The sequence below is a fragment of the Solanum lycopersicum genome, chromosome 1 (assembly GCF_036512215.1).
Source record: "Solanum lycopersicum chromosome 1, SLM_r2.1".
Taxonomy (NCBI): domain Eukaryota; kingdom Viridiplantae; phylum Streptophyta; class Magnoliopsida; order Solanales; family Solanaceae; genus Solanum; species Solanum lycopersicum.
The window spans coordinates 5,481,081-5,553,169 of record NC_090800.1 but is presented as its reverse complement, the minus strand read 5'-3'; the positions used below and the strand labels follow the sequence as shown (position 1 = coordinate 5,553,169).

The 72,089-nt window shown below is 32.8% G+C and overlaps 6 protein-coding genes and 1 long non-coding RNA gene across 10 annotated transcripts; 4 read left to right on the top strand and 3 right to left on the bottom strand.

The window, feature by feature from the left end:
• The first annotated feature begins 22,682 nt into the window (after positions 1-22,682).
• LOC138348087 (uncharacterized) lies at positions 22,683-24,717 on the top strand. The gene is made up of 3 exons (XR_011220489.1): positions 22,683-22,802; positions 23,398-23,468; positions 24,470-24,717. It is a non-coding gene; the product is annotated as an uncharacterized lncRNA (long non-coding RNA).
• Positions 24,718-28,468: 3,751 nt separating this feature from the next.
• LOC101257994 (ureide permease 1-like) lies at positions 28,469-32,925 on the top strand. 3 transcript variants are annotated; one of them, XM_026029776.2, is made up of 8 exons: positions 28,469-28,638; positions 29,330-29,638; positions 30,882-31,020; positions 31,120-31,294; positions 31,550-31,593; positions 31,688-31,788; positions 32,031-32,405; positions 32,553-32,925. In XM_026029776.2, exons 2-8 carry the CDS (start codon positions 29,402-29,404, stop codon positions 32,703-32,705), a joined length of 1,224 nt encoding a protein of 407 aa, XP_025885561.1. In that variant the 5' UTR covers positions 28,469-28,638; positions 29,330-29,401; the 3' UTR covers positions 32,706-32,925. The 3 variants fall into 3 exon arrangements, with proteins under 3 accessions (XP_025885561.1, XP_010324091.1, XP_010324067.1); XM_010325789.4 differs by having other exon boundaries at positions 28,636-28,784; XM_010325765.4 differs by lacking the exon at positions 28,469-28,638 and adding an exon at positions 28,639-28,749.
• A 4,448-nt stretch (positions 32,926-37,373) lies between these two features.
• Positions 37,374-41,959, top strand: LOC101258295 (suppressor protein SRP40). The gene is made up of 4 exons (XM_010325822.4): positions 37,374-37,566; positions 38,087-38,206; positions 39,809-40,731; positions 41,019-41,959. Exons 3-4 carry the CDS (start codon positions 39,833-39,835, stop codon positions 41,386-41,388), a joined length of 1,269 nt encoding a protein of 422 aa, XP_010324124.2. The 5' UTR covers positions 37,374-37,566; positions 38,087-38,206; positions 39,809-39,832; the 3' UTR covers positions 41,389-41,959.
• Positions 41,960-49,430: 7,471 nt separating this feature from the next.
• On the bottom strand, positions 49,431-50,153 carry LOC138340827 (secreted RxLR effector protein 161-like). Its single transcript, XM_069293028.1, has one exon. It carries the CDS (start codon positions 50,151-50,153, stop codon positions 49,431-49,433), a length of 723 nt encoding a protein of 240 aa, XP_069149129.1.
• Positions 50,154-51,573: 1,420 nt separating this feature from the next.
• LOC112940755 (uncharacterized) lies at positions 51,574-52,399 on the bottom strand. The gene is made up of 2 exons (XM_026029023.1): positions 52,340-52,399; positions 51,574-51,963 (listed from the first exon to the last, which is right to left on the bottom strand). The coding sequence occupies exons 1-2, from the start codon at positions 52,397-52,399 to the stop codon at positions 51,574-51,576; spliced, it is 450 nt and encodes a 149-aa protein (XP_025884808.1).
• A 1,908-nt stretch (positions 52,400-54,307) lies between these two features.
• On the top strand, positions 54,308-57,302 carry LOC101258583 (protein SPIRAL1-like 1). 2 transcript variants are annotated; one of them, XM_004228364.5, is made up of 3 exons: positions 54,308-54,486; positions 55,383-55,651; positions 57,005-57,302. In XM_004228364.5, the coding sequence occupies exons 2-3, from the start codon at positions 55,418-55,420 to the stop codon at positions 57,083-57,085; spliced, it is 315 nt and encodes a 104-aa protein (XP_004228412.1). In that variant the 5' UTR covers positions 54,308-54,486; positions 55,383-55,417; the 3' UTR covers positions 57,086-57,302. The 2 variants fall into 2 exon arrangements, with proteins under 2 accessions (XP_004228412.1, XP_004228413.1); XM_004228365.5 differs by lacking the exon at positions 54,308-54,486 and adding an exon at positions 54,489-54,742.
• Positions 57,303-57,457: 155 nt separating this feature from the next.
• Positions 57,458-59,583, bottom strand: LOC101264853 (cytochrome P450 93A2-like). The gene is made up of 2 exons (XM_004228800.4): positions 58,623-59,583; positions 57,458-58,216 (listed from the first exon to the last, which is right to left on the bottom strand). Exons 1-2 carry the CDS (start codon positions 59,523-59,525, stop codon positions 57,560-57,562), a joined length of 1,560 nt encoding a protein of 519 aa, XP_004228848.2. The 5' UTR covers positions 59,526-59,583; the 3' UTR covers positions 57,458-57,559.
• Between the last annotated feature and the right edge of the window lie 12,506 nt (positions 59,584-72,089).

Sequence of the window (72,089 nt, the reverse complement as noted above, 5' to 3'; positions counted from 1 at the left end):
GCATAGACTAGTTGATCCACTTAGTAGTCAGGTTCTATACTGACGACAAGGTATAGGATGGTCCTCTTGCAACGCGAGGTAAGATGTACCACTGCTTAGCCTCATAGTAATGGTTGTCGATTAGAGAATATCCCAAAGAAACGATATTACTTTCATATATAAGTAAAGTTGAGTTTTTATTGCATTTTCTTTAATGAACTAAGTTGTTTTACTATTTTACTGTTTTACTAAGCTTTAGATATATCACATGTGTTTTTATTGTTTTATATTAAGTTCAGTAATTCATGAGTTGAGTAGAGCCAAAGTAAGTTCTTTCTTACTTTTTTCAAGCTTAGAGTTGTTGTTTAGCATTCCAACTCACATACTCATACATTCAATGAATTGATGTCAGTTGGCCTGCATCGTTTCATGATGCAGACGCATGTAACCAGGATCAACATCCAGCGCCCCATTGATCCAATTTGAGTACTCAGAGTCAGTGGTGATCCTCCTTGCATTCCGGAGAACTCTTTTAACATGTTTTTACTTATAGAATGTAGTGGGTTTGTCCCAACATTCATCTTAGTATTATAGAGGCTTCATAGACAGATAGTTGGTAGGATATTTTAGTTTGGGTCTCTATTTATTTACAAATATTTTTTATTTTGAGACTAATTGTCATTTTAGCCAAGCATTTACCTTAAAGTTATTTATGAGATGTTCCTCATTTTACATTGAGTTAAGTCTTCCGCTGAGTTAATTAAGTCAAGCCAAAGGTTCTCTCAAGAACAACAATGGTTATCCGGTGTCGGTCACGTCCAGATTGTAGGCTCGCGACGTGAGAGTATGACCGACTTACTGTTAAATTAATTGTTGAAACTTCAAAGAAAAATGATAGTGCATCTTGCTTGTTTCTTATTTGATGTGGATTTTTTATTTATGTAAGCTAAGAAATAAGATTCATTACTAAATGGTGGATGTTGTGATTTTGGTTTTATTGTTATCGAAAAGTATTTAAACTTGCATTAAATCTCGGACATATTTCATAGGTAGATCACACAAAGGACTCATCATGATTTCATCATGACTTTAGGCGGAATTAGTCTTGGATACAAGAACGAAAGATACTGGCAAACACAGAGTAGTCGTCAAAAGGAATTCCTTAGAGTGATCTGACATTAGAATAATCCTTGGAGCTTTCTCCATGTCCGACAAAGAGAACATGGTTTGAACCTAGATAGCTAGCTACCTAATTTTATATTAAAGTTTAAATTTTTGAGCCCGCGCTTAGCACGGACACTAACCATCTAGTAATAAAAAGAAATTTGACAAATATATGCATAGAGTTATTTAATCGTTAACACAAATTATTGCATATTGACATAGAGGACACATAAAATTTTAAAACACTAAATTAATTAAGCTAGTATAAATAATGTAAAAAAAATTTGAATTACTTATTTTATAAATCCAAAAAAAAATTTAAAAATTAACTGAAAATAGCCATTTTTGAACTGGAGTAACTTTGGAAAAATTAGAAGATGTCACTTGAATGGAAAATTTGTGATCCGGGATACCTTCAAAATTAGAATCAAAATTTATATTAACGATTGCAAATCTCTTATAACATTATAATAAAAAATGCCTACCTTTAAAATCTGAGTTAAAATGTATTTTTAGGAATGTAATTTTGTTGAAACACTTGAATAGAAAAAAAAATATAACTGATATATAGTTAAATATGAAGTCAAAATATTTTTTAAGGATTGTAAATCTCTTAAAACACTTTAATGGAAAAAATGCAACTTGTGTACCAATAAAAGTGGAGTCAAAATGTATTTTAAGGATTTTTAATATCTTGAAACACTTGAATGGAAATAATGTAACCCATGTATCGTCAAAATTGGAGTCTATGTATTGTAAATCTTTTAAAACACTTTAATGGAAAAAATGTAACTTGTGTACCGATAAAAGTGAAGTCAAAATGTATCTTAAGGATTGTAAATCTCTTGAAACACTTGAATGGAAAAAATATAACCGATGTTCCGTCAAAATATACGTTAAGGATTGCAAACACTTGAATGGAAAAAAAATTAACTTAGTTAAGATGAGAGTCAAAATGTGTTTTAAGGATTGTAAATCTCTTGAAACACTTCAAAGGAAAAAATATAACTTACGTACTGCAAAATTAGAGTTATGTATTTTAAAGATTGTAAATCTGAAAGAAAAGTACATAATAAGCAATTCATTTATATACTTGACTTAATCATGAAATGAAAAAAGAATCATCGCCTATAAATTGCACAATTGCATTCCCAAGTCTCTCAAGCCTATTGTATCAAACCATCTTCTTTCCCCAAAAACTGTTGTAATGGCACAAACTAAAATTCTACGCCGGCAAAAGATTAAACGGAAAATGATAACATCTAAAGTGAAACGTATGGTACTTTTCAAAAAGCTATGGGCAAATTTTGTCAAGGAAGCACATGATCTTTATATGACAACGGGAGCACATGTTACTATTGTCGCTTTTTCCCCGACTGGCAAGGCATATGCTTATGATTCCTCCAACAATTTTGATACTATAGAGAGGTTCCTTAATGATTCAAAAGCTTCTGCAATTGAAGGCGGTCATTGATTTGATTGTCTTGGGAGGAGGATTTATCTGTTTTCTTTTATTTAGTTTTTATCTTCAGTGAATTCAGTTTATTTCAGTACCAGGGTCTTTATTTGGGTCGTTGTTGTCCTTTGATTTTTATTTGCTTAATAATTTACCATTGCGTCTATAGTCCTCCGTGATCTTATACTACATAGTATAAGATCATATAGTATGTTTTATTTTCTCTCTTATATTTTAATAAAATAAATTCTTCTCCAATAAAGAATGTGATGTCAACTCATGAAATATATGTGTTTGCATTAGTCGATTATATCACTCTTCTAAGTATTAAACTACAATATTGTGTGAACACTCTATTAAGCAGCCGATTTACTATTGATTAAAAGAAATAAAAAAACTTATTTCCGAAGAATTTGCAATGTAAAAGTTCTCTTTTAAATAGTATAGCGATAAAATAGTCAGTCCGTGTTAGATTTTTTTAACCCACTTCTAAGAGTGTTCATGAGAATGATAAAATCACCCGATCTAAATTCACATAAAAATAAAAATAACATTGTGTTAGTTTGATTTAGTTCTAACTTCTGAAAATCGATAATCTTTTATTTAAGTAAAAAAGTAATATAAGACTTGAACCAAACAAGTTGTATTCTTGTGCGATTAATGTTTGCTTCCTCTCTTGCCACAATCACAAGCTGCCGTCACTGACCATCTTTGTCATCATAATAATCACCATTATTGTAAACTATCATTATCATCATCAATCACTTTTTCTATCATTGGTGACTACCATCTTTATCAACTATTATTGTTCGTCACTGCTGCACATATCACTTTCTGTCACGACCCAAATCCGGGCCGCGACTGGCACCCACACTTACCCTCTTATGTGAGCGAACCAACCAATCTAAACCTTAACATTTCAATATAAAGTAATGCGGAAGACTTAAACTCATTAATAAAATCAATAACTATTATTATCCCCAAAATCTGGAAGTCATCACCACAAGAACATTTACGATCAAATGACTAAACTAAGAGTATTCTAAAAGCTAAAAATACATAAGAAGCTAGTCCATGCCGGAAGTTCAAGGCATCAAGACTTGAAGAAGAAGATCCAGTCCAAGCTAGAAGCATTAGCTCACCCTGAATTTCTGGTGTAGTAAGACTGGCTTGAATTACTGTTGAGTCGAAGGCGACGGCACGTTTGCTGCACTCCACAAATAAACAAGAAGAAAACATAAAAGTAGGGGTCAGTACAAAACACGGGTACTGAGTAGATATCATCGACCAACTCAAAATAGAAAACAGTATATATTAGATAATATCATAAAATCAACTAATATCCTTAGCATGCAGCATTTACAGTTACCATAACCTGTGGTTACAACACCAAGCACATCAATGAGGACTCACGCCTCCTCATCATACTCATTTGGGAATTAGGTTCATTAGATTTGAATATATTATCGTCTTTCAAGACTCATTATCTTTATTCCCCTCGTGTCGGTACGTGACACTCCGCTCCTCATATTCTATCCTGGTACCGGAACGTGGCACCCGATCCATATACTATCCTGGTGTCGAAACGTGACACCCAATCCATATATTCTATCCTGGTACCAGAACGTGGCACCCGATCCATATACTATCCTGGTGTCGGAACGTGACACCCGATCCATATATTCTATCCTGGTACCGGAACGTGGCACCTGATCCCTTAATCTCACCACTTTCGTTCATCAAGCCTTCTTTTATACCAAGGCATCATCATTAACAAAGTAGATTAGGGTTTCTTTTCAAGATTTGGGATTCAATAGCTTCATCATGCTTATTTATTCACAATTACATAATCACATCATTCATGCAAGCATACAATTAAGCATATAGAAGGATTACAATACTACTAACACATATCATTCGCTATTAAGAGTTTACTACGAATAGCATGAAAACCATAACCTACCTCCACCGAAGAATTGCGATCAACAAGCTATCTTCTTAAAATCCTTGCTATCCCCTTCGTTTCTCTCTCTCTCTACTGGTTCTCTTTCTTTTTTTGTCTCTCTTTGTCCTTTCTTATTTTTCTTATTCCAACCCTCTTTCTTTTATCCTAATTAGTATATAATTAAGAATAAAAGATGGCAATAATGCCCCACTAATTAACTTAAGGTTACCTCTTTTAACCCCCAAGTAATTAGACTTATTAACATTAACCCACTAACTTTATAATTAAGGCAAGAATAGTCAAAAACGTCCCTTAAAACGTATCAAGAAATCCGACCCAGACTGGGATTGCACAACCTGCGACGGCCCGTTGTGCCTGCGACGATCCGTCCTGCAGGTCGTCGCAAGGGGCAGAGACTCAATTTCCACTGAATAATCTGTGACGGTCCGTCACGCCTGTGACGGTCCGTCCTGCCATTCCGTTACGAAGTTCAGAGAGTCGATTTTCAGTACCCAATTTCAGATTTTCTAAGTGTTTTGAAACGAGACCCTGCGACGGTCCGTCGTGCCCATGACGGTTCGTCGTGGGGTCCGTCGCCTTAGCCTGTTTTTTCAGAAATAAAATCTGCTGCTCAAAACGACTAAACAGGTCGTTACAATAGATACCAATTTACCCATCGTTCGTCCCCGAACGATCACAAGAAGGAAAACAAGGACGAAAAGGAGTACCTGAATCTGTAAACAGATATGGGTATTTTTCTCGCATATCCGCCTCCTTCTCCCAAGTGGCTTCTTCAACCGGTCGAATTTTCCATTGCACCTTGATGGATGCAATCTCTCTTGACCTCAACTTGCGAACTTCTCTATCTAAAATAGTAACAGGCTCCTCCTCATAAGACAAGTTCTCATCAAGCAAAACTGAATCCCAACGGATAATGTAATTTCCATCCCCATGATATCTTTTCAACATAGACACATGGAATACCGGATGCACTCCGGACAGCCCTGGAGGCAAGGCTAACTCATAAGCCACCTCCCCTACATCGCTTAAGTACTTCAAATGGACCAATATACCTTGGGCTAAGTTTACCTCGCTTACCAAATCGCATCACCCCTTTCATTGGCGAAACCTTCAACAAGACTTGTTCACCTTCCATGAACTCTAAGTCTCTAACCTTTCGATCTGCATATTCTTTTTGTCTACTTTGCGCCTCTAGAAGCTTTTCTTGAATAGACTTCACTTTCTCTATCGAATCCCTCAAAAGGTCAGTACCCCAAGGTCTAACCTCGACTGCATCAAACCAACCAATGGGAGACCTACATCTCCTCCCATACAATGCTTCAAATGGGGCCATATCAATACTTGAGTGATAGCTATTATTGTATGAAAACTCCGCTAAGGGTAGGAAGCTATCCCAATGGCCACCAAACTCTATCACACATGCACGAAGCATATCCTCCAACACTTGAATCTTCCTTTCAGACTGACCATCGGTCTGAGGATGGAACGCAGTACTAAGGTCCAACCTAGTACCCAATTCCGCATGCAATGTTTTCCAAAACTTAGAAGTAAACTGCGTACCTCTATCTGATATGATGGATAGTGGAACCCCATGCAATCGAACGATTTCTGAGATATAGATCTTGGCTAACTTCTCTGTATTGTAAGTCACCTTTACCGGAATGAAATGAGCAGATTTAGTTAACCTATCAACAATCACCCAAATGGAGTCATACTTACCCATTGTCCTTGGAAGACCAACCACAAAGTCCATTGCAATTCTTTCCCACTTCCATTCCGGAATGGGCATTCTCTGAAGTGTTCCTCCGGGCCTTTGGTGTTCATACTTTACTTTTTGACAGTTTGGACACTTGGCAATAAAGTCAACAATATCACGCTTCATTCTACTCCACCAAAAGTGTTGTTTTAGGTCACGATACATCTTGGTTGCACTCGGATGTATAGAATACCTTGAACTATGAGCCTCTGTTAGAATAGTGTTGATCAAATCATCGACGCGGGGTACACATACCCTTCCCTTGATTCTCAAAACACCTTCCTCATCGATTTGTGCTTCCTTAGCCTCCCCTCGCAATACTTTATCTTGGATTCGCCTTAGTTTCTCATCATCAAACTGTTTTCCCTTAATTTTGTCAAGAAAAGAAGATCTTGACTCCACACTAGCCAACAATCCTACCTTCCCATTTACTTCTAATCTCATCAAGTCATTAGCTAGAGTCTGAACCTCTCTAGCCAATGGGCGTCTAGAAGCTTGCAAGTGAGCTAGACTTCCCATGCTTCCCACCTTTCTACTTAAAGCATCCGCTACAACATTCGCCTTCCCCGGATGATACAAAATAGTGATGTCGTAGTCCTTCAGTAGTTCCATCCATCTCCTCTGTCTCAAGTTCAAATCTTTCTGAGTAAAGACATACTGTAGGCTACGATGATCCGTATAGACCTCACACTTAACCCCATATAGATAGTGTCTCCATTGCTTTAATGCAAACACTACCGCGGCCAATTCCAAATCATAAGTTGGATAGTTACGTCCATGCACTTTTAATTGTCTTGAAGCATAAGCAATCACATTCTTCTCTTGCATTAGCACTGCACCCAAACCCGAATAAGATGCATCACAATAGACAATGAAATTCTTACCTTCCACTGGCAAGGTGAGAATGGGTGCGGTAGTCAACAAAGTCTTGAGCTTCTGAAAGCTTTCTCACACTCATCCGACCATACAAATGGAACATTTTGCTTAGTCAAGTTCGTCAGTTGGGAAGCAATAGAAGAGAATTCCTTGACAAATCGGCGGTAGTAGCTAGCTAACCTAACAAAACTCCTTATTTCTGACACATTAGTAGGTCTTACCCAATTCTTCACTGTCTCGATTTTAGAAGGATCGACCATCACTCCATCCTTAGAAACCACGTGCCCCAAGAAGGACACTGCATCTAGCCAAAACTCACACTTAGAGAACTTGGCATAAAGCTTTTTCTCCCTCAACATTTCCAATACCATTCTCAAATGCTCCTCATGTTCCTCCTTACTTTTGGAGTATATCAGTATATCATCAATAAATACGATCACGAAGAGGTCCAAGTATGGCTTAAAAATCCCGTTCATCAAACTCATAAACGCAGCAGGGGCATTCGTAAGACCAAAAGACATCACTACAAATTCGTAATGCCCATACCTTGTTCGAAAAGCAGTCTTTGGCACATCCGTTGCCCGTATTTTCAATTGATGATAACCGGATCTCAAGTCAATCTTAGAGAAGACACAAGCACCTTGTAACTGATCGAACAAGTCATCAATGCGGGGAAGAAGATACTTGTTCTTTATGGTTACCTTGTTTAGTTGTCTGTAGTCTATACACATTCGAAAACTCCCATCCTTCTTCTTCACAAACAAAACCGGAGCACCCCAAGGAGATGCAATTGGTCTAATAAAGCCTTTGTTTAACAACTCTTGAAGTTGGGCTTTTAACTCTCTTAACTCCGCGGGAGCCATTCTGTAAGGGGGTATAGAAATGGGACGAGTACCCGGTTCAAGGTCAATACAGAAATCAATATCCCTATCTGGTGGCATACCAGGAAGATCTGCAGGGAACACATCCAGAAACTCACGGACCACCGAAACCGACTTAATCGAAGGTACTTGGGTAGTGTCATCCTTGAGATGTGCCAAGAAAGCTAAACACCCTTTACTAACCATTTTCTTAGCACGAAAAAGGGAGATGATACGCACCGGATTGGAAGTGTAGTCACCCTCCCAAACTAACGGATCTGTCCCAGGCTTGGCTAACGTCACCGTTTTAGCATTACAATCCAAGATCGCAAATTGCGGAGAAAGCCAAGTCATACCCAGAATTACATCAAAATCATCCATTTCCAAGATAACCAAATCTACATAAGTGTTGCTCCCCACAAATTTCACCAAACAAGACCTATATACCTTTTCAACTACCACAGACTCACCCACCGGAGTAGAAACACGAATAGGCATATCAAGTAATTCACAATGTAAATTTAGACCATTAGCAAATGAGGAAGATACATAAGAAAATGTGGATCCAGGATCAAACAATACAGAAGCCATGCAATCACAAACCAGAAGATTACCTGTGATGACAGCATCAGATGCCTCCGCTTCAGACCGCCCAGGGAAAGCGTAGCAATGGGCCCTCTCACCCGTCTGTCCGTTGCCCCTACCATGTTGTGATGTAGTGGCTCCAGGTTGCCCATCACCTCGGCCGTTCTGGTGACCACCATTACCTCGACCACTACGTCCTCCAAAATAACGGCCTCTGCCATGACCACCTCTACCTCTAACATTTGGAGGTCTGTAACTCTGTTTTGGACAATATCTCTTAATATGTCCAATCTCCCCACATCCATAGCACTCTCTGGGTTCATGCATAGGTCTCTCAGAGAAGTGTTGACCGGTCGGAGGTGGACCCCCAACTACAGTCTGTAGTGAAGACTGAATGGGTCGAACTGCGTAACCTCCGGAACCTTGTCCTCTAGAGTAAGAACCATTAAACTCACCTCCCTTTCGAAACCTTTTTGATGTCGATGTCGAGGTGAAGTCATCGGGCTTCACTCCTTCCACCTCTATCACGAAGTCTACCACTTCTTGGAAGGATTTTGCTATAGCCGCTACCTGTAAGGCCGAAATTCGCAACTCTGATCTCAACCCCTTCACAAACCGGCGAATCCTCTCTTGTGGACTGAAACAAAGTTGCGTGGCATATATGGATAGTGCGCGAAACCTAGCCTCGTAAGCATTAACCGACATCCTACCTTGCTCTAGGCTCAAGAACTCATCCCTTTTCCTATCCCTCAAAGTCCGAGGGATATACTTCTCCATAAACAAGCTAGAGAATGAGGCCCAAGTCATAGGTGGTGCCTCTGTCGGTTGACACTCAACATGTGATCGCCACCACATTTTGGCATTCCCTTGAAACTGATAACTCACGAACTCAACACCAAACCGTTCTACTATACCCATCTTGTGTAGTAGCTCGTGACAGTCAACCAGAAAATCATAAGCATCCTCCGATTCAGCACCCTTGAAGACTGGAGGTTTCAATTTCAAGAACTTACTGAAAAGTTCATGCTGATCATTTGTCATTATAGGCCCTGTAGTCAGACGAGGAAATGTGCTTATTTCCAATGGAACATCCATGCGGGGAGCCATAGTAGCCGCATGTTGTACCTCCGGAGCCTGAGGTGCTAGTGCAGAAAACATTAGGGGTGTCTGGCCCTGATCAGATAACCCGCTAAGATAAGCCAGAACCTGATTGATCATCTCTGGGGTAGGTTGGGGTGGCATTTCCTCATTCTGCACTTGTTCATTCTCCCCATCCTCCCCTTCTCTTACTACTTCTTCAGTCGGTGGAGAAGTCATCGTCCTAGTATCAGATGGGTTAGGTGCTCGTCCTCTTCCTCTAGAGGACGTCCTCCCACGACCTCTACCACGGCCTCTTGCCGTTGATCTTCCTCGAGCCACAGCCCCAGTGGCTGGCTCAGACACACCCTGTCCTGCTGGTGCTGGTGTTGGTGTTGGCGTAGTCGTTGCTCTAGTTCTAACCATCTGCGAAAGAGAGTGAAGATGGTCAGATACCAATTTGTATCACCTAGATACCAATTGGATTCAAGTAGTAGCACGAAAGAAAGAAAGAAAAAATGGAATTTTCCTAAAGTCATATAGCCTCTCAAAGAAAAGTAAAGGCGTCCCCCTACCGTTCCTCAAGACACTACTAGGCTCGTTCTTGTGTGATGAGACCAACGAACCTAATGCTCTGATACCAAGTTTGTCACGACCCAAATCCGGGCCGTGACTGGCACCCACACTTACCCTCTTATGTGAGCGAACCAACCAATCTAAACATTAACATTTCAATATAAAGTAATGCGGAAGACTTAAACTCATTAATAAAATCAATAACTATTATTATCCCCAAAATCTGGAAGTCATCACCACAAGAACATCTACGATCAAATGACTAAACTAAGAGTATTCTAAAAGCTAAAAATACATAAGAAGCTAGTCCATGCCGGAAGTTCAAGGCATCAAGACTTGAAGAAGAAGATCCAGTCCAAGCTAGAAGCATTAGCTCACCCTGAATTTCTGGTGTAGTAAGACTGGCTTGAAATACTATTGAGTCGAAGGCGACGGCACGTTTGCTGCACTCCACAAATAAACAAGAAGAAAACATAAAAGTAGGGGTCAGTACAAAACACGGGTACTGAGTAGATATCATCGACCAACTCAAAATAGAAAACAGTATATATCAGATAATATCATAAAATCAACTAATATCCTTAGCATGCAGCATTTACAGTTACCATAACCCTTGGTTACAACACCAAGCACATCAATGAGGACTCACGCCTCCTCATCATACTCATTTGGGAATTAGGTTCATTAGATTTGAATATATTATCGTCTTTCAAGACTCATTATCTTTATTCCCCTCGTGTCGGTACGTGACACTCTGCTCCTCATATGCTATCCTGGTACCAGAACGTGGCACCCAATCCATACACTATCCTGGTGTCGGAACGTGACACCCGATCCATATATTCTATCCTGGTACCAGAACGTGGCACCCGATCCATATACTATCCTGGTGTCGGAACGTGACACCCGATCCATATATTCTATCCTGGTACCGGAACGTGGCACCCGATCCCCTAATCTCACCACTTTCGTTCATCAAGCCTTCTTTTATACCAAGGCATCATCATTAACAAAGTAGATTAGGGTTTCTTTTCAAGATTTGGGATTCAATAGCTTCATCATGCTTATTTATTCACAATTACATAATCACATCATTCATGCAAGCATACAATTAAGCATATAGAAGGTTTACAATACTACTAACACATATCATTCGCTATTAAGAGTTTACTACGAATAGCATGAAAACCATAACCTACCTCCACCGAAGAATTGCGATCAACAAGCTATCTTCTCAAAATCCTTGCTATCCCCTTCGTTTCTCTCTCTCTCTACTCGTTCTCTTTCTTTTTCTGTCTCTCTTTGTCCTTTCTTATTTTTCTTATTCCAACCCTCTTTCTTTTATCCTAATTAGTATATAATTAAGAATAAAAGATGGCAATAATGCCCCACTAATTCACTTAAGGTTACCTCTTTTAACCCCCAAGTAATTAGACTTATTAACATTAACCCACTAACTTTATAATTAAGGCAAGAATAGTCAAAAACGTCCCTTAAAACGTATCAAGAAATCCGACCCAGACTGGGATTGCGCAACCTGCGACGGCCCGTCGTGCCTGCGACAGTCCGTCCTGCAGGTCGTCGCAAGGGTCAGAGACTCAATTTCCACTGAATAATCTGTGACGGTCCGTCACGCCTGTGACGGTCCATCCTGCCATTCCGTTACGAAGTTCAGAGAGTCGATTTTCAGTACCCAATTTCAGATTTTCTAAGTGTTTTGAAACGAGACCCTGCGACGGTCCGTCGTGCCCATGACGGTCCGTCGTGGGGTCCGTCGCCTCAGCCTGTTTTTCCAGAAATAAAATCTGCTGCTCAAAACGACTAAACAGGTCGTTACACTTTCATCATTATAATTATATACATTGTCACCATAAATGTCGCTTCTACCACCACTATTAACCATTATCACTTGATAACTAATCCCAACCAACTCTATATTGCCACATATTGTTTAGTTGTCACTATCACTTTCGTTGCGGCCACGATCACCAGGATCATCCATTATCACCACGATCAATCTATATTATCAACCAACTCCACCATTAAAATTAGCATCTATCCTACGAGAATCAACGTCAACCACTACAATCAACACCGCCAATAACTAACATCATTCAACTTCAACATCATATTCACCACCACTATTATCAATTGTCTCTATCATGATAGTAACTACAAGAATAATCACCTCTACTGTCACAGCCAAGGACGGATCTAGTAGTTACCAAAGGCTATCACGTGACACGACTTTGTCAAATATATATATATATTAAATTTATAAACAGAATAAATTTATATATATATATATATAACAGTGTGCCAAACTTGACACTAATGTAACATGACACATTGGTTGAGTGCTTAAATATTTCGTGTGAGTTTGTGGGATTGAATCCTAACAACCTTACAATTAATAAAATTTTACTAGATTTTATTGTTTGGTTATTTTTTTCTTTCTTTTCTTCTTTTGCCTTTTTAATTTCTCTTTATTGGGTTCTCTATATAAAAATATGGGAAAATTGTATATAATAGCAAACTAATAACCTAAATTAAATGGAATAGCTAGGGTTTGATTTAATTGTGCTCCACAGCAAACATTAGCTAAAATTTGTTAGCGCCTCTCTCCCAAAAATCTCGGTCACCACTCTCCATTCTCGCTCTCTTCTCTCGCTTTATACACAGAAGTGTATAATTCTGTTTCTGTTTTGTATAAAGCGAGAGAAAATTGTATATACACATGCAAAAATGTATATCTTCGTGTTATACACTTAATTATACAATTTACAAACATTTTACTTCAAATATTGCAGAGAAAAAGGCCAACGAATTATACAATTGCGAATTATACAATTGCAGTGAAATACAATTTTCTCTAGTTTTATACAACAGAAGTGTATATATTGTGTGTCTGTTTTTGTATAAAGCGAAAAAAACATATATCTTCTTGCTATACACTTATAATTATGCAATATACATACATTTTAATTCGATTCAACTGTATGCAAAACAAATTATACAATTATAGCGAAATAGGCCAGCGAATTATACAATTTAGGCCAGCGAATTATACAATTGTATATGTATAGCAAATTATACAGTTTTATGTTTGCTATGGAGCATAATTATGCAAAGTTTGCTGTAGCATACAAATATGAATTTTTTATTTGCTATGTGTGAAAGTTGCCCAAAAAATATATTTAGCACTATCAACATTATTTTTAAAAAAATTAGCACTAATAATTGTTAGCTACAAATTATTATTATTTATTTTTAAAAAGTTATAATATTTTCTTTATAACTTTTATAAGTCTGTGATGTTTATCTAGAAAAAATTATAATATTTTCTTTATAACTATATATGTATGTGATGTTTTAGTGTTTATCATTTTTGATAAATGACATTTCTTTGGAAAATTTTTGTGTATGCCACTAGTTACAAGTATCACCACTATCATTACTAGCTATCAACACCAATAATTACATTCATTACAAATCATTTTCACCACAAATAGCGAATATAAAAATTCTCAATAATTAATTTATTTTAATAAATTTATATATTTTAGTAGGTAATTTATTTATTTGAATGTATATGTGTTATATTTAAATAAATTATGCACATTTATATATTGAAAAATAAATAGTTTTAGTTATTTAGCATTTAGATATCTGAGACTAACATATTATGATACTAAGCCATCGAATTTATATGTCTTAGTTTTAATGAAAACAAATGATAATTAACCACATTGGAGACTGAGTACTAGTACTAATATTGCTCCTTTCCGTTCTTAATAAGTGATATTTTTAATTTGAGCATGCCTTTTAATAAGAATTATTCCATCCTTAAAATTTAAAAAAATATTTTTACTAATATACTAATCAATGCCTTAAACAAGAAATACTCTTTGGATTTTAAAATAAATAAGTTTTAGAATGCGACACACCTTTTGAAATTTATAGCTAATCACATTAATTAAAGCATACTCGGTAACATACTTTACTATTATATATATTATTATTTGCTATAGTTTTAAAATATTTTGTTTATTTTATTATTATTAATGAGTTTTTTATGTATCTTATATTTAGATACATGTAATTTTGCTGTTAGAGACAAAAAAAAAAAAAAACAAGGAGAGAGACCAACAAGATTGGGGAGGGGGGCAAGCAAAATTCATATTTGTTTCAGATACATGCAAATCACACTGGATACATGTATTTATATGTATTTAAATTAATACACTTTAGATATGTGTATTTATATGTATCTAGAGTGATTCAAATGTATCTAGGATATCATATATATACACGAGAGAGAGGCGAGAGAGATGGGAGAGAGGCGAGCGAGATAGGAGAGAGGCGAGCGAGAATAGCTACGTATTCCATATACATGCGAATTTTACTTGTTAATAATGTATCTCTAACAAACTACATCTAAATTTGATCTCATATATCCTAGATACATATATCTGGACGTATCTAGATGCACCAATATCATGCATAATATTACAAGGGCAACTTTCACACATAGCAAATACAAAATTCAAATTTGAATGTTATAGCAAATTTTGCATAATTGCGCTCCATAGTAAACATATATATGTATAATTCGCTATACATATACAACTGAAAGTGATGCCTATTTCGCTATACATATATACAAAGAAGCAATTGTATAATTCGTTGGTTCCTCTTCAAACTTGTATAATTTCGCTGGCAGGCCATTTGTATAAATTGTTGTTAGCCTCTCATTGTGTAAATGGTTGTTAGTCTCTCCATTCAATTGTATGTGTTTGTATATTTGTATAAAATTTGAATTTATATACAATTAAATCGAATTGTATAAAACGAGAAAGAGAGAAATTATATACAATTTGAATTTGTATAAAACGAGAAAGAGAGAAAGACAAAAGAGACTAGGGTAGGAAAATATTTGTATTGTATAATTATAAGTGTAATAGGATAGAGATATGTGTATTTGCATGTGTATATACAATTTTCTCTCGCTTTATACAAATAGAAACACAATTTATACAATTCTATTGTATAAAGCGAGAGAAGCGAGCGAGAGGGAGAGCGGCGAGCAAGAATATGAGGGAAAGAGGGTCAGACAAACAATTTATTATGGAACACAAATAAATCAAACTGTAGCTACTGTATTTATTTTACATTATTAGTTTGTCATTCTATATAATTATCTCTATTGTAGACACATAATTTTTATCGAACTTAAATTTTACTCCATTTTTAAGGCTTATATATTTTTATAAATCTTAATAAAATATATTTACTTTTATCTTATTTTTAAGTTTATTTTATAAGACTGAAAACAACAAAAATATAATTACTTTTTAAGGTAAGTTTTATTTGTTTTATTGTTTAAAAAAGAAATAAATTTATATATATTTATATATATATATATATATATATATATATATATATATATATATATATATATATATATATATATATATATCGTTTAGATTTAATAAATAAATTAATACTTTTTAATTATTATTTTTTAATTAGCTATTTAACCTTATTTATTTATTTATATTAATTAGTTAATTTTTAATTATTGTATTTTGTTTATTTATGTGTAACCTACCCACTACCCCATTTCCTACCCACTACCCACCTGCACACTCCCCACATCTCCATTTCATAATAATGTGGTTACATATCTTTCTTGATACATTAAAAAGAATAATTCAAATACGCAGTGATGTATCTTGTCCATAAAATATTGATTTTTCTATAATTTAATATAAGACTTATAGACAATTATTAGGTGAAATGCGAAGAAGACAGTTATGTCTCTAAACGTCAAGATCGAGAATGCAGTTATGTATCTGGTTTAAGACTAATAAAAATTCAACAATAAAAATATGAGCAAAATTGTAGCATATAAATATATCCAAAAAATAGCTAAAAAAATAAAAATATGAGCAAAATTGTAGGATATAAAATATATCGAGAAAATAATTAAAAGAAGTATAAGTCAATAAAAGCGATCGAGCTAGAATCTTGAGACTCGAGGAATGCCTAATATCTTTCCCTCATTTACTTTTTATGAGGGATTAAAAAAAAGTAACTTGAAACACCACAATTCAATTTGAAGTGACGACTCTGAAAAATAAGAATAATCCCTAAATCAATAATGTTACTTCAATTGAAAAAATCTCACCATTGTACGCGAAAAAAAGGAGTGTGACACCTATTACAAACTAAAATATATATAAGTAATTAACACATAAATTACTGCAATTTATATAAGTTCCCCTTTTTACTTCTTTCCTAATTATTCTAAAAATTAGAAATAGTTTTTTGAGATAGCACGCTCAGCTGCTGCATTGCTGTGGATTTGTAAAGCTTCTACCGTGTGATTAATAAAATCTCTTAGTTAACCCAAAAAAAAAAAGAGAGCGAGAGACAGACCAAAAAAAAAATTGATAATTTTTAATCTTAATAAATTCATTCCAATATTAAAAAAAAGAGAGGCAAAGTTCATTTATTTTCAAATGAAGGAAGTAGCTGTTAAATAGTTTATTAATTATGTAATACTATATTTATTTGAATAAAAATAAAATGGTAAAAAGTAAATCAATGTTTTATTTTATTTCACGAAATACCGCTTATTTTGGGGAAAAAAATACCATGTATTATGAAATGAAGGGAGTAATTGTTTTTGGGGAAAAAAAGAAAAAGAAACTCCCTCTGTATCCAGACATTTATTTCATTCAGAATGGCGTGAAGTATTAGCTAGCAAGTTGTATAAAAATTAAAATGATACGTTACAGAGTGTATAAATAATTGACAAACTTAAATCAATGTCATTGTTCCATGTGATATTATCTAAAATAGGTTGGTGAAATATATACGTCAATGGAGAGACGGACCCACGTTATATATATGGAAAAAATTTGCAAGTAAATTTATATTATTTAATTACTCATCATAGTTATAATTTGTTATAGTTATCACTTGCGACTAAAATTATATATTAATTACGTGCGCTGACTTCGAGTTTGTATAATTAGTCACGTTTGTATATATATAATTTGCTAAGATATAAAATTTATATGTATAACATACAATTATTTAACCTATATACATATACAATTCACCTCTCTCCCACTCTCTTCCCTCTCTTGCTTGTCTCTCTCCTCCCTCTCTCAATCTTGCTTGTCTCTCTCCTCCCTCTCCCAATCTCGCTTGCCATATATACAAATGCATATATATGATTATATACATATACAATTCACCTCTCTTTCACTCTTTGCCCTCTCTATCTCTCCTCTCTCCTCCCTCTCTCGATCTGGCTCTCCTCTCTTCTCCCTCTCCAATCTCTCTTATCATATATACAAATACATATGTATAATATATAATTATCTAACCAATATACATATACAATTCACCTTTCTCCCACTCTTCCCCACCTCCAACTCTCTCTCTCTCTCTCCTCTCTCCTCTCTCTCCCAGTCTCACTCGCCTCTCTCCTCTCTCTCCCGGTATCACTCGTCTCTCTCCTCCATATAACATGTAGTTACAAATGGTAATTATCAAACTATAGCTATTGAGAGTAATTAATTATTTTTAAATGATTATATGTGAAAGTTTTTCTTTTTAATCTCAATTAAGTGAAGTTCTCTTCTTTTTTTTTAAAGAAAAAATATATATATTTAACTAATTTTTTTTGTTTTTGTGCGATTAAGCTGGTACCTATCAGTGGCAAGAATCTCTTCTTTTTTCTTCTCTTTTTTTAGTCTAAATGATCTCAATATTTTATACTATTAGAATTTTTCTATTGTCTCTCTTTTGATATATTTCTCTTTTGTTATTTGATTTATTCTCTCTCAATCTTTATTTAAATTAACACCTAATTATTTTAAACAATACAAATCTTACTAATTTAGTATCTAATTACCCCTTTCCCTCTAGTTTGTGTAATTACATTTCATACCATATTTTCTACCTTCGATACATGTATATGTTGCTTCTAGATACATATATTTTCTAGAAATATAATAATTAGATACAAACTCATTAAGTCTAACCGATTAAGAAATGTAACTAAAAGCCATAAATTAAGGAGAAAATCATGCTTGTTATAACTTTACAATATTTTGATGCATCAAAACTTGTAAGAAAATTAAAAAAAAAAAATCCTTCCATTTTTTTTAGAAATTCACCCAGCTTTACTTACTTTCTTCTTTTTAATTCTTTTTTAAAAACTTCGGAGTTTTTTTTTCCAGCAATATAATGGCCAATATCATTTATATTAAGAAGATACATAAAATATTCAGATACCTCAAAACTCGTGGGAAACTCAGATACATAATTGGAGCCTATTCATAAAATCTTTCACTCATATATAAAAAAAAATTTATCTGTACCGAGTGTTTGCATTAAATTAATACAATTTTCATTACTATGTGATTCAATGAATTAAAACACATGTTAATTAATTAAAGTTAAGTAAAATGAGCAATAAATTTAAACACATGATATACATATATTAAATTGGTATAAACACCCTGTGCAAATAAATTTTACCCCTAAATACATGTGTATAATTGACAAATACATGAAGATTTACTCTAAAACAGTGATAAAGATTCAAAAATTGTCAAAAATAGTGATGAAGATGTACTCAGATACATGTATATAATTGACAAATACTAATTTATAAAACTTAATAAAATCAAAATTTTTGATCAATACAAACTCTATCTCAGATACATGAATACAAGATACATTATAATAATAATAATATTTTTTTCCCCTCGTTGTACACTTTCGATTACAAGATTTAGTTTTAAATCAAATATGTATTGAGAGGATTAAGGAAGAAGGAAAAATGATGATATAGTCGGATTGGGGGAGGGATGTAACTCGACCTGCCCTATGAAAGAATACACATAGCTTGGGCTAGATATGAGAGAGAATTTGATAATATTTTAAAGTCATTCGATAGACAGAAATGTGTAGGTTATTTGGGTACAATATTCTCGATAGGTATGATGTGTCCTGGTGGTGGATTTAACAGATTTCATAAGGTGATACTAATGGTACATGAAAATGGATATGATGATGTCAAGTGCGATTACAAACCACTTAAAGAGTTATCAATTGAATCACATGTTCATATAATGAGATTCAATGTTGTATTCATATTTGAGAAACTAACTAGTTTGTTACTACGGTTGCTTGAGTTAAAACATTGTTATAAGGGATGTTTTAGTGGTGGATTGTTGGAATGATATTAATACGTCAATTTATGGAGTGTATCTCGATGTTTCTAATTGAGAAGTGGTCGAAGGGAATGGATATACCAGAATGAAAAAGAACTTATGGGTAAGAAAAGTCTCAAAGAGTATACTTGTGTAAAGATAATTGAAGTTTATAGTAAGAAAATACATATAAAATCGGGTTAGTCCTTTGATTTTGTTGGTATAACTGGATTTGAGGTGTCATGTCATTGAGAATGTTGACTTCGTGGTGATGACAAATGCTAAGTGATCATATTGGTAATAAGAGTTTGTGATGGATTGTGACTGAGACATAACTATATGATAAAGATTGTGGGTTAAATGATTTTTTTTATGATAGTAACGACCTGCGAGTATTTATCGCTATGATCTGCTACTTTTTGATGAGTAACGTCGTTGCATGAAAAGTTATAAGAGGTGTTGTGACTCTGCTTAAATAAAATTGAAAAGAGCTAGAGTCACAAATGAAAAGAATTAGTGGGATCTAGTTTAGTCATTTGAAGGAGGTGATCGAGAACAAAGATATTTACTTTGAGTGCAAGTACAAAAGATATATCTTCATATGGTAGAAGATGGATTTTATCGACATGTGATCTCATCTATTTTGCTCTAATTATGATAATAGTGTCACATGTTCATAATATTGGTTCAATACTATTTGATAAGATTTAAGAAAGAAGTCTAAAGACATTTGACTTGAGTGTGATAATAAATTCTTTTATGATTTTGAGTTTGATATTGAATATGATAAGATTGTGAAAAATATGATAAGGTCGATGGATAGGCGACCAATGAGAAGCTAAGATACGTGGATTCATAAAGATCTCCAATGTATGAGCAAATGTTGATTGATAATAGAATTGTGTTACATGGTTGGGATCAAAACTTCAAGTTTACATGGAAAGTTTAGATTTGTGATAGTGTATCTTGTCAAGGTATGAATTGGTAAGGTAGGAAATGATCGATCACATTGAGTATGAAGCATTTAGAAGGACTTAAAATTGAGTAGTACATTTAGTAACTTTTGATTGTTATACCGAAGGTTTCCCATATTGTTGGCCAAAAAAAAAAAGACTGGTAAGTGAATTAGCAAAAAGGAGAAAAATTATGGTGTATTGAAGAGTTCAAGTTATTTGAAATTTCCGTCGTGGAAAGATTTTAAGAAAGGCAAAGGAACAATAAGACCTCTCGTCAAACATTGGATTCGGAGGTGATGGTTGTAGTGATTTCGCCTTTGAGTTTAGATATGACTATGAGATGTGAACTAATTCGGCACCTACTTACTATGGATTTATTATTAACTTTTCTAAATATGAAGTTTTGATAGGGTTACAATAAATGACGTAAGAAAGATTATACATGGTTATGTCGAGCTAGATTGTTCAGAATGTGATTAAGTAACAAATGGATGTTAAATAGTGTGGACCTACAGTTTTACATGATTAATTAGGATTGGAAGGGATTAAAATTATTTTGTTGACGAGACAAAATAGATTGTTATAATGTGTTACATAGGCATATTATGGTGAGTAGAGATTATGAGATTATAGTATACATAAATATTGGAGTGATCAAGGGTTTCTTTGAGTTATCGCATAAGGTAAATGATGGTACAGATGGTGGTTGAAAATGGTATGTGAAAGTTTAGGTGAAGTTGACATTAAGTGTGACTTAATTATTTTACCCTAAAAGAGAAATATAGATTTGAAATTAGTGTTATCGGTCTTGGGTATGACTTATATCTGTCATGCGATGCTTAAAAGGGAAAGAGAGGAAGACCTAGTTCAAAAAAAAAAAAATTTAAGGTGATAATGTGTTCGCTAAGAATACTTTAATACTAGAGACGGTTTAATAGTAAGGTAAATGGATGGTGTGCCTATAATGTTTATTGGTATTAAGAGTTTTAGATACATTGGATTATTGTGAAAAGTATGTGGGGTTTGGTACTAACAAAACGGGGATCAAACTGGTTGGTTGTGTGTGGATAAAAATCGAGAGATGTACTCAAATGAATGGAATATTTGATGTGGGAATTATGGAAGAAGTTTTTAGTGTTATTCAACCTTGGTTTTGTAAATTCTTATGTGACAACCTTCTTCGTATTGGACACTATTTATAGTATGATTCATTACTTATATTACGCGTGGTTCCACACCTATGAGTGAATTATTAGTGGTGGATCGGATGTGCCGATCCTCTTATGTCCTCTTGATATGATAGGATCCTTGGACAGAATTAACCATTTCAGTTATGGGAGATTTAATGTTGTTTGGGATAGTTGAAATATACCAGTGATTCTACATGCACAACTTTGCTTATGAGGATTTATAAAAAAAAAAAAAGCTTCCGTGAATAGTTATGGTTATCTAACAATGGTGTTAAAGGTTTTCATCATAGAGTGTATCGCTTGTTAGGTGTTTCTTAATCATTTCATTCTTTGGACTATATGAGTTCAATTCTCCTTGATGAGTACCAATGTCTAAATATTAGATGTTTATAACTTAAGCTCGGGAAAAGATGACGCTTTGAGCAAAGAATTTTGACAAGATCTGTAATGATTCGGGCATTATGAGTGTTTCATGGTTTGTTAAGGTCCACTTGTGATTGTAGCCAGTATTGATTCAGAGGTTATTCTTGGTTATGTAAGAAAAGATTTGTCATGATGGTTGTGTTATGGTCCAATGAGTCTCACTTTAGATTGGGTTCGTGAGTTAGTTTGTGACTTGATAATCACTCTTAATTTACAGATCTTACAAAGTTTGTTTAAAAGTTCAATTGTTAGTAGTTGATTTGGATTGAATGATTTTAAGGATGAGCTCACTTAGAGAGATGAACACTGACTGTTAGGTCATAACTCCGCTTTTGGTAATATCAATTACTCTTAGTTCTTCTTCTTTATGTTCGAGGACGAACATGATTTTTAGTGGTGGATAATGTAATGACCCCGAAAGTTATTTTTGATAATTTTGAACTATTCATTGACTTTAGTTAATTATTTGATGGGTAATTGTGGATAATTGACTTAATTGATAGTTAATGGACTAAAATATCATTTATTTAAGATCTTATACCATTTGTTCCATATAATTAAACTAAGTTAGTAAAATTTATCACTTTTAGTATATATTTATTTAAAAAAAAAAGAAGAGAAAAGACGAAACAAGGAAAATGGGAGAAAGAAAAATTTACCTGTGCAAAGAAGCGGCCGCCACAAGAACTTCTGCACACCAAGGTGAATTTCTAATGCATTAATTCTTGGTTACATATTACATTAGAGTGAATTAGGATGGTGAATGTTAATTGGAGGATTTAGATTATTATTTTATAAAATAAGAAGTAATTAAATTCTTTATGGATGATGTTGTACTGTATCACTTTGAAGGTTGTGAAAAATGGTGGGACAAAGTCATTAATCATCAATTATTATAATAACCATTTCATGTTACAAACTAGTTAACCTACACGAGTTGATATCTTTGTCTCAAAGTTATTGTCACCTTTGATTTCATAACTAGTGATTCCCGTATTTAGTAATTCTTTTTTTTTTACTATCACATCATATATTAAGTTTGGTATATTGAGATATGTAATTAAATAACGGGTGTATTATAGTATATGAAAGCTATTAGACTTGTAATATTTTAATAAATTATGACTTAACCCTAGGCTTGAAATTTGGAGAAAATTGAAAGAGTAGATATGGTAATTGGTGTCAAGATTTAGGAACTTGATTACATGTTTGGATCAGCTTTTGGATCTAAGCTAGACATATAGTGGTATGAGTGTTGCTAATTTTGAAATCTTATTGTGAATATGTACTTGAATAGATAACATTGGTTCAGATGCTATATGAAATGGGGAGGCTCAAGTCCCAGAGTAATTGTTCGACTATCTTGAGGCAAGTGGATTTCTAAACTCTTGTTAAGTGTATGAAATGTGTGTATGTCCTTGTGGTATATGTTGGGAGTAACGGGATTGGTAATGGGTTGAATTGTCCACATTGATTAATTCTAATGATGAAAAGAATGGGGATAACAAAAGGCAATGTGATTAATTGTTTATGTCTGTTGTGTTGAGAAAGGGTTGAAGGCTTGTTGAATCATTGTTGATGTAACTTCATGTTTGTGTGGTTGTAAACTGTGTGATGTTATGAAAATGGTCATCTCCTCATTATATGTGTGAACTTGTCATCTGCATTATTCTGAGGCATTGGTTGTGACAAGTGTTATGTGCATTGAGAAAGAATGGGTACTTAAGAGGATGTACCATTTCGAGGGACGTATCGCGCGCCGCGATGGATACTATATTTCGAGGGACGTATCGCGCGCCGTGATGGATACTATATTTCGAGGGACGTATCGCGCGCCGCGATGGTTACTGTTATCGAGGGTCATGTCGTGCGCCGCGACAGATGCATGGACAGATATGTCCCCCATGGGTCCCGGACTGAGAGACAGCGGGTGTGTATCACTAGGTCAGACATGCATCATTATACTTGACATTGCATTCCATTACATTGCACATACTTATCATTAGTGAACTTGATATTGTGTTTTGCTGATCTAGTGATTGCCTTTTTGCGGAACTTGTGATTGTTGAATACTGAGCTTGTTATTGCGAATATGTAATTTGTTAAAGTGTTGTTGTGGAGGATATGCAATTTGTTAAAGTGTTGTTGTGGAGGATGTGTAATTTGTCTAGATGTTTTTGTTGAGTTACGTTCTATATAAACTGTGAGTTGTTAGGTTGGGCTGATGTTTATGCAGGTTGTAGTTGTGGAGGTTCGGTTGGGGGTGGTAGGAGTACCCGTATTTCATTCCCTTAGCTTGTGTTTAGATGTTTACTTGCTGAGTACCGTGTGGTTTGGTACTCACCCCTTGCTTCTACAAATTTTTGTAGGTTATGAGCCTGGATTTTTGTTGTACTTGTCATTCTCTTCTTTTCCGAGGCTTCTTGGAGATTTGTCAGGTAGCTGTTTCCATCGCAGCAGACTTTCTTCTCCTTAATTATGATTTTGTCCTATTCTAGAAACAAGTTCATTTGAGACTTGAGTTTTCTTTTGAATCAATTGTAATACTTTAGAGGCTTGTACACGTGACTACCAGGTTTTGGGGTTTTTATTAAGTTACTTATATTTTACTTCCGCACTTTATTGTAATGGTTGAGTTTTAGGCTGACTTGTCTTGGTGGGATAAGACGAGTGCCATCACGCCCATTTTTGGGTCGTGACAAGGGAAAGATGCAAGTGAGATAAAATAATTTAAATTGTTAATTTATCATAATAAGGAAAAATGACAAAAATTTCACATTTATGTTTTCTTATTACTATTATCCCATATTAGTTTCATAAATCCCCGAAAATCTCTTATTTTCACGCATTAAATTAATGTATCTCGTGCATCATATTAGTATATCATGTATAAAATGTACATCATATTAGTGTATCATGTATAAAATGTAGTATATCTTACTTAACGATTAATGTATTCCTTGCATCAGATTAATGCATTGACTCTTATATTATTGTATCAGTTTGAGGAATTTTTGTAATTATAAATTTACAAGGAATAAATGGTAATTTTATTTTAAAAGTGTGATTTTTATCTCTTGCCTTTAAAATATATAATATAATATTATGTATAATTTTTAAAATAAAAATAAATTAAGTATATATCATAATTCACAGTAAAGTATGTGTTCCTTATTTCAATCTTAATAAACATAATCATCAAAATAATTTTATAATATTTCTTTCATTGATTTCTTTGACTTTAACACCATCATATGCACCCATCAATCAATGGCTAATAGAGGCCACTACTTTAATGATTTGGTAGAGAAAAATAAGAAATTACAAACAAGTTGATGAAAAAAAATTCTACATCCCTTTTCCTTTTTTATTTTTTTTCCTAGAAAAAAAAGTTAGATATTATCATATCATAATAATAAAATTGTCAACTTATGTTAGGTGTCATAGACTACAAATGTCTCATTTTAAAATACATAAAACACCATAATAATATCGTCGACTAACTTCCAAGATTCTAATTTCATGGTGGGGCCACGTTGAAGATTCTTATCAATTTCAAGAAAATTATTTTATTTTTAAATTCAAAGATTCTTAAATTTTACTTCAATTCTAGTTCTATTTATATTATATATTGTTGTATGTTGAAAATAATAAGTAGCATCTCTACTTATAAAAAGTAAAAAATTAAATTAAACTAGAGTTTGAAAATCTAAATTAGATATAATTAAATAATATAAAAACTAACAAATTCTAAATAATTTAGAAATTCTACTTCAAATTTGAATTATTATTCTGATATTTTTCTCTTTTAAAAATAATTAATGATGTGAACAAATCATAATTGACAACATGAAAAAAATTATTTTTGGCAAAATGAGAATCATTTTCTATCAACAAATAATGATATGGATGAACACTTTCTCAAAAAATAAAATGACATAAATACGTCATACTTTTAATAATATAAATAAATTTTTTTTCTTTCAAAATTCAATAAAATATTCAAAGTTTTTTTCCTTTTTATATAACAAAATTTGAATTACTGAAAACGTTTAACACGTAAGCTTTTATGTACAACATTCACTAACCTACTAATTAGAAACTTGTGGTTAAATATACCATGCTATTATTATACATATTGACACTAAAGAGAGATTTTTAAAAAATTGTCAATAATTTTGTTTTTATATGAGAAGGTTATTTTTATTTTATATTTTGTAATAAGAGAATAGATATAATAAAATAAAATTGGGTAGAAAGTTACATGGATTTTGTCTCCATGCAAATATTACTTTTTTTTTTCTTTTATTGATGTCACCGGTGGACCACAGTAAAAATATTTTTTTCCTTTTATTAATGTTATTGATGGATCATGATATTTCGATATAAAAGAAAATATTATTTATGCACACAATTAACTTCAAAATAAAATTTTAATTCAATAAATAAAATAAATTTTATAATATTATCGATGGTTCATGATATTTCGATATAAAAGCAAATATTATTTATGTACACAAATGACTTCAAAATAAAATTTTAATTCAGTCAATAAAATATATTAATAATATTGGGATAGGATACTTATAATAAAAAGCAGTACTTATATCTGTAATGTCATGATTTAATATATAGATACTACATATGATAGTAATATATAAATTAAAAATACAACTAATCACGTAAGGAGTAAAATAATATTAAAGCTAGTAAATACATTATTATATCTAATAATTCCTACTAATGACTCATTACTAGTAACAAGCACGTTAAATTATATGATATTACTTTGTCTTCAATTTATATGGTTCAAAAAATTACACTCATCATGTGGAACATATAGGGAAAACTTAGGTAGCAATAATATTTTTTCACTCGATCATTTTTAATATATTTATAATATAATTTTACTATATATTATAAAAATAATTTATTATTCACATATAATATAAGTTTTTTTGACAATTAATATATTTATCACACATTTTAATACACTTATAATACAATGTGTCAATTACTTACAAAACAAGCATAATATATTTTTAAGAACAATTATAATACATATTTATTACGTACATAATTCAATTTTAATACACATTACAGATAACATAATGTTATTATAAATGATAATAAATAAAAAATATAATTAAAATCAAATTATTTATTAAAAGATATCATTCCAAGTAGTTTTTCTAATATATATTTACATAACCATAAACCTTATCATAAAAGAAAAATAAGTTTTCTAATAATAAATAATTTTAAATAAAAAATATGTCAAATTTTTAAAAATAAACTAAAAAAAATATGATGCAAATTTAGGAGAGTGAGTAGGTAAAATTACAAATAATTTTAATAATAATTTTGGCACTGTTTAATTGATATGATGCTTAAGAACGAAAAAACATTGAAAAAATATGCTATCTAAATTTAGACATTCATATGGCTAAAACTTATCTAATTAAGGATAAATATCTATCTTTAAAGTAAAATTATTTCTATATTTAAATAGAAGACATATTTTTTTAAGAAAAGATTGAAACAAAAAAATAGTTTTACAATGTTACTATATTATATTACTACCATATCATGCTGTATTATTTTAGTCAATATAATGTTTAAATAAATTACATTTTTTGATTATATAATGTTATATATTTGATCATTTCAAGAGCAAAGTATTCAAATGTCTTGACCTAGTAGTTACAAGTGATTAAGAACTCATTTGTCTTCGATAACATTAAGAGTTCTGAATATGAATATTTATATAAATTTAAGATATTGTCTTTAAATGTGAACACTAAATAATTATATTATTTGTTTTAATATTTGATAGTAAAAATGTAATTGAACATCATATTAATAAAATATTATAAAATTTTCATTTCATATTAGATAATTCTTCTTATGTTAAACAATAGTTATTCACTATACACGATTTTAAGATATTTAATAATATTTGTCAAATTTATAAAATTAATAAATAAATTATAAAATAAATAAATATTCTTAAACAGAAAAATATTTTAAATTTGACAAATAGAATTACCCGACAGTATAAGTGAGATGACATATACTAACAATAAAACACTAGGTAAACAACCATCCAAATAAAAACTGTTATTTGAAGTTTTTAAGAAAGTACTATTCGCTTCGTTTAAAAAAAATGATTCAGTTTAATTTGATACGATGTTTAAAAATATAATTTTTTAAAAAAAATTTTTGATCTTAAATTATAATTATTTATTATTTTTGGAACTTGTGAGCTTAACGTGTTAAGTAAAAAGTTGAAATTAAAATATTATTAAAAAAAATAATCTATTTTAAAACAGATATAAAAGAAAATGGGATTTTTTTTATTTTTTTTTATAGAGGGACTATGTTGACTATGAGATTCGAAGTCTATTCAGAGGCTTATGAATCATAAATCCCACTCTCAGTTGCATATTTTATTCTTCCATTTCATCATCAGATATCCCTTTCACAGTGGTGGCTCTCTGCTTCATTGCCTTTTTTTGTGGGGTCTCAAAAAAAAAAGGTACTTTTTTTGGTTATTTTCCCCTAATTTTTGGAAGAAATCAACAAATTTTTATCTATTTGTTCTTTCATTTCTACTGATTTTTTGATACCCTGTTTGTCTTTTGACATGGTGAGTACTGTTCATGTTTGAGAACTCAAGAAATGGTTGGTCAAAAAAATCAAATCTTTATCTTTTTTTTCTGTATTTATTAGTTGTGTTTGTTCTTCTGAAAGGGAAAAAAAAAGGGGATCTTTACACAATTACTGTCAGATTGTGTAGTATACATAAATTATACTCTCTCCATTCGTATAGTCTTTTAAATCTTGTGATGTTAAATTTGTTATTGGAATCGAAAAACTTACTAAATACAGAAAAAGATTCTCTTTTTGGGACAAACCCTAAAAAAGTAGACAGTTATATAGGTTTAAGTGGTTTGGGATCATTCTCTGAGATTGTTGACTTTCTTTGAAGAAAAAAAGGGATTATACACATGTTGTCCGATTTACTGTTTACTTCTCTTAGCTAGTATATATAGATTATATATTGTTATACACATACTATTTTTAGTTTAAGCGGTTAAAGGACGGCTATTTATGTTAAATTCTTTGAGTTTCTTGCATTATTAGCTGGTTGGATTTAGAATAATGAATTGAGTATGGACTATGGTTAGATTGAATCTTTAATATTGTCTTTTTTAAAATTTGTGTAGGATTTTTGGAGCATTCTTAATTTGATTACAATTTCACCTGAAATCGAAAAGGTTTTATCGAGTGGTTTGAAGATGTATTTGGTTGAGAGCAAAGGAGGGGCTATAGTTTGCATGTTGTTGTCTTTGTTCTTTTTAGGGACATGGCCAGCCTTACTAACTTTACTTGAAAGAAGAGGAAGATTTCCTCAACACACTTATCTTGATTATACTTTGACTAATCTTTTGGCTGCTGTTATAATTGCTTTTACTTTTGGTGAAATTGGGACAAGCTCATTGGAAAAACCGAATTTCCTTTCTCAACTCGCTCAGGTTGGTGCCTAGTTTACACCTAATAACTCTATATGATTCGATTGATGGGTTCGAGTGTGAAGCATAGATGCAGGATGCTAGTGTATGATACTTGTATAGATAGATATAAACACATTGGAATTTAGTACTGTTAATGATAAATTATAAATAGGTGAGTTCTTTGAGGTAATAGGTATCTTGTAGAATTAGTCGGAGTGCGTGCAAGCTGACCAACACACCACGGTTATTTTAAAAAGTATGAATAGGTTAGTTACAGAACGAGAGGAGTAGAGGGGGAGGGGGATTGGTTAGCATTGTACCATCAAGGTCGAAAGAGTTTGTTGCACTAGTTTTTAGTTCTTAGTTCTTGTTTCGTTTGTTTTTGCGTTGCGTGTAATACTCTGAGTAATACGTAGTCTATTTGACTGAACATGATTTTATATGTGACACTTCTGCTGCAAATCTTGGATGCAACTTATATGGATTGAGACCGTTTATATGTTGCATAACTTCCATTCAATTATGTAGAATATATATGTTGCAAGTAGCAACTCCGGAACATGATAACGAATAAAAGAAGCCTACATGACTGTCCTTCCATTCACCGGTCACATTATGTTCAGTCTTCATTTCACCAGCATTTTTAGTAGTTTAAAATGATGACCAAGAGAAAGATGATATTACCACCTATAAGCTACTTGATAGGTGGATCTAAAGACTAGAATTCATCGCCTCATGTTATTCGTATGATGTTCCATTGAGATGAATTATTGTTACCAGCTTAAGGTGGAGTCTTTTTTATTAAATTCGTCATTGGTTTGTCCAGTGATCTTATCTAAAACTTTGATTAGCATCTGTTTTAGTTTCTTCTGGTTCAACTTTGTCACTGCCAAGAGATCCGTGCTACTGTCAAGACTTTAGCAGTCCTCATTGGTTTGTCCTGTGATCTTATCTGGAACTTTGATTAGCATCTGTTTTAGTTTCTTCTGGTTTAACTTTGTCACTGCCAAGAGATCCGTGCTACTGTCAAGACTTTAGCAGTTGTCATTACTAGCAACCTTTTACGGTTTTAATGCATACTTCTATCAAGATCACTTATAGGCAGTATATGCTCTTGTTCAAATTGTCTATGGTAAGTAGAAACTTTCCAACAATTCCACCAGATTGATCGCATGTATTGTTGTTAATTGTTGAAATTGCACAATATTATTCAATTCGGATTTTTTCGGGATTTTAGAATCACAGTCGTGGACCAATGGTGCAGGATAATTGGCCCAGTGTCTTGTTTGCAATGGCTGGAGGGGTGGTCCTCAGCATTGGGAACCTTACAACGCAATATGCTTGGGCATTTGTTGGTTTATCAGTTACTGAGGTCGTCTCCTCAAGCATTACTGTTGTTATAGGTATGATTTTAACTTTTCCGAAATGACCTAGTGATTGATGTCCCTTTCTGAAGTATCATAATTTGTTTAAATTTTGGATTATTGCTTCGGTTATGACAGGAACAACCTTGAATTACTACCTTGATGACAAAATTAACAAAGCGGAGATTCTTTTTCCGGGGGTTGCATGTTTCTTGATCGCTGTTTGCTTAGGCTCTGCTGTTCATGCGTCCAATGCAGCGGATAACAAAGCAAAGCTTGATAGTTATAAAAATGAGTCTAAAGATGGCATTAGGTATGCACCAATACACGTATGTACTAATTAAGGATATCATTTTCACATCTTTGCAAAATGGGTAATGACATTTTTGGTTTGATTCTTTTCGTTTAAATAATAAAAACAGTATATGTAAGACGTTATTTTTCTTCTGAGTTTCATGTCATGAGTTCATGATAGCATTGATGTTGTATATATGGCTAGAGGAAGAGTACAAATTTTCCCCCATTAATCTCGGGAAATTGATGTTGATTCTAATTGAAACATTTGCAGGGCTAATAGTATTACTGACTCTAAACAAGCATATACAAAGACAGGTATTACAAGTTTGAATCTGAAAATATGAAGTTTCATATCTTTACCCTTTTTATAAGATGCATAGCCTTTATACTGTTTCCTAAACATCCATAGTTGACGTAAATGATGCGGAGAAAGGAGCTGCTTCCACAGAGAAGGCAAAATTTGGGACTGCTCTTTTCCTTATTGATCTCGAGAAGAGAAGAGCTATCAAGGTCTGTTCTTAAATTACTAATCTTATTAAATATTATTATCCGTTCAGTGTTAACTTCTGGCGTAAAAAGTTATCATGGACACTAGAACTACAACATGTTCCGATTGAGTACCTGAACACATGATAAAGTATCCCGTTAGACGTAGACACTTCCAACTCAAATTTTGTCAATCCAGTGTAGTGGAAAATGTTCAAGGGAAAAGCGCTTTCCTTGTTTGTTCATAATCGTGTGTTTGGTTGCAGATATTTGGCAAGAGCGCTATCATTGGTTTGGCTTTAACATTCTTTGCTGGAGTTTGTTTTTCTCTCTTCTCTCCAGCTTTCAACCTTGCCACAAATGATCAGTGGCATACGCTAAAAGATGGAGTCCCACACTTGAGCGTCTACACAGCATTCTTCTACTTCTCAGTTTCTTGCTTTGTCGTTGCCTTGATTCTTAACCTCATATTCTTATACCGTCCTGTTTTAAATGCACCCAAGTCATCCCTAAAGGCTTATATTAACGACTGGAACGGTAGAGGTTGGGCACTTTTGGCAGGACTTTTGTGTGGTTTTGGAAACGGTCTACAATTCATGGGAGGTCAAGCAGCTGGATACGCAGCTGCAGATGCTGTTCAGGTTAGTCATTTATATTATCATATTAATCAATCCTCTGTATCTATTCCGCGATAAAATTGAAAATGAAAATCAGACATAAACTATAGACCTCGAACATGCTACTCTTGTCTGTCTACGAGAAGTTTGAAATGTGTACTGCAATTCCAGGCGCTGCCTCTGGTGAGCACATTTTGGGGGGTAATTTTGTTCGGAGAGTATCGAAGATCGTCTAGAAAAACATATACGCTACTAGTTGGTATGCTGTTCATGTTTGTTGCAGCTGTTGGAATACTTATGGCATCATCAGGGCATCGAAAATAGTGTTTTCGAGACAGTTAGAACTCCATAAATTATAATGTTATTTGTATATATTGTGAAAATTAGAAAAATGGTGCTATTGTATATGATACATTGCTGTTTCTTGTTGAATAGGAACACAATTTAATTAAAAATTCTGCTGGAGAATTCTCACTGTATATAGGCAACCATTGTAAGCATTTAGGGACTTTTTGTATGGATAATGAATCATATCTTTCAACTTCCTTGTATTTTATTTATATTTATGCGATTCTTGAATTTTACTGCAGTAGAAGGGGAAATTTTAGTGATTTCAATAAATTTTTAATTAAGGATTAAATTGCATATTTATATTAAATTGAAGGATAATTATGCTCAATCTAATTACACAAGAAACAAAGCTGAAATTAGAGAAACATAAACAAGTTGACCTGACGCCTATCTGATATACCCCTCAACTTTGTCATTTGGAGCTGATATATCCCTTGTTATAAAAGTGGCTCATATATGCCCTTACTGTTATACAAACGGCTCATATATATCCCTGAAAATAGCTCACATATACCCTTCATTTAACGGAAGTTAAAAAATTAGTTTTAAATTTACATTTATTACATCTAAATTTTTTTTTAAAAAAAATTATTTAGGAATATATATGATTCTTCTATCAAAGTTAAAAGTATATTTTAATTTTTTTCATACATAAATTATTTTTTGACTTCTTTTATTATAATTATTTGTGTTTCTTATTTTATTTTTTTCTTTCATTTCTTAGTTTAAATAGAGAGAAAAATTAAACTATTTTTTTTGTGTGTATTGTAATTTAATTTCGAATTCAAAGAAAAAATTTGGTCATTTACAATAAGTTTTACAAAAATATTAGTGAAATATAAATTAATTTGATTATCAAAATAATAATTATAAATTAGTCATTGAAACAAAAAAAGTTAAAAAAAATATGTTTGATGAGAATTAAATTTACTTATATGGGATTATATTTTTTAAAAAAAAATAATTAAATTTTAGATTAAATTTTTTTTTTCATTTCCGTTAGAGGAAAGGGGTATATGTGAGTCATTTGTTTAGAAGTAGGGGTATATATGAGTCACTTTCATAACAAGAGGTATATCAACTATAAATGGCAAATTTGAGGGGTATATCAGACCATTGAAGTTATTTTGAATTTTCAAAACGACACTTTAACTTTGCGAGTGTCCTATTACTCACAAAACTATCTAAATCTACAATAAATATACCATTTTGACTAATTTTAACACCATTCGTATTGTCACAGCATATGGGCACGTGAAGACTGTTGATACAGCTTCATACCAATGTAAATTTACCATTTGGCACTTTCAATTTGCCTTATTAAAAAAAACTATAAAAACTCATGTATTAATTTGTTTTTTTAAAACTTTATTAAGAATAGTTTTAATTATTCAAATTATTTTTCTCATCTTCCCTACCATCATTAGTTTACTCGTATTTCTTGAGCATCCATGGCTTCCTTCAAACCTCTCAATCTTTTTTTTTTTGAAGGGAAAGATTATTTTTTCTTTTTCTCTTTTTCCTTTTTGACGTTTTATTTTTAAACTAAAGTTATTCAGTTTTATTTTTTTAAAAAATAAATTAATTTAGTGATTTTTTTCTCTTACAAATCAAGATTGGAATCTGAGAGTAGTTAAACATTGAAAAATTCAATTTGGAAGTAAGAGTTGGAGAAGGTGAGATTTGATGTCAGATTTTGACTTGATAATATTTGAGTATTTGGATTTTTATTACTTGACGATATTTATTTTCATAAATAAATTAATTGATAGTAATTTGACTAAAAATTAACAGTGCTGCTACGAAATCTGCTCAGCCACAATGAATTTGATGTTACTGCAGCACAAAGAGAATGGAAAAGAACAACTCAGTTGAGATGAAGAAGAAAGAGAAAAAGAAAGAACAGAGTTGAGGTGAAGAAGAAAGAGAAAAAAAAAGATAGAAAAATAAAAGAAATACAAAAAATTAGATAACAATAATTAAAAATTATTTTAACACGTGACAAGTGATTATCAGTGCGTGACATACAAATATTTTTGTATAAGTGGTATTGAGTAAAAAATGGGGTATACATTCTATTTTGAAATTGTTTAATTGGGTGATATGACTCTCGCAAAGTTAAGATGTCTTTTTAAAAATTCAAAACAACTTTGATGGTGATTTTATGTCTCTTATTTTTTCACTCAATTTTTGGACCATTTTTTCTTATTTAAATTAATTATTATATTATAAAAGTAATTTACTGAATTTATTACAAATAAATATTTCATTAATGGAGGTACATTATAATAAAAAACTCTTCACCCGCCTAAAAACCTACTCCCTCTGTTCTTATTTAGTTGTTCATATTTTCTCTTTTAGTTGTTCCTACTTATTTGTCAATTTCGACAAATTAAGAAATGACAATTTTTTTTCCTATTATATCCTCATTTAAACTTTTTGAAAAATTTTCAAGTTTTAATTCATCATTTTTGAAATCATAATTAATAAGGGTAAAATTATAATTTCACTATGTTAATTATTGCTATCTTAATATGTGTGTCATTTCTAAAGTGGACAACTAAATAAGAACATAGGTAGTATTTATTTTCTAATTAATTGTTAGTTATTAAAATAATATTATGATACGCTCTTTAAAGACACCAAACATTATTTTAACTTCTTCCATAGTATAATGAAAACCAATAGGATGGTTGCAAATCAGCTTATCCGTAAAAAGGAATACTATTAAAATTAATATTTCTATTAATTATTAAATAAATATAAAAGATTTAACAATTCTATAAATTAATTGATAAGTTTATGAGTTCTTCAAATCTCCTACCTCACATGAAGGAGAGAGAAGATGGAGGGTAGATAAGTGCTGAGAAAATAGGCAAACTATTTTTATTGGAATGGTGTTGTAAAAATATTTAATATGTAATTTTTATTTTATAACTATATTAGCTATACTTTTAATTTTTGATATATTATATTGAAATTTTTGCAAGGATAGTATTAATTCTTTGATTATTTTACCTTCATCAAACATCAAATACTTTAAATATTCTTACAAATTTAAATATTGCAATTTTCAACTTAAATTAATGTTATGAATAGCCTTAAATTTGACAAATAATTTATAATTATGATATTGCTCAGGATAAAATTTAATGTTTCCTAAATATAATTAAATGTTATTTATCCTAAATTTAAAATTTAAAATTTTATTTCTTATAAAATTATTAATTGTCCATTAATAATTTGCTTAGAAATGAAAGATAGTGAGATGTTTTGATCTCTCTCAAAAGATGATACTAATTATTATAATATTATTTTATATCTCTTATTTTTTAATTCAAAATCAAAAGAATAAAAAATATTTCAAAAAACAGTAAAAAGTTAAAGGAAAGTTTAAATTTTTGATTTTTTTTAAAAAAGCTGATAGCATTTGCAATTATAATTTTTTATTTTTAGATTTTAAGTTAGTTTAATAATTTATTTTTTTGTTGACACATAGCCATTTTTTCTTCTCCTTTTATATATAGCTAGAATTGGAAAAGAGGTAAATATATATTTCAGTTTTATGATTTAGAATTGATATATCCTTATTGAGATTTAAAATCGATTATATTCTTATTAAAAAGGTCCTATATATATTCTTGCCTTCTAAAAAATTTTGCATATATATTTTCATCGTTTGACAAATAGTATAACTTTCTTTTTTCCGTTAATAGATTAAATTAATTTTATTTTTGTAAAACTAGCTAATTTTTAAATTCCAAAAATATCACACGACTTAAAAATGTTACCTCATCCATTTTTACTCAACTTAATCCGTCCCAATTGAAAAGAAACAACAATTTTTTCAAACTTACAGGACCAAGTAAAAATTTATTTTTCTTTTGTATAACTTAAATAAATCTTAAATCTCATAGTGTAAAGATCTAAATACATGCACCTTCGAATGATTGTTTTAAGCCAATGCACCCTAATTCACTGTTTTTATTATAATTTTTGGATTCAAAGAGCTTATTAGATCCAAATTGTAAGATAGGAAATTTGAAGAACTCATGACTATTCCATATAACAAATGCTAAGAAAATGAAAGAAAGACTTAGAAAGAACAAGAGAGCTTTCAAGAAAGTTTTTGTATTAAGTTTGGAAGATTTGCTCTTTGTTGAATTGTTTGTTTCAAGCTTGGATGATTTGTGTCCATCTATTTATACTACAATCTAGGATCTAAAGTGTAAATAATATTTATTTTATAAGTTCTCCTAGTAATTACACTTTAGTCCCTCTCTAAACTTTCTACATGTTATACGATATTCCAAAGCTCTCTAAGATATTTTCTAAGTTATGCTATGGCCTTTCAAGGAAAGACCTACAGAATTCTAGAGTCTTCTTGGAATATCTAGGGACTTTTAGAGTTTTCTATAAACTTATTCCGTCTCTATAACTCTAGACTCTTTCGCCCCTATCCTAATAATACTGATACACTGACACTTGTCAAATTCAAAATTCGCATTTAATAGTTTAGATAGTATATAGAACTCGAATAAAAGGATATTTATAAAATCAATTGAATATCCATGTCTTAAAGCACGTGTAATCACGTGAGTATGATGTTAGTTAAGTTGGTTATTCAAGAATAATTAGTGTGATGACACCAAAGCCCACTCTTTGCCCTCCCAATTTTTTCTTATCATTTCCTCCAAAAAAAACAACAACTAATTCTTCTTAATCTTTTCGATTCTTCCATAAATGATAAAATTTATGAACCCTAAAAAAAAATTTAGAAGTTGAAGAAGGATCAAGAAAGAACAATAGAATCCAAGATTTCACTAATTACTAGGTAAAATGTTTTAATTCAGATAAAAATACTTAGTTTCTTACTTATTGGTAAATATTTTGTTGTTGTTTGGGGGGTTAATATTAGATTCTTGATTCACTAATTAGGTTAAATGTTTTGATTCAGATAAATCCCACCAAAAATTTTCATTTTCTTGCTTTTTTTTTTAATCATTAGGGTTCCATTTTTCTTGGTTTAATCTTGAATAGTTTCATTTATTAGGTAAGATATTTTAATTTAAGATAAATATCAAGATCAACATGTATTTTTTTAATTGATAATTAGTGTCTGCTTTTGAGATAATGGTCTATCAGGAATAACTTTTCTAACCCCATAAAAGGATAAGCCCTGAGTACATTCTATATCCCAGAGTTCATTTCTGGATTTCACGGGGTATGTTGTTTTTTTTGTTGTTGGTCAGTAGCGTTTACCTAAATCTTTGATTTTTGAACTTAATTTAGTTTACATTAATCTTGTTGATAACATGTGATTTCTAATTTACTTAATTTTTTCCCCATTTTAGAGAAGCTTTTTGTTGGGAGGTTTATAGATTCAGCTTGGGGGAAATGGTTGGAAGGAATAGTCGAGACCGCCCCGGCAATATATAAGGAGGGTATTCACAACAAACTCTTGCTAGTATTAGGTAATGACTCTGTATTACTGGATTCGCGTATTATCTTATTCTTCAATTTTTGCGATTGCATATTGCTTCTTTGCTTTGTTCATGTTGCTATTTACTATCGTTATTATTATCTTACGTTCCTGCTTTGGTTGAACTCCTTTGAGTCGAGGGTCTATGGAAAACAACCTCTTTAGGTCTAGGTCTTAACGTACATCGATCTTACCCTCCTTGGACCTTTGCTGTTGTTAATGACTCTGTATTACTAATAAATTTCATTTCTTAAATAGCTTCTTCTTTTGTTAGACATTTGATAACATTGCAAGAAAATATGATACATGGTGGAATTAATATGGACTTATCTAAGATTAGGACATGATGGAAGCAAAAGATCCATCTAGGAGATATTAATTAGTTGGATTGAGTGCTAATTGTTGTTGTTTCACTTACATTTAGTCCAGTTTTGTTTGTTTGATTAAAGACTTTTATGTAAGTGTAGGATTTAGTTAACCTCTAGTTCAATAGCATCAAAACATACATAAAAGTTTCGGATATAAGTAATAGAAAACGATAACATATTAGTAATATATAGTGGAAAAAAAACCCAGCTCCGGGGCATGAAGCATCTCTCTTTCATACAAGGTCCAGGGAAGGGTCGCACTCAGGGGTTTATGCAATGTAGGAAACCTACTCTGCCCGAAGCATTAGTTATTGATTCCACGGCTCAAACCTGTAATCTATATATAGGTCATACAGAGACAACTTTAGTGTTGCTCCAGTGCTCCCCTTCGTAACACATTAACATTTCTAACCTGTTTTTTTTGTTAGACAGCAATCCAGTCTAAGAGGCCGAATATACGTCTATACTTTATCCCATGGGTCTTTCTTAACAAAGTTCACTTTCAAGTGCATTCTGTTATGTTTGATTGAAAAGTCCTGGATCAAAATTTTCGTTTTTATTGTTTTATGGCCATCAACATTTGACCTAAATCTTAGATCTTCGGGTAAATTCACATTCATGATTCTTGTTGCTCATTTGTAGGAAATAATGACATTTAAGCGGTATTAGCATTAGGTAATGATTCTATTTTATAGATTGTTGTATGGAGATGATATCCATTTCGTAAGTGACTTCTGTTCGTTAGACTTTTTGTAGTAAAATTAAAAACTTGATTGAATAAGTAGACAGTTGTACAATAAGTCTACAAGCCTTGGAGGTTAAATTTGTTGAGTTTGAATCCTAGATCTGCCTCTGTTTCCATGTGCATTCTACTTTCAACTGACGTAGGAGAAGGCAACCATCGAGAGTCAGGAGGTACTTCTTTGCAGGATATGTTGCTCGTTCTGACTTGTGAGTGTTGCATTGCTTCCTCAAACAATAACGTAATCTCATCCAGTGGTGTAGCCACATGTAGTGAAGGGTGGCCAGTCAAACACTCTCGTCGAAAAATTTTACTGTATAGAAAATTTCATGAAGTATATAGGCCAATTTTTTTTAATATTAAATCTATGACACCCTTAACGAAATTTCTGGCTTTGCCACTAATCTCATCTCTAATATTTTTCTTATATTTACATTGACTGGACATTGATTTATGCATCTCAACAAGTTGATGGTTTCTACAGGTGATTTTTAGCTTTAATCCAGTCATGAGCCCTAAATATGGAAGTGGAAACCGTAATCATTCTCGAACAGATGCAGTGGTAACCAAAAGTGAAACTGAGTCCAATTCACCAGTAGCCTCTCTCCGGGATTCTAACCAGGAGAGTAAAAGTAGAAAAAGTTCGGATTCTATCTTAAATGATAGTGTTTCAGGGTCAAGTAAAAGTTCAGAACTTTCCTATTCCACGTTTTCATCCTCGTCCGGTTATTCCTCTGATGATTTCATACTAATGAATCCAAAAATAGCATCCAACTCTATTTCATCAAATGTAACATCCAAACCTTTATCTCGAGTGGACTACAATCATTTGAAACTGAATACATCAACAAGCTCCACCTCACAGGTTTCAGACGTCACTGATGAATCGTTATTGCCAACCGTGTCAATTACAAGATCTCCTTTTATCCAAGTGATGGACAGACAAGGAGGTTATGATCCCAACAGAGTTCCCTCTTCCATTTTCGAAAGTAAATCCTCAACACCTAACGAATGGAGTGCTGTCTCTGAAGAGTCATTATTTAGTATCAACGTCAGTCTTTCGAGGAAGTCAGCAGAACTACGCATGTGTGTGGAATCGGAAACATGTGAAGAAATTAGTAAGTCTGGGAAGCTAATCAGTAGACACTCATCGCCTGTAAAAGGAGGAGAACGTACGGAAAAGAGTTCTGTATTTGATACAGAAAGGGGCGTGATTGATCGAAGCAACCTTATTGAAGCAGGAAATCAACATAAATCAATTAAGAAACAATCACATTTTGAAGAGGAAATAAAGTTAAGAGGGAACAGAGATTATTCATCTGCCATTAGCCATTCCGAAGGGAACGGAGGGTTTAAAGACTCCTATAACCATTGCAATGGTAATGATACGTCTTTACCTTTTCCAACGTAAGTAACCAGTTCCTATCTTATTTGCTAATATCATCTGCATTTAGCATATGTACACGTTCTTCTCTTTTCTTTTCCATGTCACTGGTAACATGTTGCTTCATTAATAATTACGGGGAAGTGCATTAGAGTTCATCTAACGTGTCATTCGTATAAATGTGTTTGAGTCTCATGTCCTCAACTTAAATGCTTTACATTAAAGATTATTGGTGATATGATTTCTTCCCAGAATGGAGCTTGCAATCATGCATTTTCGTGTTCACGGAATATATTTTTGTTTATTGCAGAGATAGGAAGTCCACCGAACCTCTTTTCCATCCTGCTTATTACAAAAAAAAGAAGTCCAGATGGTCGTCATGCTTCTCTTCCTGTTTTAGCTGCGGACCGTGTTGCTCTGGATGTCCAAGCTGTTCCTGTAAGTGCTCAAGTTGCTTCTCTTGTAAATGGCCAAGCTTGAAATGTTGTTCTTGTAAGTGGCCAACCTGGAAGTGTTGTTCTTGTAAGTGGCCAAGCTGGAAATGTTGTTCTTGTAAGTGGCCAAGCTGGAAATGTTGTTCTTGTAAGTGGTCAAGTTGGACATGTTGTTCTTGTAAGTGGTTAAGTTGCTCTTGTTATTGCCGTAAGTGGTCGAGAAAACAGAGTTGCTGCTGTAAATGATCAAGCTACTACTTTTATTGTCCAACCTAGCCTAGTGACGGAGTCAGAATTTTTGTTAAGGGGGTTCATCGTCTATATATACATAAAAAAAGATTTTGACCTTGTATATACGGTGTGATTTTTTCGGCCAAAGGGGTTCATTCTGTGGCCAGAATGCACTTAAAGTGTTCAATGTCACCAACAAGCTGCTGCGAGACATGTCAAACCTGACCTAGTTGCTGCTGTAGCTCCTCATTTTAGCAAAGCTGAGAGTGCCAGTGTTTCTGAGCATTTGGCTGCTGCTGGTGTCAATGTAAATGGAAAGAACATACTTATTGTTATTCAAAATCTTATTCTGACTGTATTCATCTCCTAGAATCATGAGAGGGATAGAAGCGAACGATGATTGTTGGTTCATGCACTGACAGAGTCAGGATTTTCACTAAGGGGATTCAACATATAAAAAGGTAGACACACGAAGAAGTGAAGGGAATTCAAATGAGTATGTATAGTAAAAAATAGTTTTGACCTTGTATATACAATGTAATGTTTGTGGTATAAATGATTCGAATAAACTCCTTGCGCCCCTCTATCCTTCACTTGCTAATTTTGTATATTATTGAATAAGTTTCTCTTCTCAAACATATATAAACCATTCATGTTGAAAACTTTCTCTATCATTCAACATACTAAGAAGACATAATACATACATGTGTCCTTTAGTTTGATCTCATCTGACATATATATCCTCTAACTTCAAGTGTACACATATATGTATTTTTGAACAGAATTGAACACGTTAACACATACATCATACTTGACATTCTATGTGGCAATTAACGTCCTACGTGTATTATGCTACACAAAACAAGTGTGTGTACTTGTTCAACTTCATACAATCTTAAGCACACCAAAAGTTGAAGAGCATAGAAGCAATAAAAGATCATCATCACAGTCTAATTCCTCCTCCGTGTTTTTCTAACTCAACAAGTTAACACGGGTATGACACCCAAAGTGAAAAATTCTAGCTACTTAGCTTGACAACTTCTGCATAAACTCCTCATCAGCTGCACTGACCTGAAATTATATACAATGATTATTCATAAAAAAAAAGATCTATATTATAGAATAAGAAAACAAAAAGGAAATATAAATAATAATATAATATTAAGAAGAAAGAAAAAAAAATTCTTTTTTTAGATAGTAAAATAGAGAATTGGGTTGAAATTGGTTGTCTGGAAAAATAGAAAATTCTATATTTGGAGAGTAAAATAGAGTGTAGGATTGGGTTGCCCTAAGTAATAACAAACTTCTCTTTGAACTCTAATAGAAATCGAGGCAAATCTAGGATTTGAATTTATATTATGAAAATAAATTTTAAGCCCCTACAATTACATGTACTTTGGGTGAACATCCTCCAGGCAGGTGAGCAAAATATTTCACCTATGAATATCCAAAATATTAAGTAAGCCCATCAAGAAATGAGATCAACATCTATTTATAGAGAGAATAATTTTAATCATTATATATTATGTTCCTTGTTTTTTAATTGTCATATTATTTTTTTTAGAATCAATTTAATTAATTTTTAATATAAATTTGATTACATTAATTTGATATTTTAACAACTTATTATTAGTTTTTCTTTTTGATTTTGAAATCTCAAAATATTCTTAAATTATTTATATTTTGTTAAGTTCATACTTAAATTATGGAATATTGTTATATGTTACAAATTATTATGAGGTATTTTATTTATTGGTTACAAATAATCATGGGCTATTGCTGTTACCTTTACACAGCCAAAGACCTAGTTGTGGAGTTAAGAATTTGATAAAAGATATGAAAATTATGTTATGAATGTGCTAATTAAATATATATTCACAAGAGCTAACAATGATCTTGAACATCACATAATTCTTTGGTAAATGGTGTAAGATGATGACTCTGTTTATGTTGTGCTTCAATGTGGGTATCGGACATCATGAAAAAAAAAAAAACTAAACACACATGTAGCACTTGACAGTTCGCTCATTTTCTTGTACTATTTGCTCACGATCTTGCTATACCAAATTAATGTAAGATACTATAAATCGCTAAGAAAATGCTAGAGAGAAAACGAGAGAGTTGGAGGGATTAATTGTATGGTAGAAAACTTAGATTAATTTTCTATGGGGAACTTTCGCAAATAGCAACTATCATAAATTTCATTATGCTCTATAACTATAATTTGTATATTTACGAGCTATAACTATTATTTGTTTATGCAAATGGTAAGAATCATCCTCCAACTGCCACTTATTTCGACAAATCATTGTTGAAAGATGTCATGTTCAATCAAGTATATGTATTGTAGAACAGAGTTCTCTGTTCCAAATAGTTTACTTGCACTAAAAGAAAGCCAATTTTTGACACTTTTTTCAATTTCAGGACTTTGAATTGACATCAGTATTAATAAGGCCAATCCCTTTTGTGCACCATTGACAGATAAACTTTCCCTATCTGGAACAAGTTATGGTTCTATTCCGAGGAGAGGAACAGACAGAATTTTTAATAAAGGGTTCAAAATTTGTAGAAATAAATAGTCGAATAGGGTTCGATATCAACTATATATACATATAAACTTATTTTAATCATATATAAATAATATAATTTTCCTGATGAACCCCTTCATACAAGATAGCTCCACCCCTGATCCCGAGATTCTACGTAAAAACCATAGAAGATTCCAATGTCCCTTCAGGAGGCGATGATAGATTCAAATCAACCTGAACAAGTTTTCCAGGTAAAAGGGTTTGATCATTCACCATTTCTGTCGAAACCTCAAGCACTACAAAATATTTTGCTGGAAATTTCAAAAGTTCATGTAAAATGAACTCTAAGAAATTATTTAAAATTAACCTCCAACACAAATAACATTTTTTCAAGAGTCTTTCATTCATATATACATATTAGGTGTACGACAGGGTTGTTTTAGATTTTTCAAATATCAAATCAAACTATTTATATAAAAATTTTAAATTTATACACCAAACTAAACTAATAAATTTTGATCTTTTCGAGTTTTTTAACCTCGAGTTGGTTTGAATTTTTCAAAACCAACCCATTATGTTAAATTTTTAAATCAAACCAAATTACAAACCTTGAATTTTTTCAGTTTTTTGAATTTTTTCGATAAAGTTTGCATAAAAACATATAATCGACTTGTGCTTCAAATATTTCTTTAGTCCAATCAAAATATAATTATCTAAGGTATTTCTTTAAAAAATAACACAAAATATGAGATGAGTATTGATGATACAAAAGTATTCAATTAAAGATAATAATAAAATCATCATTTAAAATAAATATTGTAAAGTCATAATGAAAATGGCCATAATTTAATAGAATTAAATCATGCTAAAATAAGTCTAATAAGTATTAGTTAGATTACTAAATATTTAAGAAAAATTAAAATTAGATTATGCATTTTAAGTTATCTAAAACAATGTAAAACTAAAGACAAATATTCAATATGATTGTCAGTCTTAGTGTTGAATTGATTTTCTTTTGCATTATTATTAATTTGATTTTGATTTAAGTTTTATTATAATTATCAACGTCTATGAACTATAATTTTTATTGGACCATTCCAAATTCTAAGTTTTAAACTTGAAATAATAAATTAAAAGATAAAACTATGAAATAGTATAAAAAATATTTTAAAATTATATCAAAGTAAATATTTTTATGTATAAATAAATTTTAAAATAACATGTATAATGTCGTGTTGGTTTGGCCTAGGTTGATTTTTTCTGTTAAAACCAAATCAACCTGAATATAGTTGGCTTTTTTTTTTCAATACCAAACCGCTAGTCAGGGTTTTTTTGGGTTGACTCGATTTGCAATTTGGCTGGATTTTTTATTCGGTTTTATTGTCACGACCCAAAAATGGGCGTGATGGCACTCGTCTTATCCCACTAAGACAAGTCAACCTAAACTCAATCATTACAATAAAGTGCGGAAATAAAATATAAGTAACTTAATAAAACCCCCAAAACCTGGTAGTCACGTGTACAAGCCTCTAAAGTATTACAATTGATTCAAAAGAAAAAACTCAAGTCTCTAATGAACTTGTTTCTAGAATAGAACAAGATCATAATTAAGGAGAAGAAAGTCTGCTGCGATGGAAATAACTACCTGACAAATTTCCAAGAAGCCTCAGAAAAGAAGAGAATGACAAGTACAACAAAATTCTAGGCTCATAACCTACAAAAAAAATTTGTAGAAGCAAAGGGTGAGTATCAAACCACACGGTACTCAGTAAGTAAACCTCTAAACACAAGCTAAGGATATGAAATATGGGTACTCCTACCACCCCCAACCGAACCTCCACAACTACAACCTGCATTAAAATCAACCCAATCTAACAGCTCACGGTTTACATAACATGTAGCTCAACAACAACACTTAGACAAATTACATATCCTCAACAACAACACTTTAACAAATTACGTATCCACAATAACAAGCCCAATATTGATCGATCACAAGTTCAACAGAAAGGCAATCAGAAGATCAGCAAAACACGATATCCAGTTCACTAATGATAAGTATGTGCAATGTCATGGAATGCAATGTCAAGTATAGTGATGCATGTCTGGCCTAGTGATACACACCCGCTGTCTCTCAGTCCGGGACCCATGGGGGACATATCTGTCCATGCATCTGTCGCGGCGCACGGCACGATCCTCGATAATAGTAACCATCGCAGCGCACGGTACGTCCCTCGAAATATAGTATCCATCGCGGCGCGGTACGTCTCTCGAAATATAGTATCCATCGCGGCGCGCGATACGTCCCTCGAAATATAGTATCCATCGCGGCGCGCGATACGTCCCTCGAAATGGTACAACCTCTTAAGTACTCATTCTTTCTCAATGCACAAACACTTGTCATAACCAAGGCCTCAGAATAATGCAGATGAAAAGTTCACACAAATAATGAGGAGATGACCATTTTCATAACATGGCACAGTTCACAACCACACAAACATGAAGTCACATCAACAATGATTCAACAAGCCTTCAACCATTTTTCAATGCATCACACATAAACAATTAATCACATTGCCTTTTGTTATCCCTTTTTTCATCATTAGAATTAATCAATGTGGACAATCAACCCATCATCAATCCCGTTACTCCCAAACATATACCACAAGGAAATATACGCATTTCATACACTTAACACAATGACTCCAAAACTTGAGTCTTCCTCTTTTCGTTGACTTCCAAACCAATAAAATCTATTCAAATAAATAACCACGATATGATTTCGAAACTAACAACATTCATATTGTTATATCTCTAACTTAGACCCAAAACTCATCCGAATTTATAATAAAATTTCTAAATCTTTATTCCAACCAATTGATCAAATCTCATATTTTCTGAATTTCAAGTTTAGGGTAAAATCTTAATTCTCTGAATAACATAATTATAATGATTTTTTTATATATCATAATGCACCCACTATTTAACACATATCTCAATATATCAAAACTTGAATACTAATATGATAATTAAATGAAAATAATTAAAGCCGAAACTAACTGCCCAGCACATCAATGGCGGACTACAAAACTATCCGCTGAAACCACTTATTTTCAATGTTCCAAAAATATTTATCGTTCCACTATTAATAATCCTAATCTTGGAGTAATCATTGTCCAATGATTGAACCATAATACTTATACACATTTATAATCCCAAGTTCACAAGTTCACATATTAGTATAAATTAAACACGTTTTAACCTAAATATTTATTCCTGGTTACACAAAAATTTAATAGAAAGGATAAGAATAGTTACCTTGATACCTTGAGATGAAAATATCGTTGTTTCTCCTCCTTTTTCCTTTTCTTTTCTCTCTTTCTTTTCTTTTTTTATCTGCGTATTATTTTTTTTCCAGATCGTTCCTTTTTTTTTTAAGGTGTGTGCGGCTTTCAACATTTAGGGCACTTTGCCCTTTTTTATTTATTTATTTTATTATATTTATTTATTTGATTTTCTTTTTTCTATTTTTTTCATTATTCTTAGCAACAAAATAATCCTTTATTAAATATAAAAATTATGTCACTCATTCTTATAAGTCATATAAATTATTTACAAAATCTACTAAAAAGATTAATATAATAATGCTGGTTAAAATTTCTAAAACGACTAAGAGGATCATTATATTTATACACCCATAATACATATAATCAATCATTAGTCATTACAAGGAGGCTATCGGTGCGTTTAAGCATAGGACATGAGGTGTTTACTTATTTAATTTTATAAAAAATTAAATATTTATTTATATAGATAGAGTTAAAGGATATAGATACTAGCTGAAATCATATTAAAAGACATATTTATACATTTTACTAAAATTCTACTAGTAATTACATTCATGACAACAAATTGTTTCTCAAACATTTGCTCTTTTATTGGTGATTCACCGGTCACTAGAGAGTGATTACACTATCAAAGGTGGTTTATTTATTTATTTTTTAAAATTATCATTATAGTATGGCTTTCAATTTTGAAAATATGATTTGATGCTGATTTCTATTCTCTAGACTTTTGGATTGTTCAATTTGTATGGTTTCAATGACGGGAAATTTTTTAGTCACATCTAATAATGCATGGAATCACGACAAATATTCGTTTCATTCATTTTTTTATATATCACAATTTGACTTTACTTATCTACTAAAAGAACAATTATTGATATAAGCATTCACCATATTACCCTATTAATAAATGTTTAGAATTGAATTTTGAAAAATGATATGAAGAATAATATTTAATGTTAAGAATAAAACATGAAAAAAATTAATTGTTTTTCTTGATATGCTAAAAGTGATAACTAAAAATAAAAATTTATTTTAAAAATAAATAACTCGTAGAAACGAACTGATGAAGTCTATAATAGTTCCATAAATCAAGAATCGTAATGGTAACCAAAAATTTCTTTTTAAAATTGAGCGAATAGAAGAAAGATTTTTATCAAATTCTCATAAATAAGATGAAAAATAACTATGTACATACATTTCAACGTAACCATCGTGAATTATCCTAGAAAGAATGAACAAGACCAACGAGAGGGGGAAAAGAACTTGCAAATAACAGTCAGAATATGACTTTATCACAAATTATTTGTGTCCTTATCATCCTTATTTTAATTGGAAAAGAATTAATAATATCTTTAAATTACGTGAAATTAAATAAAAATATTCTTCATTGATAAGGTTAAGAATATATTTTAAAGAACATTTTTTAGTATTTTCTTTTCCTAATAAAAATAAGATTTATTAAAAGATTTTAAATCTAGCTAGCTAGTAAAGTAGTTAGATGCTTTTTTTCTTTCTTTTTAATTCCATTTTATCAATTAAAATAAATAGATCGTGCACTTTTTAAACTAATAATACAAGCAATACATACAAGATTACAATAACCCATCATTATTTTTATTTAAATAATGATAAAAGAATCTAATAATATAAAAAAATATTTTCAAAACTTAGAACCAGGATAAAAATTTGCTAATACAATTCTTGATTTTACTTTTAAAATGAAAAAGGGTCAACAACAACTTTATCAACATATTTTAAAGAATTGTAATGTGAAGCAATTCAATAAATTCTGTATTTTATATTTGTGAAGTTCCTTGATCTTAACCATGTGAGAACCTTCAAGGTAATGAGAGAAGAGAACAGAACGAAATAAAATGTTTGAGTATTATTCAGCTACCCATCAAGTGATCTGTACATATTGTATTTATACAGTTTAGTAACAAACTCTAACTAATTTTCTAACAGTATAACTAACTGAAAATACTAACATAATACAATTAGCTAAAAATACTAATTAATGAAAATATCTTTTATTTAACATCCTCCCTCAAACTGATGATTTGAATACATCCTTCAAACTCAGTTTGGTCATTAAGTGTTCATGTTGTTGCCTGTCAAGACTCTTGGTTAATAGATCAGCCTGCTGCTCCTTGGTGGAAACATAATGAGTCCTGATAATACCTTATATAATTTTGTCTCTCACAAAATGACAATCAATGTCAATGTGCTTAGTTCTTTCATGAAAGATGAGATTTCCTGCAATCTGAATAGCAGCTTTGCTGTCACAATAAAGGTATATGGGAACCTCAATACTTATTCTCAACTCTTTATACAAACCAATCAACCAAGTCACCTCGGCCACCACAGAGGCCATACTTCTAAACTCTGCTTCAGCAGAGCTTCTAGCTACCATTTTTTGTTTCTTTGACTTCCAGGACACTACAGTATTGCCAAACTTTACTAAGTACCCTGTGACTGACCTTCTAGTCTGCAAGCAACCACCCCAGTCAGAGTCACAATATGCCACAAATTTTTTAGAGCAGTCAGAGGGCATTAGAAGACCAAAACCTAAAGCATTCTTTATATATTTCACTACTCTTAAGGCAGCATTCATATGAGATTGTTTGGGACTATGCATGAATTGACTTAGCACTTGCACTACATATGCAATGTCAATTCTAGTCATAGTAATATATAACAACTTTCCTACTAGTCGTTGATATTGAGTAGGATCAACAAGTAGTGTATCTTCATTCGTAGAACCTGCTTCCTTATTATTAGTTATAAAATCATCATAGTCGACTGATGTAAGCTTCAAATTTGTTTCCAAAGGTGTGTTAACTGGTTTAGTGCCACTTAATCCCAACTCACTAATTAGTTCCAATGCATACTTCCTTTGGCTCATCACTATTCCCTTTTATGATCTAGCAAATTCAATTCCTAGAAAAAACTTTAATTCTCCAAGATCTTTCATTTTGAACTTTAGCTTTAAGTCATTTCTTGTTTGTAGAATCAAGTCTGTATTGCTTCTTGTTACCAACAAATCATCCACATATACTAAGACAATTACCAGCTCTCATTGAACTGTCTTGGTGAATAAAGAATAGTCAAAATGACTTTGTGAGAAGCCAAGTTGTACCAATGCATCTGTGAGTTTCTTGTTCCATTGCCTAGGTGCCTGTTTGAGTCCATAAAGAGACTTATGTAGTTTGCAGACAACATGCTTCCCCTCCTGGCTGGCAAAACCAGAAGGAACCTCTAAATACACCTCCTCCATTAAATCCACTTGAAGAAAAGCATTATGAACATCCATCTGAAAAATAGACCAATGATTAGCTGATGCTACAGCCACAACCGACCTGACAGTAACTATCTTAGCAACTGGAGCGAAAGTCTCTGTGTAATCCAACCCCTCTTGTTGGCTATAACCCTTTGTCACAAGTCCAGCCTTGTACCTTTCCACAGCTTCGGAGGATGTGTATTTAACCTTGAACACCCATTTACACCCAGTAGGTTTCTTTCCGACTGGTAATTCAACTAAACTCCAAGTGTGATTATCTTGTAATGCTTGAATCTCAAATTGAATAGCAGCAACCCAATTGGGGTCTTTAATAGTCTCAACATAGGAAGTAGGCTCTTTGATGGCAGATTAGGATGCCAAAGCAGCTTCAAACACAGGTGATAAATGAGCATAACTACCACATCAGATACTGGATAACAACAGTTGGAACTTCCTTTACCTGTGGAGACATAGTCATGCATCCAAATAGGATGCTTTGTAGGCCTGGAAGACTTTCTAACAACAGGTACTGTTGGAGGTCTAGAAGCAGAAGCATCAGCCACAGAAGGAACGTATGCAGTAGAAGAAGGAGCAGGAACACTGAAAGATAACTGACTAGTATCTTCTATATGTGAGGCATGAAGTTCATTATCCTTCAGGGAAAACAAATGAGAAGGAGAAGTGGGGATTGTCTTAAAAGGAAAAGAATTTTCCTGAAACAAGACATCCCTACTTGTCAAAAACACTTTGGACTCCAAATCATACATAGTATAACCTTTTTGAGATACTGAATAGCCAAGAAATACTGCAGGAATAACTCTTGGAGAAAATTTGTCCACCTTTCTAACCTGAGTCACATATCCCAAACAACCAAATACTTTCATGTGAGCTAGAGAAGGTGGGTGGCTATGAAGTTTCTCAAAAGGAGATTTATCTTGAATGATAGCGGAAGACAATCTATTAATTATGTATATAGCAGTGGTCACACAATAACCCCAAAACTTCAATGGTACACCAGCCTGAAATCTGATAGCTCTTGCTACTTCTAAAATGGGCCTATGTTTCCCTGATAGTTAGTGCGTATGTTAGAGTTGCCTTTGCCACTAAACAAAGTTGTCCCTTCAGCAATTTCGGAACTGTAAGAAGACGAACTCAGAGATCTTCGACTTTCCTCAGAGATGATCATAGCGTATGCCTTATTAATTGAAGGTGTAGGACGCATCATCATGATATGATTAATGGACTGTGAGTAAGACTCATTGAGACCAATAAGAAATTGAAGAAGATGTTGATACTCGAAGTGTTCCACATATTTCTTAGATTTAGCACAATTACATCCAGGACATGACATTAACGCATCAAACTCAGGGCATAGTTCTCTTAGTTTTGAGAAATAGGTCGAAACAGATGAAATTCCTTGAGTAAGAGTAGAGATCTGTTTATGAAGGAAGAAGACTCGAGATTCATTAACCTTATCAAATCTCTCATGGAGATCAGTCCACCCCTTACATGCACTAGTAGCATATACAATCCCGCTAAGTAATTCACTACATACATAATTTATAATCCATGAAAGGACTATAACATTACATTTCTCCCACAAATCATGGAGGGAGACATCAAATTTCTCCTTAGGAGTTAGGATATCGACCATCCACAAATCCTAATTTACTTTTACCTAACAGACTAATTCGCATTAAACTACTCCATAATGCATAATTCTCAGGGCCTATTAGTTTAATCAAAATTAGGGAACTACCTGGTATATCATTGGGCTGAAGAAACAAAGGATGATGTTGATCGATTGTTACCACAGTAGGCACAACTCCAGCTCCAATTTCCAGATCTGCAGATGAACTAGTATTCACCATTGTTGAGGATGCTGAATTTCTCAAATAGGGAAATTGAAATAGCAGTGAAACGAAGACGATGAGCTTGAATCAAATGACTATGAAACAAGTATATGCGAGACGAGAAACACAGAGAAGATCGTAGGAATATAAGACCGATTACGCAAGCTCTGATACCATGTGAAGTTCCTTGATCTTCACCATGTGAGAACCTTCAAGGTAATGAGAGAAGAGAACAGAACGAAATAAAATGTTTGAGTATTATTCAGCTACCCATCAAGTGATCTATACACATTGTATTTATACAATTTAGTAACAAACTCTAACTTTCTAATAGTATAACTAACTGAAAATACTAACAGAATACAATTAGCTAAAAATACTAATTATTGAAAATATCTTTTATTCAACAATATTATTATGATTGTTGGGTCTTAACTTTTAGACCAAGGATTGCAATTAACAAATATTTATCATTATTTTAAATTAAAAAATTTTAAAATAAAAACACATTTTATTAGAAAAAAAGAATTTTATCGATATGTAAAATGAAAATAATATGAAGTACTCTGATCTCGTATAATATGACCTATATCATCAATTAGAAAGTATATGAGTTATTCAATTTTAATTGATAAAATGATATTTAAAAGAAAAGAAAAAGATTACTTTCAACTTTTGTATTAGTCAAAGAGATACTAAAGACAGAGAAATAAGAATAGGATTCTGTAAAAACAATATGTTTAGAAAAAAGATATTGTAGACATAATTCAGTAATATTCTAAATTATTTAACATAATTTATGAATATGTTGAACCCTTTTCCATATAATTAAAATCTTTTATTTCTTTTAATATATATTATATAAAAATAAGTGATTCTTTCCCACTAACTTACGTGACTGCAACTCTTTATCTTTGATTATAATTTATAAGTTTAAGAATAATAATATCAAATATCATTTTATTTTTATTTTTTATATTTTTTTTTATTGTTATTTTTTATAACAGAGAAGCACCTCACGAACCTTTTATTTCAACGACCGCCTATTTGTTAACAAGCTTTTCATTGACATCTCATCCATTTCATGATCTTATATTTATATTTATATCAAGGTCTAATTAAAATTTAAATTTATTTAAAATTGAGACAATGTAGTTTTACTATTTATTTTAACTAAAAATTGTGTAATTTATCGGACTTAAAACTTCAAATTTATAAACTTTAAATTTTGATATTCCCTTTGACTCTTTAAAGTAATAGTAATTAAATTTTGACATTTCAAAATATCACTCACTTCATTTTAAATTAATTTCATTTTTGACGTATTTTTATTTTTTAAATTAAATTAATTGTTTAATTTTCAAGATTAATTTTAAAGTATTCTTTTAAATTTACCCTTCATTAATTTGTATTAGATTTAATAATTAATTAATATTTAGTTATTTTTATCATAAATTTTATAATAATTAATAAAGTTAAAAATGAGAAACTAAATTTAATTTATATCTTAATTTATTTATAAAAAAAATATAAAATACTTCAAAAATTAAGTTAATATGGACAGGGAGTACTAATAATATTATTATAATGAAATATACCTTTAATTTAATTATTAAACAAAGTGCTAATTTAAAAGGGACCAAATAATATAAAACGAAAAATATAATAGAGATAATTTCATACTCAAAATTCAAATTCAAATCCTTTAATTAATAGAATAAATAAATACTTATCAATTTCTTTTTTATATTTTTTATTGTTTCTCATTTGATGTTTCGAAATCACATTAAAATTTTAATTAAATTTAAATCGCGCACTATAGATTCTATTTAAGAGTGCTCTTTCAATGAAAATTTTATATTTAACGCTAAAACTCAAGAAATATCTGATTAAGAGTGAAACAGTTTCACCATTAATACTAGGCCTGATTGGTCATTTGTTAACAAGTTGCATATGTGACATTATTACTCCCCAATTTATTGTCGGTGCAAGAGCACTTATAATATGCGTGACTATATATTATTACACACTTTCTTCGTTCATTTACTTCCCTGTTCACATTCACACAATCATTCATCATCAATCAAATAGGAATAAGAAAAAAGGTAATTACCAAATATTTAAACCCTAATTCTCTATTTTTACATATTGAAACTCTTGTGTGTTTTTGGGGAAAATCACTTAGCTAAGCTATCTTTTTCTGATTTTTTTTTTGGGGGATTTTATGGTGTTTTTTTTTCTGTTTGCTTGTAAGACTTTGAATTATTTTGAATTTTCTTGTGTTAAAAATTTGTTGTGTATAGTAGTTTTGATTCTCTTCAATGAACAATTAAAGAAGCTTTTGTAACAGATTGTGTGAAGGTATTAGTTCTAGCTTATTTGAATCCTAAAAGCTTGATTTGATGATAACAGTAAAACTAGTGTCAATTTTTTTTATTTCTTATGAACTTAGTTTTGGGCGCACCTCGACTAATTGCATAAGATACAAACATATACCAAGTAATTTTGTTCAGTAAGACTACGACAGATGAGAGAAGAAATCACCTAGTGTTTTTTTGTCTATACTGGAATTTGGTTGACCACTAAGCCACACCCCGTGCACCCGGTTCACGGCTAAAGAGTATTGCTTCAAAATGTAACTTGGGAATGGTTGTAGAGTAGTTTTCAAGGGGGTCTGATGGAATTTGGTGGTTTTCTGTACAATAGAGGAACCAATACAAATGATTCTTTATAGTTGATTCGATCTAAATGATGTTTAGATGCACGTGAACTTCCGAAGCCAGTAATTACCGTGGCGGTTTGAGTTTTGTATGGTTGCTGTTACATTTTGTAATTTCTCGTATGGTTTTTCTTTGTGATATATTTATCAGTTCTATATATATGACGTTGACATATTTATTGGTCTTTGCATGTACTAGTTCTCCTTGTGTTTTGCTTCTTTGAGAATCACAACGTAATCCTTGATATTTATGTTTCGTTTTAATCATCTGGATTGACTCAGGGTATTTGTGGATCTAACGGGAAAGAAGTAACGATATGGGTCGTGGAGTTAGTAGTGGAGGAGGACAGAGTTCATTAGGATACTTGTTTGGGGATGGTGAGGCTCCAACGTCAACTAAAACGAACCCCCAGGCTGTTCAAAGTGAAGCTCAGCCGATAAATAAAGAGCCTGTTGCTGCTCCTTCTCCTCCTGCTGATGCTACTAAGCAGATTCCAGCAGGTATTCAAAGTATCAGGGCAGATGGTCAAAACACGGGAAACTTTATCACGGTATGTACTTATGCAAAATTATTATAATGTCCTCTGAAATGCTTGAAATATTCATTGCTATGCTTTGCTGGAGAGGTTTTCGTTGCTAAGCTAAGGTGAAATTAAGACATTTCCACAAGTCCCCACTTTCTAGTAATTAATAGCTTGTTCGGTCAATTTTTTGGGAAACTAGACGTGCTTAAAGAAAGTGCATATATCACATAGTTGAGGCGTTTAGCCAAAACTTCAAAGGTGGTGAGGATTTGTTAACAATGCCAGAACACGCTCTATTTTAGCAACTATATTTTTGTGGATATTATTAGTATCGTTGTGGAGTACAGAACCGATTCATTGATGTCCATCGCTGTTGTTTTCTTTTGTCTTGGAAGGAATGTATACAACCTCATATGATGTTGCGTTCTAATATTATTCATTTATGAACTTAAATTTTGTTATTTAACGTATTTATTTTAAGTTAATAATAAACTTAAATGCATTGTGTGTTGCATTTGAAGGCAAGAAATTGAGGGCACAGATTGTATGATTCATGCTGTTTGTTTTCTTGTGGAACTATTGAATATGGCTTTGTTTGTTTGTCCTCTTCCTACGACCGATCTGTGTCCATAGACCCATTTTAAATTTCCTTTCACGGACCAGCCAATTCTCCAATGTAGTTTCAGAAAGGGTAACCTGCTGGTACGTGTTGTATGTTAACCCAGCAGGTTACACTACTTTGACCCATTTTGGACCCAATATATTGAGGAGTCCGTTTGGGTTTAACCCTTCGAGTCAAAACATATGAATGGGCCATAACACAAACCATTTAAACATATGAATGTGGTTGACAATCTGATCCGTCAAAGTTATAGTGGATGGATAATTGGATTTACATCTTGCCACTTGTTGATTCCAACGATGAAATGAGGACAAGATAATCAAAATATACCATCTTTTGTGTTATGAGTTTGTTGAAACACATTTCGACCAAATGATACATTATCTATCGATAGAGGTCTGTGTGAATCTTGTGTCGTTGCTATTTGCTATGTTTTCGGCTTATGACACATTGATAAGCTGCAAGCGCATTCTATTGATGTAATAACAAAACCAAGGTTGTGTTTGGACTTGACCAATCCTCATCTCATGAGCTAGCTTCTGGGTTGAGTTAGACTCAAGTGTCGTATCTCTACGTTATGTTGGATTGGGATTTTAGTGATTGATAAGGAATCGTTGAGGATACAACTTCTTGTGTTAGAAAAACTAATTGCTTTCTCAACTCTCATCATTGAATTACAATGAAGTAATTCTTTGATAAGATAGACCTTGTTATGGAAAAGTTATGTGGTTTTAACTAGGGTTATTGGCTTGTTATAGGACCGGCCATCTACCAAAGTACATGCAGCCCCTGGTGGTGGATCTTCTCTAGGTTATCTCTTTGGGGGCGGCAGCAGCTGATAAAGAATGTCCAATCACCCATCGTCGTTTCATTATTTCTTATACCTTGTTTATCAACTATCATGTCAATGTAATTGTGTGTATTGCGAAAGAACGTTGCGTTGTTTTTTTTTAAGCCTAAGTATATGTGGTATACTTCAATTGCACAAACTTCTGTTCATATATTCGCAGTTGACAGCCATTATATTCTAAAGTTTACGCTCTTTGTTGCTATGTACATGGCTTTTGTTAATCGATTATTGGTCCAACGACATGTTGTTTCCTTGATATCGTACTCTTTAATTATATCATTGTTCGAGGGAAAATGTCTAGAACTAAATTCACTTCTGTTTCCTTTTTACTTGTCACATTTTGCTTTTTGAGAGTCTTGATTGAACATTTTAAGATATATTTTTCATTATATTAATATATTTCCGAAAACAATAGGGTCTTGCTTTTTGGGTACATAAGAAAAACAAGATGTTAAAATGTTATCTAAGCATATGTTGATGTTGATGTGAATGGATTAAACCTAGTCACTGGAACACAAACCAAAGGATTAGCTCTAGGAAGGGTAATGCCAGGTGCCTCTTCCATATCGACTTTACTTACCTCTCCACCACTAACCTTCCATTCGAAGCATTGTATCATCGAAGCAAGGCTTATTTGAACTACCTGTAATGCTAACGACGTTCCAGGACAACCTCTTCTCCCCGTACCAAATGGCAAAAAATGATAGTGTTGTCCCCTCACATCCAATTGGGATTTCGTGTTCCCCTCCTCTTCTTCAGTCAAAAATCTCTCAGGTATAAATTCAAGTGGATTTTCCCAATACTCGGGATCTCTGTTAATCGCCCATGTATTGACTATCAACCTAGTGTTCTTCGGTATGTGATAACCTCCAACGCAACAATCTTCCGTTGATTCTCTGAGGATCATAGGCCCCGTTGGGTGTAATCTGAGAGTTTCTTTGATGATAGCTTGAAGGTAAGGGAGATTCACGATATCAGATTCTTCCACAATTCGATTTTTACCTATTAAACCATCGATTTCTTCAACTGCTTTCTGCATAATGTTTGGATGGTTTATGAGTTCTGCTAGTGCCCACTCTACTGTGATAGCTGCAGTATCCGTCCCAGCAGCAAATATGTCCTGTATAATATAGAATTTTGTCTCTAATTTTAAATATTGCAAAAATCTATAGTTTTTAACTAGAGATTATACACAAGTACCCCTCAACCTATGCCCGAAATTTCAGAGGCACATTTATACTATACTAAGGTCCTATTATCCCATGAACTTATTTTATAAGTAATTTTCTACCCATTTTTGGCCTACGTGACACTAGCTTGATAAAAGAAAATCAACCAGCATTGGGCCCACAAAATAGTGTCACATAGGCCAAAAAGGGGTAGAAAATTATTAATAAAATAAGTTCAGGGGTAATAGGACCTTAGTATAGTATAAGTGTGTCTCTGAGATTTCAGACATAGTTGAGGGAGTACTTGGGCATTATTCCTTTTAACTATAACGTTTTCTCGTAAGATTTTTCACTTACCAGAATAAACGCTTTGATGTTCTCTCTTGTCAATTTCATCTCCGCGCAATCATCCTCAGATATATCAAGTAAAATATCAAGCAAATCTTTGATCACTATACTTTCACTATTTCTCTTACTTCTTGCTTCTTCATGTTCGTTGATAATCCTCTCCATTATTTCATCGAACCTTTTACGTACATCTTTAGTTCTTTTTCCAAACCCTTGCAAATCCAAGTTCTTACAAAACCAAATATAATCCGAAAGATTAAATTTCCCAGTAAGTTCTGTGATATCTTGAACCAACATCCTAACACTCCCGGCTTCATCTTTGTCCTCCGAGCATCTTTCGTTCATCAACATTCTAGAAATAACATTATTTGAAACCCTTAGTAGCTCAGCTTCAACATCTACCTCTTCACTAGACTCCGCCTTATGTAAGAGTAATTCAATGAAACGTTTTATTTCATCGCGTCTTACTGGTAAAAGCATGTCTAATGTCCGAGCTCCAAGGAGCTCGGACATGCATATTTTCTTCATGAACTTCCAGTAAACACCGTAAGGTGCAAATGAGAAGTCTTGTGAACCATAAGTTAAGTAATCAATCACTGATGTTTGTGGTCGATTTAGAAAGGAAGTTTCGTGTGTTTTGAGTACTTGTCTAGCCATTTCGGGTGATGAAACTACTAGACAAGGGACGGATCCAAGATTTATATGAATTAAAGGCCCATAACGAGTCGAGAGCTTGTGAAGTGCTTGGTGAGGAATAGGAGATAGGAGGTGTAAGTGACCGATGATCGGTAAACCAAATGGGCTTGGTGGAAGGTGACATGTGTTCCGTTTACGAAACACAACATATTTAAGAAATAAGGTAGAAAATAGCCAAATAAGGAATAATATCAAGTAGCCTTGAATATCCACCATATTCGACGCAGAGTTTTTTTTGATTGTTAAAAGTTATACAGTAAGACTTGAGCAATATTTGTGTTTAGGTGTGCACCTATTTATACAATGGAGAACTATATTGTATGATTTTTTTGAAACGGTCAACTAGAATATACATAGATTTAAGATTATAAAAATAAAAATAGACATCAAGGCCGGCATGATACATTTTTTAAAAAACATTATACAAAGTTAAAATGTATTAATGAGGACTCTGCGTAACGACACGCTACGTAATCACAAATGATCTTTAAAGATAATTAATTAACGATAATAATTTAATTTTGGCTGAATATATATTTTTAGCGACAATTTAACACTTTTTCAAAATGTCTTTAAAGCCTATAAACAACATTGAATTCAATGATGATCAACTATTATCGTCAATTAAAGGTTTTAACATTTTTATTAATATATATGTTTATTATCGATAAAAAATAATTTTACTATCGTAATATTGTCACATTGCATTGGCTAAGCTAGACCATGTCCTGTGAATTAGGACAAAATTAATGATTGCCGAATAATATTATAAGAATTATTTGTAAGAAAAAAAGTAGAAAAAAATATTAACTTGATCAAACGGCAGTCAAATAGGCAATTTGTTTCTTTTATCGAATACAAAAGATGTACTCAGAAATATTTTATTTTCATATGATATTAATTGGAATTAGCATTAGAAAAATGAGGTCAGTTTTATTAACTAATCAAATTTGTCCATATTTAAGTGGATTGAAAGAATAAATATTAATATTTGTAGATAAAATATGAGTGACCTAACTAACAATTTCTCTACATTTGATCATTCAAAATTTCGGATAGTTATCGAAAGATAAATAAACAATAAAGATAAATATGTCTTTTATTTTGAAAATATCCATCAACTTTATGTGTTCAATTACTTTAAGCAAAATTATATTTATTTATTTTTTACCTAAAATCAATATTTTTCAACTCAGAAATAAGTGATATAAGTGAAACATATACAGAAATTTTAGAACAGATAAATAAGCCCAAAAAATTAGAAATAAATACAGGAGATATGAGTCGACCCAGTAATCAAGAGTTAAAACTCCAGACAATAGTCCCAGAGATAGTCCTAGAACTAGTCCTAGATGGACACCACCAACATATTATACAGAAAATTATGAATAATCAGATAGAATGAATACAATATGGAATAGCAGATTAAATAAAAAATGGACACCTAAACCAATAACTGAACAATATAATTTTTTAGATCTAGATCGTGTTACAGATATAAAAAAACAATATTACTATGGATAAGAAATATATCTAAACAACTAATTGATAATAAAATAACAACTAGAGAAACGCCAAAATATATAGAAAGAACATTTATAGGAACAACAAAATTATCGATAAAAAATCTACCCCGTCTAGAAACACTTAGAAGTGATAAGAAAATGGATGGATCTCCATCAACAACCCTTTAAATATTTTAAGTTATTAAAATCTATCCTATCCTAATAAATATCTTTCATATTTTTTTATTCTTTTTTAACTTTTTCATTAGTTTCTTTTTCTCTCAAATTAAATTCAAACATATAATGGAGCTTTTGAATTAAACTTTTACTTTTTGTGATTTTCTATTAATATATTTTATGTTATTTTATTTTTTTTAACAATGATTTTAATATCTCACGTATTTATTCAAAATAAAATACTAGTCTAAAACTAGTGAGACCTCAATTTTTTAATCTGTACTTACAATGTTTTGCCTAATATTTTGATAATGAAAACTATTTTTAGGTTACAAAACAAAAATAATCTGATAGTAATAATATTATTAAGATTATTTCAAGTTAATAAGTTAGCCATGTGTATATAATACATTACCTTAGATTTTGTTCCATAAGGAACTTCATCAAATAATATGAGAAGTTAAGTAATTTAATTCAAGGTTTAAAATATTTTTTCTATTAAAAAAGAAACAATCTTTCTTCTTCTTCTTCTTCTTTTTAATAAATATTTTCCACTTTTTTTTCTCCTGGATTTGCAGATATTTTTTGAAGTAAAAATAAACTGATTAATCAATACTATAAAGAGGAACTTTCATATATAACCACGCGAAAATAGGTTAATTAATCTCCATAACTATAGTTTCATAATAACACTTTGTAGCTACATGTTATATGGAAGAGAGAGATGAGCGAGACTGGGTAGGAGAGAAGAGAGGCGAGAGAGGGAAAAGAATGGGACAAAGATGAATTGCATATGTATATCAGTTATATAGTTGTATATTATACATATGTATTTGTATATATGGCAAGAGAGAATGGAAGAGGGAGGAGAGAGACGCCCGATATTGGGAGAGGCGAGTGAGATTGGTAGAGAGGGGAGAGAGGCGAGCGAGAGAGGCCAGAGAGTGGAAGAGATGTAAATTGTATATGTATATCGGTTAGGCAATTGTATATGAAACATATGGATTTGTATACATGGCAAGCGAGATTGGGAGAGGGAGGAGAGAGGCGAGCGAGAGAGGGCGGGGAGTTGGAGAGAGTTGAATTGTATATGTATATCGTCAGCTCACATAATTAATGTATAATATTAGTTGTGAGTGGTTATATAACAAATTATAGCTGTGATGAGTAATTAAATTATATAAATTTGCTTAACCGCGTAATTTCCCCCTACATGAAACTTTTAGGCCTCAATTTATTGGGGGCTTAAAACAAAAGCCTTGCTAGTCTCCACTTTGAGTAATATTTGTATCAGAAAGTATATTATGATGTAACCATACGTATAAAACGATTTAGAATTTGAGGTTTATGAAATTTATATAATAATAATAACAACAACAACAATTACTCGGAGAATCCCACCTAAGTTTATAAAATTCTTATAACGATCTTAAATTAATTTATACGACAAAAAAGAGTCGATACTCAATAGTATCCCTAATGTATGAAAAATGATTCATAAATAACGTCCTTGAACTTTTAGATCAAACAATATTTCAACCTTTAATTTTTGGATTAAAGAATACCCCTCAAACAACTGAATTCAAATTTTGCTCTTTAAAATAATATGTGACCTATTATGATAATATGATTTGTTACATTTTTAATTTAGATTTAAATAAAATTCATTCATATATTGAACACACCCACTTCCCCTTGAACCCCCAATCTTCATTTTCATTAGAACAAACGTGAAGTCTTTCATAATTGTTGATTAAACACTTTCGGTTTAAATTTTCTAAGAAAAAATGTGAACGTTATCAAATGCTAATTACATAGATAAGTTAACTATTTAAAATATGTCATCTTTTTCAATTATTTAATTAGCATAAATAAGTATTAAAATCTCATGTTAATTTGTTCCGTATTGACAATGATATGTATAATTAAAAGAGATGACAAATTTTATGTATTTAACTTATTTAAATAATAAAAACTTAAGAACAAACACAATAAAATTTCAAAACTTGAATCTATAATGTATAATATGAACTTCAAATATTTACTTGAAACAAATCGTAGTTCAAATATCTAAATGAAACTAGTTGAAAAAAATTAATATTTATCGATATGTTAAATACAAATTATGGAGATAAAAAAAAGTAAAAATTAGACAAATCACATAGTATAAGAAAGAAATTACTTCCTATCCCTACTCTTTCTTTAATTACTAAAAATCCCCTTTTTTAGTGTTTTTCGGATACATAATATTGTAGGCAGATATTTTAATTAATAAAGGTTGATACTTAAATTGTTAAGTTGTTGTTATCAGTTTAAGCGTTAAATAAGGGATTAAAATAGAAATTAATTGATTCCCACAAATCACGTATACGTTTCTTCCTTCAACCAATCAGTCATAAACCTCTAACTGAATTATAATTTTAAAATTTCAAATTGTGAAATCTTCTTTCCTATTCTTCGAAAAAAACATTAAAAGTTTGATTAAAACAATTTTGAAACACAATTTTGTGAAGATTCAAAATGAATATTTTGATCTTGTTAAGGTATTTTGGATCATGCAAAAAAGTGATGTTAGATACAGAGATATAGAAGTGATGTGATAGTGGTTGGAGAAAATAGTTCGTTCGTAAATCTTATTTCAACAATTGCAACTGAATTGGGTATTAATGAATTGAAAAAAAATATCGAGATTAGATACATTGTTGAAGGTAATTTGTCTCCATTGTGTATTCGGAATGATATGGGGGGTGAATTGTACATAGAAACGATGAAACATAAGGTACAGGATTCGGTATATATTCACTTGCATTGATATATCAGATAAAAGTGATGAAGACATACAAAATTTTGATGCAATAACAGGTGAAATTGTGTGTTAAAGGTGAAAAAAGCGACGCAAACATGTACTTTCTTCCTGAAAGATTCTTGATGCTTGCTTTTTAAAAGTACTTTTCTGCTTCTTGTCTAACAATTCTCAAATTAGATACTTTATGAAGTACTTTTAGGTTACTATTTGTGATGCGATAAATGAAAAATATTATGTTTTTTATTCTGGTTATATTTTTTAATTCTTAATCTTTTATAAAGTTAGTTTGGTATACATTGTTGTGTGTCTGATACTTAATTGTTTGTACATTTTGTATTGGATAGAATAATAGTATCAATAGTTGTGACGTGTGTCAAAGTTAAAAGAGACGACAAATAAAAAAGGTATCATTTGAAGCAACGATATATCATATACATAATATCTTTTTTTCTAAATTTTGTATTTACTAATTATCAAGTATCAGATATTCTGCAATTGAAAAAAATGATGTTGATACTCAATATAAATAATAAGCTTTAATACGATACATAAAAACATAAAATTGTACTTGATACATAATTCTAACTATTATTAATCAGTCAAATTGATACTTAATAGATACAATAAGCTTTAATATAATACATAAAAATGTAAAATTGTACTTGCTACATAATTCTAACTACAGATTATAAATCAGTCAAATTGATACTTAATAAAAACAATAAGCCAACTGATGAAACATTGTGTTGTTTACCTTGAAAGGTAAACAAGTAATTTTGAAAGATTTGATGGTTCCATTACCTGATAAGAAATTGTCTTGTCATCTCGATACAAAAGAATGCTTGGACGGTCACGAAAAGAAAGAAAAAGAACTCAAGTGATAAGCCAACTACGAACAGAAATCGTTGTGGATGTTGTAGACATGAAAGTCACAACACGCGATCTTAAACATTCTTACCCAAAGAAAAGTGATACATTTTCTTTAGAAAAATACATTCAACTTGTCACGACCCAAATTTTGCAAGTCGTGATGGCACCTATGTTCCCAACCAATAGGTAAGCCAACCCAACATATAACCCAACTAAACCAACAAATGAGTAAAAAAAAGACCAACGCTTAGCAAGAATCTCCAACATTGGGTTCCTTATAAGTACAAAATGTGGAAGATAAAATATATCACCCCAAGAATTGATGTCTTAAGTACAAGAGCTTCTAACATTCGAAGCAAGTCTGAAACTAAATGACAAATCTAACATAAGGGATATCCTGTTTGAATACTAATAACAGAATAAATAAAAGATAGAGGGAGGTGTGGGCCACAGAACAGCCAAGCAGCTCACCAAAACTCCAAGAACCTCAAGCCGGACTCAATTTGCTCCACGAGATGTGCTCCTACTCGGAATCGAATCTGCACCACAAAGAGTGCAACAAGCGTAGTATGAGTACGAAACCACGTGTACCCAGTATGTCTCATTGACCGACAACGAAAAAGTAGTGACGGGAGTTATATAAGAAAATAAATTCTTAGATTGTACAAGTATATATATATATATATATATATATATATATTACACTTACTATTAAGTTTCATCAATAAAGGAAATCAACATTTAATATTTTCCAAACACCAAACGAAACGTATAGTCATCAAGAATGAATGATGGGATGAAATGCAATGCAATACGATGCCGTGTAATGATATGACTCAGAATACCCAGTACTCACTCAACCGTATATACATGATATTCCTCGGAAATACATCGAGAGTTCATGACCCATGGGGGACTCGCGAGGTCCATATACCGACACGGACGATCTCCACGTGTCTGTGCGGACGATCTCAACGCACTATCATAATATCAAACAATTTTCGCACGGACGGTCTCCACGTGCCCAAATTACAATCTTAACATCTCACCATCCTCAGCACGGACAACCTCCACGTGCCCAACTTATACTCAGTTCTCATGTCTCTGCATGTGCACAATATTATTTCAATAGAGGGGATGATGATGCATCTCAATCAATCAATATGAACATAATACATAACCACCTCAATTATCACAACTATACGGGTGAAATAAATAAAACACAATCACACGAGGAATTCAAGTCAATAATATATCAACTAATGCTCATATGCTTTGGCATTCTCAGATTTCAATCCACATTCTATAATAGAAATTTTCCTTTTTATATCACCGGTACTCGTGCCAATGCCCGTCACACCATTGATACGAGACCACCATTTTTCTCCCTTACCCCATTGTCTATTTTCATTTTTTAATCTTTAATTAGGAAAACGTCCTTCAACAAGTCTAAAAAGTCTTAACATACCTTAGATGCCGAACTTGTGCCAGGAATCTTTTAAGATTTTTCCTTTCCTTTTCGCAAGGTTTCAGAACGTTCCCAATCTACCAATTTTGCAATATTCGTAAGTAAGCAATTTTTTTGTAGACATTCAAATTAATATATGTCTATCATAAACGCTAAAACTCACTCATATTTTCAACCAAACTCCAAATCTTGATATATATTGGTATGCCAAATTTTTCATACTTGCTAAATTTCAAGCCAAGAACTTAACTCTGACCTCTTCAAATGGACTACAATTCAATATTAGATCATATAAAATAACACCTAATAATTAATTACCAATCTCAGTATATTGAGTTTAAATCTAAACTTGATAATTAGCTTAAGCAGGTCACTGCAGACAAACAAAAGCACTGCAACATGACCATCTGCAGGTCATTTATTTCTTAATATGCAATTGTTAAAGAATCTTGGCCAATCATTGACACATGATTTCCAATGATTGGCATGATTGCCAATGATTGGCAGGATGCCATTATCCTCCAACATTACACAACATTACTGCATAATGAATAAGTCACAGTAACGCAGTTCTGTTTTCTCACGCTAAGCATGCTTATCCTCGTCTCCTTTTAATTATTTTAATTCAAAAAAAATTTCATCCACTCCTCCTATAAATACAATCACATGATCCTAAATATTTTCCCTCAACTTCATTAAGTGTAACAACAAAACTTCTAGTAATAGTCGCAGGAACAACATACTCCAAACTGCTATTGCAAAGAAAATATACACCGTTCTCCGCTAATTTTCCTCTAAATCTTCGAACTTATAATGATAAATAGACGAACAAGGGATCAACTTTCCATCTACCTTACATCCATTAAGATCCATATAACAATCAAGATTTCAAATTGCTTCTTACCTGAAGATTTCATTGGTTCCCTCACGTTCTGTAATCTACGCTGCCCAAAGAAAAATCAGTTTCTACCTCTTTTGTTTTCTGCCCTTCTAGTGTTAATTAAGTAAAATAAATAAACTAACCCCACTAACCTAAATCAATTAATGGGTCAAGTAAAAAGGTATTAAATGAATTATGGATATGACCCACTAACTATTAACTATATTAATTCTTCACTAAAAATTTTTATCAACTAAATACTCTTAGTGTTCGAATAGTTAAAAAAATACCCCTTTAAATTTTCAAAAGGAGTCAGACTTGTCCTAGTTCTCAAAACGACCTAGCGGGTCGTTACATCACCTACCACTTAAACAAAAGTTCATCCTCGTTCGTAAAAAGAAAAGTGCTAACCTGAACGCTCAAAAAGATTAGGATATTTACTCCTCATGTCTGCCTCTGTCTCCCATGTAGCCTCCTCCACTGGACGATGCTTCCACTGAACCTTTACTGAAGCAATCTCTTTGGACCTTAGCTTCCGAATTTGCCTATCCAATATGGTGATTGGCTCCTCCTCAAAAGTCAAATTCTGATCAAGTAACACTGAATCCCATTGAATCACGTGATCACCACCCTGATGATACTTCTTAAGCATTGAAATATGAAATACAGGATGGACACTTGACAACCCAGGTGGCAAAGCCAACTGATACGCCACCTCACCAATACGCTCAACAATCTCGAAAGGACCAATATACCTTGGGCTCAACTTGCCCTTCTTTCCAAATCTCATCACACCCTTCATGGGTGAAACCTTAAGTAGAACCTTCTCTCCAACCATAAACTCTAAATCACGAATCTTTCGATCTGCATAACTCTTTTGCCTACTCTGAGCCATGAGAAGTCTATCTTGGATCAACTTGACCTTGTCCAAGGACTCCCTCAACAAATCTGTACCCCATGGTCTAACCTCAAATGCATCAAACCAGCCAATTGGAGATCGACATCTCCTGCCATACAGAGCCTCAAATGGTGCCATCTCAATGCTCGAGTGATAACTATTATTGTAAGCAAACTCCGCTAGAGGCAAGAACTGGTCCCACTGACCACCAAAGTCAATCACACACGCCTACAACATATCCCGAGAACCTGAATAGTCCGCTCAGATTGACCATCAGTCTGAGGGTGAAAGGCTGTACTAAGATCCACCCGAGTGCTCAACTCTTTCTGCATAGACCGCTAGAAATGAGAGGTAAATTGGGTGCCATGATCTGAAATAATAGATATAGGAACCCCATGCAAACGAACTATCTCTTGAATATAGATCTTGGCTAACTTCTCTGAGTTATAGGTAGTCTGAACTGGTACAAAGTGTGCAGACTTAGTCAGTCGATCCACGATGACCCATATAGCATCAAACTTACCCAAGGTACGTGGCAAACCTACCACAAAGTCCATAGCAATGCGCTCCCACTTCCACTCAGGTATGGGCATCCTCTGAGTCATACCTCCAGGCTTTTGGTGTTCATACTTCACTTGCTGACAATTCAAACATCGAGATACAAAATCTACTATGTCCCTCTTCACACGACACCACCAATAGTGTTGCTTCAAGTCACGATACATCTTAGTAGCCCCCGGATGAATAGAGTACCTCGAACTATGAGCCTCCTCCATGATCAATCTAGTCAAATCACCTGTACGAGGAATACATATACGACCTTTAATCCTCAAAACTCCCTCACTATCAAGAATTGCAGCCTTGGCTTCTCCTTTTAAAACCTTGTCCCTAATCTTACATAAATCACCATCATCAAACTCTTGAGCCCGAATCTGCTCCAACAAGGATGACCTAGCCTCCATATAAGCCAACACCTTACCAGATTCTGAAATATCCAGTCTCACAAAGCTATTGGCCAGGGATTGGACATCCCTAGCTAAAAGACGCTCGCCAACCTGTAACATGGCTAGACTACCCATATTTACCGCCTTCCCACTCAAGGCATCTGCTACAACATTTGCTTTGCCTGGGTGATAAAGAATAGTCATGTAGTAGTCCTTGAGCAACTCCAACCATCTCCGCTGCCTCAAATTCAGATCTCTCTGATTGAATATATATTGGAGGCTACGATGGTCCGTGAACACCTCACAATGCACGTCATAAAGATAATGCCTCCAAATCTTTAATGCAAACACAACAACCGCCAACTCTAAATCATGAATAGGGTAGTTCTTCTCATGAACCTTTAACTGCCTCGAAGCATAAGCTATCACCCTTCCCTTCTGCATCAACACACAACCAAGACCAATTCGAGAAGCATCACAATATATAACAAAACCCTCTCCCTCCACGGGTAGGGTCAAAATCGGAGCAGTAGTCAATAAAGTCTTGAGCTTTTGGAAGCTAGCCTCACATTCGTCAGACCACTGAAAAGTCACGTCCTTCTGTGTCAATCTAGTTAATGGATGCAATGGATGAGAAACCCTCAACAAATCGTCGATAATAACCTTCAAGGCCCAAGAAACTCTGAATCTCAGTAACTAAAGTAGGTCTGACCCAATCTCTAACCGCCTCAATCATCTTAGGATCCACCATGATACCCTCCTTGGACACTACATGTCCCAAGAATGCTACCGAACTAAGCCAAAACTCACACTTTGAAAACTTTGCATAAAGCTTCTTCTCTTTTAGAATCCCAAGAACAATCCTCAAATGATGCTCATGTTCCTCCTCAGTGCGTGAGTATATCAATATATCATCTATGAAGACAATAACAAAGAAATCTAGATACGGTCTGAACACTCCATTCATCAAGTCCATAAAAGTTGTTGGGGCATTAGTCAGTCCGAAAGACATCACCAAAAACTCGTAATGACCATAACGTGTTCAAAAAGCCGTCTTAGGGATATCCTCCGCCCTAACCTTCAGTTGATGATAGCAAGATCTCAAGTCAATTTTGGAGAAAACTGAAGCACCCTGCAACTGATCAAATAAATCATCAATACGAGGTATCAGATACTTATTTCTGATGGTTACCTTGTTCAACTGCCGATAGTCAATACACATACGCATAGATCCATCTTTCTTCTTCACAAATAACACTGGAGCACCCCAAGGAGATACACTTGGTCTAATAAAACCTTTGCTCAATAAATCCTGCAGCTGCTCCTTCAACTCCTTCAATTCAGCTGGTGCCATACGATAAGGAGGAATGGAAATAGGCCGAGTGCCTGGCTCCACATCAATACAAAAATCAATATCTCGATCTGGTGGAAGACCTGGCAAATCGGTCGAAAATACTTCTGAAAATTCACTCACTACTGGAATAGACTCAAGCATAGGAGTCTCAATACTAGTATCTCGAATGTGGGCCAAGTACGCCAAACATCCTCTCTGTACCAACTGGCGAGCCTTAAGGAATGATATAACACCCTTAGAAGGATGACTAAGAGTACCTCTCCATTCTACTATAGGAATTCCAGGCATCGCTAAAGTGATGGTCTTGGCATGACAATTTAAAATTGTGTGGTAAGAAGATAACCAATCCATACCAAGAATCACATCAAAATCTATCATATCTAAGACCTTTAAATCTGCATAAGTGTCATACCCCATCAAAGTAACAGTACATAAACGATACACCCGACCTACAACTACAGAATCCCCGACAGGAGTAGAAACACGTATCGGCAAATCAAGAGACTCACACAATATATCCAGACTAGGAGCAAAATATGTGGACACATAAGAATAAGTAGAGCCTGGATCAAATAATACAGTAGCTGGTCGATGACAAACCGAAATAATACCTGTGATAACAGCATCTGAGGCTTCAGCCTCTGGCCTACCTGGAAAAGCATAACAGTGAGAATGACCTCCATCAGATTGTGAACCTCCACGACCACCACCTCGACCAGAAGGAGAACCACCTCTACCAGAATGAGAACCACCTCTACCATTCTGTGCACCACCCCTAGCTGGAGGTTGTGCAACCCTGGAAGCCGAAGCCTGAGAACCCTGACGTAAGCCACTACGTCTGGTCCTAGGGTAGTCTCTCACAAAGTGTCCCATATCACCACACTCAAAGCAACCCCTACGAGACGCAGACTGATGAGAGGAACCTGAATGACCAGAATGTCCTCCACGAACTACAGGTCTAGAAGATGAACCCTGCGAAGTATGTACCGAGCTCAAAGAGTTATGCCCAGCGTAACCAGCCTCAGACGCTGGTATAGCAGCATGAATGGGTCTGCTGGATTGAGGGTGATAACCTCTGCCCAAGTAACCCCGACTCCTAGACGGAGCACCACCATAATCACCGGAATAACGAGTCCTCTTGCCCTCTCGCTGCTCAAATCCCTCACGTCGAATCATCTCCAACTCCTTAGCAGCATCTACCACTTTCTGGAATGGAACACTAGAAGCAGCAACCTGAGAAACTCCTAGACGAATTGGAATAATCAGCCCCTTAACAAACCTCCTCACTCTCTCAGCCTCTGTGGGAAGTATCATAGAAGCATGCCTAGCCAAGGCATGAAATTTACCCTCATACTCTGCAACTGACATACCATTTTGCTGCAAACCCTCAAACTCGGCCCTCTTGCGCTCCCTCTCACTGCGTGGAACAAATTTGGATAGAAATACCTGAGTAAACTCAGTCCAGGATAGTGGATTAGATCCAGCTGGCCTACTACTAATATAATCCCTCCACCACTGCTTAGCAGTGCCAGTCATCTGAAACGCTGTGTAGTCACTCCATGAGACTCCACAAATCCAAGATTATGCAACCTCTCATGACAACTAACTATAAACTCATATGCATCCTCAGCTAAGTCACCAGTATAAGTAGGAGGATTCATTAGTCTGAACCTCCCAAACATCTTTTGCTCATCAATAGTCATAGAAGGCCTGTTCACCAAATGTGATGTCATATCTGGAAACTCCATACTATCCAAACGAGGAGCTACAGTGGCAGCTGGCTGAGTCTTGGGAGTCTGAGAATCTGGAGCAACTATCAGATCTGGAGTTTGACCTCCAACACGGGTCTGTGAGCCATCAGAAGTGACAGGCAAAGCT

What these genes read in the sequence shown, in the direction of transcription:
- LOC138340827 (XM_069293028.1), bottom strand. Translation starts at nt 50,153, where the DNA reads ATGAGCCAAAGGAAGTATGCATTGGAACTAATTAGTGAGTTGGGATTA.
- LOC112940755 (XM_026029023.1), bottom strand. Translation starts at nt 52,399, where the DNA reads ATGGTGAATACTAGTTCATCTGCAGATCTGGAAATTGGAGCTGGAGTT. An exon ending in CTGGAGTTGTGCCTACTGTG is followed by an intron (nt 51,964 to 52,339) that starts GTAACAATCGAT and finishes CTTCATAAACAG; the next exon opens with ATCTCTACTCTTACTCAAGG.
- LOC101257994 (XM_010325789.4), top strand. An exon ending in AAGCATTACTGTTGTTATAG is followed by an intron (nt 31,021 to 31,119) that starts GTATGATTTTAA and finishes CGGTTATGACAG; the next exon opens with GAACAACCTTGAATTACTAC. An exon ending in ACAAGCATATACAAAGACAG is followed by an intron (nt 31,594 to 31,687) that starts GTATTACAAGTT and finishes AAACATCCATAG; the next exon opens with TTGACGTAAATGATGCGGAG.
- LOC101264853 (XM_004228800.4), bottom strand. Translation starts at nt 59,525, where the DNA reads ATGGTGGATATTCAAGGCTACTTGATATTATTCCTTATTTGGCTATTT. An exon ending in ACATCAAAGCGTTTATTCTG is followed by an intron (nt 58,217 to 58,622) that starts GTAAGTGAAAAA and finishes TATATTATACAG; the next exon opens with GACATATTTGCTGCTGGGAC.
- LOC101258583 (XM_004228364.5), top strand. Translation starts at nt 55,418, where the DNA reads ATGGGTCGTGGAGTTAGTAGTGGAGGAGGACAGAGTTCATTAGGATAC. An exon ending in ACACGGGAAACTTTATCACG is followed by an intron (nt 55,652 to 57,004) that starts GTATGTACTTAT and finishes GGCTTGTTATAG; the next exon opens with GACCGGCCATCTACCAAAGT.
- LOC101258295 (XM_010325822.4), top strand. Translation starts at nt 39,833, where the DNA reads ATGAGCCCTAAATATGGAAGTGGAAACCGTAATCATTCTCGAACAGAT. An exon ending in ACGTCTTTACCTTTTCCAAC is followed by an intron (nt 40,732 to 41,018) that starts GTAAGTAACCAG and finishes TGTTTATTGCAG; the next exon opens with AGATAGGAAGTCCACCGAAC.